Here is a 72,089-nt window from a genome sequence, read left to right on the forward strand (position 1 = left end):
TTAATGCAAGCTTTTAACTGACAACCAAACTGTTTTACTATGGTTGATGTTAAGGCCCTATATTTGAATCCAGCCTTTCTAACTGGGGCCTGTCAATAGGCCATGGCCAGGCAGAAGAGTTATATGTACATTATATAAAATATGAAAATGTGTATCATTAAAAAAGTTTGGCTGAAAGTAAAAAACTTGCAGATTGTCAGTTAAAAAATAATTTCTTGGGCTGGCAAACATTGTTAAGAAGGAAGCTTGATACTTGCTGGAGATAAAAAAAAGTTGAAAATCCCTGGTGTTGAGTAGGGTGGGTAGGGCAAGTTCTAAAAAACCTAGGGTCACATAGGCAAGTTGAAGAGGGCTGGCAGAGGGGCAAGACCAACCCATGGTGGCAGTGGCCGGAGCAGTGATTCCCTAGTAGACATCCTCAGCAGTGAGATGGCAGCAACTCCAGTGTGAGCTTCCCTGCCAAACACTTGTTGCTTTGCCTTGTGTAGGTGGTACAGCCCTGAGAGCAGAGTGGCAACCCTTGGTAATGAGGAGCAATAGGATCCTCTGGGGTGGGCCTCCATACACTGAACTTGCCATGATTGGCTGGCATGGGTGTTAGAGCCCCTGCACTACAGCTCTGGGTGGGTATCCCTTCCCAACTGAGCGGGCTAGTTGATAGCTCCCCTGGGTTGGTTTGCCAGTGACTGAGACTGTTACCTGTTTCAGGTTTCAGTTAATGTTTAATACTTAAGGTTTACTTTAAGGTTGAGTATCTGTTCCCTTTCCCTCTGTAATAAACCCTGCAGCAAGAGGGAAGTTATGGTAGTTTACCTGGAACACCCAATTGTTTTTTTTCCCCAGGTTTCTTGGTTGGGGGCTTTAGCCAGGTTTGGGAAGTTGATGTTAAACCCCTAAAGATGTTAAACCCTAAAATTTGTCCCCGGACCCTTGTTACTTCAGTCCTCTACCTTCAACATTACATAACTTTGTAGAACTTTAATTCTTATCACTCAAATGTTTGATGTGAGGTGTCTTCTTTAGACTGATATTTTTAAAACATGCACCCAAAATAGCTTGTATATTTTGCCGAAGGAGAGCTGAAACAAAGACATTGCTTTATCCTCATTAAGAAAACTTGTCAACCTTTTCTTTGAAAAACTTTGAAAATTCTTTGAAGCAAGCATTTGAAATATGGAGGACTGATGGCCTGTGTATCAGGAACAGAGCTGGTCAAAATTCAGAATTCACAGTTTGCAAGATATTTTACCATTTCAACATCTATTTTCATTTCAAATCAAAACTTTTGTCAAAGTTGAACTGTTTCTTTTCTACTCAAAGGACCGTTTGAACTAGAAAAGAAAATATGTTTTAATCATTACTAAGTAGCAATAGTAATTCTAAACATAAAATAAAATAACATTTATTTCTCAGGTCTCAAAGACAGTATTCAGCTATCTTAGGGATTTCCGTGTTGAATCCCATCCTACTCTCTTCCGCCCACCCCAGTAACCTGTCTAGGTCTGATTGCAGCCTATTCCTCCCTTCTAGCATGCCCACATCACCCTGCATCTTAGTGTCATCAGCAAATTTGAACAGGATGCTTTTGACCCCCTCGTCCAAGTCACTGATGAAGATGTTGAACAGTGCGGGCCTGAGGACCGAGCCCTGGGGGACACCACTGCCCACATCCCTCCAGGTCGAAAATGACCCATCCACCACCACTCTCTGGGTGCGGCCCTCCAGCCAGTTGGTGACCCATTTGACTGTGTGGGTGTCGACACCACCGTCCCCCAGTTTCTTAATGAGAACAGGATGAGAGATAGTGTCGAAGGCCTTCTGAAAGTCCAGGAAGACTACTGCTAAGGATTTGGTGACCTGGTCGTAGAAGGCCACCAGGTTTGTTTGACAGGACCTGCCTCTAATGAACCCGTGTTGGTTGCCCCTAAGCATAATCTCCCCCGCTGGCCCCTTGTGGACATGTGCCAGAATAATTCTCTCAGAAAACTTGCCCAGGATTGAGGTAAAACTAACTGGCCTATAGTTTCCCGGGTCCTCCTTCTTCCCTTTTTTGAAGATGGGAACCACATTGGCGCTCTTCCAGTCCTCTGGAACCACACCACAGCACCACGAGTGCTCGTAAAGCCATGCCAGGGGTCCCACAATGACCACAGCTAGGTAAGGGGCTGGACTTGATGATCTGTTGAGGTCCCTTCAGACCCTAGCATCTATGAAATTAACATCCTTCTTGAAGTACACCATCCAAAATTGGATGCTGTACTCCAACTGCAGTCTGACCAATGCTGCATAGAGGGAAAGTATCACCTCCTTAGTTCTATTTGTCATGCATCTGCTGATGCATGATAAAGTGTGGTTAGCTTTGCTAATGATTTCATCACACTGATGACTCACGTTGAACTTGGAGTCCACTATGACTCCTAGATCCCTTTCCTCTTCTGTGCTGCTGAGAGGGTCACTTCCCAGCCGCTGGATATTTTTGCACCCTAAGTGCAGCACTCTGCACTTGTCCTTGTTGTACTGAATCCTATTGTGTACTGCCCACTTTCCTAACCTGTCCAAGTCTGCCTGCAATCAATCCCTACCCTCCAGAGTGTGCACTTCACCCCACAATTTAGTATCGTATGCAAACTTGGAAAGAGTACACTTCACACCCACATCCAAGACACTGATGAAGGTATTGAAGAGTACAGGTCCAAGGACTGAACCCTGCAGAACCCCACTACCTACATCCTTCCAGTGTTTTGCTTAAATATATTAGTACTAGAGGAAGGACTCATTCTTTGCCGAGGTCATTATTTTTCTAATTGCAGTGTTTGTGTATTTTCACAGAACTTCATAAACATATTTACGTAAAACATTGTTTATTTTTAAAGAACATACTACAACATATTTAACATTTAATATTTAACATGGAGCAACATTTCAAATGACATCCAAATGCATAATTTTTATTGTTTACAAAGAAGTTCTACAATGTTTTCAGTGTTTCCTGTTGGTGCAAGTATATACAATCCTCTTAAACTACCACCTCTGGTGCAAGCCACATATAACTGTCCATGTGAAAAGCACTGTTCCCTTAAATAGTCCCTGGAAGCCCCAAAAAGGGTCAAGTGAAAAATAACCTGCCTATAATTTTCTTTGGGTAGTATTCTGTGCTTTTGGAATATTTAGAGTAGATAAGACCAGCCATTGTCGAGTTATAAGCAAACATACAGGCATATAGTTAATTTTTATATATATATATAGAGAGAGAGATGGGGCCTGAAACATCATTATTTTACATTTGGAGTAGTCATTTACACTAGTGAAGACTTAGAATGCAGTTTGTTACCTAGAAATTTCAGAAAGCTCATGCTTTTCTGAACTAGTTAGTCTCTAAGGTGCTCCCCTGCCCTACCTAGTGCAGATAATGTAAAATAGATACAGATGCCACCAAATGACAACAGTAGCATTTTACACTCACATGACAGTGGTGTGAAGTGTCATGAACCAGGCTATTATATTTGACCTACATTGCTGCAGATTCTTAGGTGAGTTAGTCATTTCAGCTTTTGTTTGTAGTTAAGAAAGCCCCACGAGCGGTGATGTTAAACCCCTGAATCAGTGAAAGTTAAAAGTTTTCAATAATTTCAGAGTCACGTACTGCTAAGCAGAGGTGCTCAATGATGCAAGTGACTGTGAGACAATAGGAAATTTTCAGTGATCTGCACTGATAATTTTGTATGCTATAAACCATACAAAACTGATAATGAACTAAAGCTAAAGCTTGGTGGCACACAGAGAGCTAAAGAGATAACATTCTTGCATTCTTGCCAAGAAAATGTTTGCTCTCTACTTCAGAGCAAAGTCCTTCCTAAGGCACATGAACCTGCTGATTTCAGATGTTTGGATAGATCTAAATCTGCTTCCTCATGTCCAGAAGCAGAATCTGAATGTAGCATTCTGATCATTATGCCCAATCAGTCTTTGATTACTGCCACATCTTGCTTCAAGTGCAGGATTGATAGGGCACAATTCTCTGGGCAGTATTAAATGAGAAATCAGACTAAGATCACTTTTCATATTAAAATCTGTGACCTAGTATTAACTCACAGAGTTGTCCTGCCTCTTGCTAGGGATAGACCACATTCCCTGGTATTCTTCCATCTGTTTGTAGAGAATGAGACAGTTACCACAACAGGTTTTGATCTTTATGAATTCAACTGTGATAAATCCCTTTCTTCCCTTTCACCACCCACTGTGTCTCACCCAGGTTGGAGTTGGGAGCTGTTGTGGTTTTAGACTTTCCTAAGCATAAAGTCAATGCAAAGGTAGTGCAACCAAGGGCATTAGCTGCACCAGAGTTGGTGGGGAATGGCCAAGTTCATCCTTACTGAAGATACAGTTCCAGACATGAGAAGGCATTATGGCTGTGCCTTCTTTGTACAGGGTAACAAGAAAGCCCTTTGCACATGATATCTACAAGATATTACAAACTGAATTCCTTACTCAGCTAGTGCATATTGATACCATTTGACCTCCACTGAGCTCCTTTGAGAGTCAGGTCTATTCACCAGGCCTAATATGCAAATATGGCTTTTGCTAGTTGGTCCGACATTGAGCATATGGATAGTGTTGGGTTTTTTATAATAAAGATACTGGGATCCTCATTGGATGAATGAATTGACCAGTCTGAACATTACTTTTGCATTTTCATCAGCAGTTCCATGGCCTCATTTAGCAATAAAAAAATGTGACTTGTTTCTTAGATGCCTGGATAAAGGAACAAGGAAACTGTCAGGGGTAACTCATTTTTCTAAGATATCTGATGATCAAAGAACCTTTTTGAATTGCAGATGACAATAGGAAGGGGGATAAAAAGGAGAGGAAGGAAGCTGGTGAGAGCAGCCACAGCTGCTGGAGGCTGAGGTAGGTAAGCAAGCCTAACATCTAAGAGCTGCTCATATTGAGCTCAGAAGACAGTTTCTGGCAGAGGGCCAGGAGATACTTATGGAGCCTGATCCAAGGCATACTGAAATCAAATGGTCATGGACCTTTGACTTTAGAAAGATCAGGGTCAGGGCTTATGGGAAAGAAGGCACTCTCTTTACTCTCTGGGCATTTCATTGGAAGCTGCCACCTATCAAGCTAGATTCTTGCTCAGTTCCCTCACTTGGCCCCCCTTCAATATCCATGGTTAAATATTAAGTCTCTTGTTGTTTGCTTCCTTTGGCCCTGACTAAGGCTGGACCAGTGTCATGTAAGTATAAATACCCACTACTCAGGCCACACATCTCAATGTCCATCTGGATATGAACCCTGAAATGGTCCATACTAATGTTGCTCTGGCCTCGGTACTGCAGGGAGCTAAGACCCAGGGTCTGAAACTCAATTAATCATTTATACTTCCACAAACACAAAAAAGCCCTGAGAGAACCTGAGCTTAACTGAGATTCACTTGGAGCTATACAGTAGCTGTGGAACAGACTTCATGGCTCCCAGCTTACATTTTAATTCATAAACTGAAGATCATTCATTTGGGAAAATTAAATAACAAAAGGTAGTCACAAAACTACCAGGAAGGGTGGCTAGGTCTTCCCCACTGGCTAAGGCAGCATCTTTGTGAAGGTAATCTTTTCCATTTTGTGAGATCATTTCCTGGATCCTATCCTTCTGGGCTTTTTTGAAAGCCCACTAAAAACAGTAGAAAGTCTTTCAGTTAATGTTAATGAACTTTAAATGAAGTCCTTGATGGCTTTAAAAGGGCTCTGATTCCTGGTGGAAGCAAGTCCCTTCAAGAAGAAATGGCAATTAAAATGGGCTGTCTGCTCTCTAAGTCTAAAACTTGGTTTGAATCAGTGTTCCTGATTTAATACATAACCTCTCAGACTGTTTCTTTAAAATTATAATCCAGGGAGATCTCATGACATATTTTCTTTGTCTCCCCTACCCCCCATCTTATCTGGGACTGTAATGGCAGGTGTTCTACCCCAGCATATCAGAGAATTGTGCTACCAATACTCTCACTAGTTTACTGAGACAGTCTATTTCTAGAATGGTGATTGTGGACAAATGGGAACATTTTTCACTGTGGTTATGAAATATTATGTGCATATCAAATTATCTTTTTAATCTTGTGGAACTTTTTACTTGACCTCAAAAGGTTAACTTTTCTACAGAGACATTTTTTGTAAGTCAGGAACAAGTGACCCAAGTGTGCATGTGTATGTGTGTGGGTGTGTCATATAGCCATGTTTGAGTTGGATGAGCAGACTGTCAAGAGTCACTGACAGTTGAATAAGTCTACCTTGACAATGGATACGCCTGTATATAATGCAGGGGTGGGCAAAACGCGGCCCACGGGCTGGATACAGCCCACCAAACCATTCTATCTGGCCTGCAGGGCCCCCCAAAAATTTAGAAAATTAATATTAATCTGCCCTGGGCTGCCTGTCATGCTGCCCTCGATGGCTTGCCAAAACTCAGTAAGCAGCCCTCTGCCCAAAATAATTGCCCACCCCTGATATAATGGATATTGTAAAGAAGGTGGCCAAACCAAGAAAAACGGGGTACTCAGCTGGGAGAAGGGACTCCTAGTCCTCGCTGCCATGGCTGTGCATTTTGTGTTGAATGAAATGGGCATCTAGCAATGAGAGCAGAAACCACAGTCCACCATTTTCAGGCCTAAATAGATACACTTCCTCTTACATGCTCACTGGATTTTTTATGCATTTCTGGCTAAAAAGCAGAAATAAACCTGGGAAGCCTGGGAAAGAACCCAGAACTTCCTTCTCCCAGCGGTGTACCTCAGACCTAGTTTCACACTCCTTTAATTGAACCCTCTCACTTTGTGACTCATGTTCTCTTTCTCACCCACTATTCCAGCTCAACAGGAAGGGTGGAGAATAGTCTCAGCCCAACCAAACTTGTAACCTGTTTAAGGCACTGTTGTGGGAAGTTGCAGGTATTATTAAAAAACTCTTCAGTTCAAAACCATGTACTCACCCATTTCTCCCACTTCATAGACTATTGGCCAAGAGATGGATATTATCATAATTACCAACCTTTGCCCACCTCCCTTTTACTTTATGTTGAAGACAGTGCTGCTGCCTGTCAGTTAAGTATATTGATGAATATCGTCTGTCGGTGAACTGGATCCCAACAGGCTGCTTCCTCTCTGAATAAGACAGATCAGGTTAGATCCTGACTTCATGGAAGCAAAAAGCAGGGTAGATTTGGACCTTATAAACTAATCCAAGTGTGTTTATATGTGTGTACAAACACACACACACACACACACACTCACACATCACAGCAGTAAATGAGGTGAGCTTCAGCCCACAGAAGCTTGTGCTACCTACCCATATACCTACCTGCTTTGGTTAGTCTATGAAATATAGCTCTACTCTGCATTCTAGTTGGCTGCAGACTAACAGCCTACTATGTCTCTCTGATCATCAGGGATGCCGGTTTTCTCCGATAAAAAAACTTGAAAAACCAGTTTTCAGATTTAAAAAGTAACCTAAAATGCATATTTTTCCATGATTAAACTGAAACACCAGTAATACATAAATACGTGTGTGTATGTGTACATATACATACATATGTGTGTGTATATATACATACATGAATGTAATGTATGTAGTGCTGTTTTATTTTGATCACAGAAAAATGTGAATTTGGGGTTATTTTTTTAACCCAAAAATCAGGGATTTTTTTTATCAGGGAAAACCAGGATCCCTGCTGATCATGAAAACATGTCAGGCTGCCCAAAAGTTTGCCCCAGTAAGAGAGCAGGAACAGAACCACCATCTAACAGACACACTGGGCTCCTCATTGAGAGAACAGGAGACCTAGGTGCTTCAAGTGGCTTCAGCAGTGAAATAGAATCTGGGTGTGAGATCCCCCCGTGTTGGACCTCTGGGAAATGGTGTGTAAAAACTCTGTGTATACATATTCCCACACATATGTACATGTACATATAATCTGAAAGTATGACAAGTAAAGACAGAAAGGCAAAATATTGTCATGTCAAGATCTATATTACTAAGGCAAGGAAGAGTGCTATAGGGAGGGAGATCTATCTATCTATCTATCTATAGTATAGTGTATATGGTATAGCACATCATATATATATCACTCTCCCTATATCATATCTCTCTAATTATTTATTTATATTTATACAGGGAAATTAAAATATATATATATATATATATACACACACACACACATATATATATGATGTGCTATACCATATACACTATACAATAGACAGATAGATATCTATTTCAGATTTTTTTATTTTTATTTATAGTAGTAATAATGTATGCAGACAATAGTGCTGCTTTCCTTTAGTAGCATGTATGCATGCTAATTTTTATTTCCTCTTGTCATTTCCTTTAGTTACTTCCAGTCTCTGGTATAACGCAATAACATGGTAACATGCTGAGGTTAAGATTACTCATGAAGAAATGTTATGAAGTCTTCCAGTGGCAATCTGAGCATTTGTCAGACTAGTGTATATTTCCAAGTATGGGACTCCTCTTTCAAGCCTGTGCAGTTATCCTTATCTTGAGTGACCTCTTGGACTTGCATCAACTTGTGCAAAGTAAGTTGAACTCTCCAGATATTAATTTTAACAATCAAGGTTTGGATTAGCATATTTATATAGGCAGTTTGTTTATTTGCTGAATTACAAGATTCTTTATAAGATCATGATTGGTTAATTGCTGGTGTAACTTCAAATGGAGGTAGTTAGCCATTGTAGTCTGAAGTCAGTCAGCAGATGGTATATATGCACCCTAAGTAATTAATATAATATATATGGAGAGCACAAGCTTCTGGGAACCCAAGTTCACTTCATCACATGCTGTAACTTCAGATTGATTTTAGGGAAATTACACCAGACACCAAATTGGACTCTGCCTTCTTTAAAAATAAATAAATGAAAACCTATTTTTAAAAATGTTTTCTTATACTTAAAAAAATAGGGAAGGCTTCAGTTAAATGTTAAAGGGACAGCCATCCAAAACTTTGGGCATGGGCATGGGTGCTTATTAACCATAGTGTAAATCTTGCTAGCATGGACCACATCAAAAAGAAAGTGCTATATTTTTCTGCTCAAGTATCAATGACATTAAAAACAAAAAGAATTTCAGGATGAGTTAGTCAATTTGCATCTTGGCAGAATAAACAAGATGCTGAAGATAGTCTATTTATGTGCTGTACTTGTAGATATGGAGAATTTATATACTTTCCCAGTGCCTAACCTAATCCAATAACAATCCACAGTAACCTAGATATTAGAATATATATTTACAGTATCATTACTAGTCATCTTAGGAAATAAACCCATTGCTTCAGAACTCCACCATAAAACCTGAACAATAATTTGTCCTTCATTATCATTAACGTACCACAAAGTCACAGTCCATCATTACTCAATTTCCTGAGGAAAGCTCAGGCATGAAGACTATCACAATATTAGATCATCTTATCTAAATCAGTACACTGTCTGTATGATACCAGTCACTTATGGCAGACTCAGTGTTACCTCATTCTCTGGTGTGTAACCATTTACAGTGCTGCGAAATGCATGGACTATTTTATCATTTTGATATATTAGCATTTAAGCTGGGGTTCATGAAAGCTTATGATATACAGGTCTGATCTACTTAACCTATAAGGTACAAAGCTACCCTGCCCTCTGCCATAGCATTTTACAGGAATGCTATAGAGAATTAACTGGCAACATGCAAACTGATGGACAAGAATCAGATTAATAATAGCTATCTATGTCAATGTCTAATGATTCCTAAGAACAGTTTGCCATTTCTATCTGATATAAGAATAGTAAATTTGATGGATTATGGGCAAGACAACTCTCCAAGCCCTTCTATAAGATATCTCTTTCTTTCTCAGCACAGGGATTTATGTTTGTTACCCTTGGGTGTGTCTACCTGTGCATTAATGCGCTTTTCCTAATGAACATTAAATTGAGTACCTGCAGGCGCATCTACATTTTCAGTAATGTGTTTTGGTAATGCGCATTAAATTTAGTACCCCCATTGTGTGGTACTAGAAAAAGGCACATTAGCCTATTTTAATTCATATTAGTGAAAGAGGACAGTTTTTTGGTGATGTTTTAATGCACATAACGATAAGGTAATGTGCATTAAAGTGCATGTATAGATGCACCCTCTAATAAGAAGTACTAAATCAGGGGTGGCCAAAATACAGCCCATGGGCAGGATCCAACCCACAGCAGGTCTTTTTCTGGCCCATAGTGGGTCCCTTGGACCTGCCTTGCCCATGCACAGTCTGGCTGTGGTATATCCTGCCACCCCCTGGGCATGCAGCAGGTCTGGGGTGGCTTTACAGTTGGACTGGCTTTCTAGGCAGCCCAGGTGGCAGCGGCTCCTTTTAGCTGCCACTGCTGTCAGCCCCAGCCCCACAGTACCACGGAGACCTGTGCTGCACAGCCCTGAGCCCATGCACCCCACACCTGCTCTGGGCTCACCTGGCCAGGCTCATCATCATCAGCTTGGAACACAATATACAAGAGTAAGACTTCAGTTTGAGTTATTATACAATCACCTCTATATACACAAAAAAACCATACACAAATCAGGACATATTTTAAAAATAAAATTAAAATATGCTATTGTCAGTGTTTGATTTTTAGTACATAATTTGTGGTTTTTTTCTGGTTCCAAGATGGCAACACCCATTCTCAATAGGAATTCTTATGGGAGCAAGGGGAGGAACTTCTGGTGGCAAAGATCATAGGTTAGGGGGCAGGACTTCCAGCCCCAAGATGACAACCAGGGAGCAGGGCACATGTCAAGGGGCAGGGCTACCCTTGTGGCCCTTGACAGCTCACCAACACTCATTAAGTGGCTCTCCAGGCAAAATAATTGCTTGCCCCTGTACTAAATAAATGCTCGTTAGGCTGCCCTAATGTGCAATACCAAAAGTGCAGGCTTATTAAGTGACGCTTAATGTGCAGTAGCCTATTTTACTGCTCATTAGTGTAATTGCATGTTTTTTTTACATGAGGCTTTAATGTACAGAAAAATAAGCTACTGCACATTAAAGCGCATGTGTAGATGCACCCCATAAGTCTTTGTTACTTTTAAGAGCTGCTGTCACAAATGAGTAGAATTAAATGCAAGTAGTGTATGCAGGGTCAGATTTGACATCTTATTCTCATTTGGTTCCATGCCACAGGTAGGTGCTGCTATATGTGAGTACAATATGTGGTTATGGATGAGGTTTAATCAGCATTGGAAGACTGAAGTCCTTTTTTTTTATTTTCTGTTTTGGTGGTATTGTGAGGTCACAATAGTTGCAGATCATTTCTGTTTTTTTCTGTTATCTTTGTTTTTATGGACTTTTTTTTTCTCTTGATCCATTAAGTTCCTCATCTGTTCTCATGAAACCATAACCGTTGTTGTTCTCATGGAGTAACTTATTACCTCAGCCACATGAACAAAATGGAACCAGTGACAACAATATAAATGTACCAAAAAAAATTTATTAAACATACAAATTGTTTGAAAGAGTATTTATGATGATTTGAACCCAAAATATTATTTTGCTAGAACTATGAACCAAATTTAAACTTTTATTAGAGTTTCAAAACTTGAATGAACAGTTTGCTAAGTCTGCATTTCACACTGTTTTCAAACTATCAATTACTTCCAAAAATCTTTCCTAACTGTTTTAACTAAATATTGCATTCCTCACAAAGCAGCAGTAATATACTGTGGTGCACACAAACAAATTGCTTACAATCTTTGCATTGTTTCCAGGTTTTGCGGCCATCTGTCATAGATTCATAGATGCTAGGGTTGGAAGAGACCTCAACAGATCATTGAGTCCAACCCCTGCCTAAGACAAAAAGCACAACATCCACTCATGCTTGCAGAAGGTTCTACTGGGGTGCAGTGTGGCAATTTGTAATTTAGGGCAGTCATACTAGAGTTCATGGATTTAGATTACGTGTATCCATCATTCTTCGTTTTATTTGTCTATTGATCAACTGTTCTCCAAGCTACTGCAAAAAAAAGCGCCATCTTCTTAAATATGATCTCTGCTTCCATTTTGCATTGTGGCCTAGCCAAATGACGAGACTGGCACTGGCAGCCATATCCAGCATATTAAAAAATAGTGTCGTTGGCCACCTGTTGATTTTCCATCTGCGGAAAATCATATAGACTAAGTGGTCAAGGTTATCCACCCCACCCTTGTTTTTACTTTAGTCATGGATGATGTCCTGCTTTCATTGCTCTCCACTCACTGACAGGTCATGGTGCATGCTTGACAGCAACAGCACAACTTTGGACTCCTTTGGAACATAGGAAACTAAGATGAGTTCCCCATCAAAAGCAAAAATGGATGAAAAAGTTTCCCTTCAATTTGCTTGCATTTCATTTGGGATATCGACCTTGATTTTACAAATCATACCCATGTAGGTCAAGTCCTGCTGTAGCAGTCTTTCTGCCAGTTTAGTCCTTGTGAAGAAATTGTCACCCACAATATTCCTTCCCATCTTGTACCAGGGATGAACCAGTTTTTCAATGACCTGGGTACCAAGATCACCTTAGCATGGAGCTGCTGGTTGCTTGCCCAGATAGAAGTCTCCAGACATGGGATGACAAGATCGAGTGGTCACAGACTCTGCCGCGACTGATTCAGGCTGGACGTAAGGAGGAACTTCTTTACTGTCCAAGCCCTGAAGGTTTGGAATAGACTGCCGCTGGAGGCGGTTCAAGCACCCACTTTGAACGTCTTCAAGACACATTTGGAAGCTCATCTTGCTGGGATCCTATGATCCCTGCTGACTTCCTGCCCCTGGGGCAGGGGGCTGGACTCGATGATTCTCCAGGGTCTCTTCCAGCCCAGATGTCTATGAAATCTATGAAACAATTTATATATGTAACCAAATATTTTATTACAACTCCTACACTTTTTCTATTATTTTTTTCCTATTTCTTGTCAGGGTATTTGTAAGATGCACTCATAAATAACTTTTCTTGCTAGATGTTACTTTTAGATGTTAAAGGGTGCATCTACATGAGATGTTTACTGCAAAGTAGACTAATTACTTCTGCAGTAAGCATCTTGCATATTGCCCTATTAGGCTGCAGAAAACTAATTATCTTCACATCTGGATAGTACTTGTAAATACAAGTCCTATTATGCTGCAAAAATTTTTATGCTGCAGCAGCACATGTGTAAATTGTAACACGGCTGGCTGAGGTATGAGAATACTTCAGTGTGGCTGCCTGCTGGCTAGCCCTACACTGAAGTGCCTTCATGCCCCAACCAGCCCCTCCACAGCAAGCTGAGCCGAGTCAGTGCAGTCCTGGGCTGGTAGGCTGACTCCCCAGGGTCCCTTCGATCTGGGGGTGGTTTGGCCTGGCTCAACATGCTGCAGTCCTGGGCACACGTTCAAACAGCACTCCCAGGATATGTGCCGGAGTTTATTGCTGCATGCTAATAGCATGTGTAGGTGTTCCCAAGAGTTCTGATTCATAATGTGCAGCTGGCTACAGTTACTTGCAGAATAAAGCTCTGATCTGGCAAAGATTTGCATTAAGTTTAAGCATTATGAATAACCCCACTGAAATGAAAGAGACATCCAAGAGAGATATGTAGGTATGTAAATATGTAGGTATGTAAATTGGCACTATATGCTTAAAGGAAGAATTCAGGTCAAACGTCAAATCTGGCCAGCCACAATTTTTTTCGGACAGTATACATAAATAAACTCACATTAGTATTTCCCATAAGAGAAAAACACTGTACTATCCTTTCACAAACATTTAGTTTTATCTTCAATGTTTCTTGCATCTGTCATATCAATCTTAGAAAAAATTAAGTGAGGTGTAATATATAGAAAGCAGAGAATTAGTCAGAAAGAGCAAGTAATGTAATGCTCCTCTTCAGTCCTGCATTAGGGAGGAATTAAAATGTGTTGTCTTCTGTGACAAACTATAGTTTCATTATAATATTGTTGGTTTAAATGTGGTCATGTTATAGTAAGGCTACATGCCTCAGTTTCCCTGACTAACTTTGTCTATGTACAAAGAAAGGAGAAATTAATTGAGGGATTAAAGAAAAGACAGACATGCGGGGACCTGTTTTGAGCTTAGAAAATTTGTAAGGTTGGGAGTCCCCAGAGCAAGTGCTCCATTGGGGAATCTGTGAATCCTTCTAGTATCCTCTAGATAGTTCTGCTTTTCTATAATAAAAAAATACCCAATTTTTGGGTTACTTTTTAACCCCAAATCTTCCCTGATCAAAATGAAACACTGCTGTATATATATGTGTATGTATGTATATATGTGTGTATATGGATATATATGTATATATGTATGTGTATATATGTGTGTGTATCTATATGTGCATGTGAGTGTGCATGTATGTGTATGTGTATTTGCGTATGTGTATTTATGTATTACTTGTGTTTCATTTTAATGTTTCACTGTGGAAAACTTTTGATTTGGGGTTATTTTTTAACCTGAAAATTGGGGATTTTTAAATCAGACAAAATGAGGATCCCTGCTTATAATAAAGCCCAGGCAGTTTGCTACAAACCCTTCTCTTCCTCTTTAAAGTTGTGCCATTGATTTTGATTGTAGACATTCCTCTTTCAATATTTATATATCTCATCTCCAAAATATCCAAGCTTCTCATGATAATTTATGACTTTTCTGCAAACCAATTCCCCAAAACAAAATTTTAAATACCATTTTCTAGCCATCACTCTTGACATGCTCAAAAGCAGTACTTCAGACTGTTGAAAACAGGCAGATTTAGGCAGCTAAGGAGTTAAGCAGAGGTTCTGAGGATCCCATTTCTGAGTCTAGGTGTCTAGAAACTTCCTAAATTTTACAAGTCCTTTTATAACTATGAATGTTAAATATTTCTTTGCTCCAGTTTTCGATCTGCAAAATGTAGATAAAAATACTTTCCTGTCGCAATCACTCTCATTCAGAAATGAAAAGACCTCAGAAAAGGAGTCTCTGTTTAGGGTTGCTCATCACAAGAGTCCTACTTCAATCACTTAGCCCCTAGGCATCCTTGATTTAGGGCTCCTTTCTTAATCAACTTAGTCTCCTTTTTAAGATTTATCAGTTTTGTCTCTCATCCTCAGCCGTATCAAATTTGCTGCCTCCCTAATGGCATCCTTCTGGCCAGTATCACCATTGCCAGCCCGTCAGTTCAGAACACAGGTCTCTTAGAGAAGCCTTGTAGCCACTCCGCGCATGCAGAGTTTTACCTGTGTCTCAAGCCCAACAGTGATGGGTTGTGGCCAGCTCTTCTCTGTTGGTTCCCCTTCACTGGCTTGTTCCAATCGTGAAGTTTGCCCTGGGCTAAGACCCAGGTTTGTATCCCTCCTGGTCATTCTCTGTGCTTCTGCATAGACAGGCACTGCTCTCTTCCTGGAGATGTGTACTCCCCTCTCTGGGGGTGATAAACTTGAGCTCTCTCATATTTGAACCTGCAGGGCCTCTCAGGGGCCTATTGCATCTGACTCCCTGGCCATATGGGTGACAACAGCAGGAGATTGCTGGGAGCCAGGACTTTCTAACACTTCTGTATTTACTCCTGGGCATGCTGGCTGACAGTGGCAGAAAGCCAGCATGACCCCAGGAGCCTGCTTGTCCCTAGTGAAAGGCCTGGCTCCCAGCTGCACCCAGGTGAGTTCACCAGTGATGGTGGGGGTCCAGCGCAGCTCCCAGGTAAGTGGAGCAGTGAACCCAGCTGCGCCAGAGTCCTGCTCGTAATAGGGGCCGAGAAGTGGTTTCCTGTTACAGGTGGCTTTCCACTTAACATACTCCTTGCAGTAGACTCAACTCTTTTTTCTAACACTCCCCATGCATTGTATAGGGAGCTTAGAGTATACTTATGTTACAAATACTTGTAAAAAGCAGCATAGTTAGACTGCAGTGGTCCATGTACTTTCTCCTGAACTGGAAGCAAGGTAGTCATGATCACATGGCCATGCATATGAGCTCATTGGCCTCAGCACTGTACCTCACAAAGGTGGCTATTCTGATTCCAGTTTGTTCAGCTAGTATATGTAGAGCAGTTAAGCATGTTCAAGCATATCACTGCTTTAGCATAGTAAATCTGACATGATGACAAGATATTTGGAATCCATGGCTGAGGATTCCATTCTGAGAGCTAGGTTAGGAGTTGCAATATTGATTGCTGCAAGGTGACAGCTGTAAGTAATGTTGGATCTAGCCCTGAGTGGCCACATAGGGAGTTTGCAGCAGATATTTTGACAAGCTTTAAGAACAGCATGCATCACAATATTGTGCAACATATTTCAAATATTTCCTCGTAAATGTTATTCACTGGCAACAATTTAGTAGAATACTGTGTGTAGAACTTACAGCTGGGCACTTTTAAAGTTCAGATACTTAGATACAAAATGCAACAAAGGAAGTCATCAAAGTATGACTTCAAATAGAGCTGGGGGAATTCTATCTAAGCATCCCAGACCACTTGTTTTAGTTTTCTTGTGAATTTGTAAAGCTCATAAAAGGTCCCATACTGATATATACATGTACACTAAAGTTGTCTGTTTATGCACAGTAGAGATAGAGCATGCATAGTTTCATTGCAGACTCTATACATCATGCATCACAGTGACTTAACCTGACCCAAAAGGACCAGCTCCACCGGTGGGTCTTCTTGCTCCAGCAACCAATAGCCTTTCTGCTGATATTCCTAAGGAAGCCACCAGTTTGTGCCAGTTAGGCAGGCAGTTTTGTAGTATGGATTGGGAACACCCACAGTATAGGAAGACAGGTAATGAAATTGTGAGAAGTGCCAGTGTGTAAGATTATGGACAAGAATCAGCTAATCACAGCTTATTATTATTAGGGACCTCCCAAAATTGCAATTTTGTGTTTTTTGTTGAAACAGTGATTTTAGATGGTCTTTATGAAAAAGCACAGACTCTGAAAAAGTGTAAAATTACTGAGTAGGGGAAAAAGGCAAAAGCAAGCTGCAAGAACAGAAAAGGGCAGAAAGCCCATGTGTTCTAAAGCACAGGGGTAGGGAAGAGAGGATAGAAGGAGCAAAACAGAGGCTTAGCTGCTGATGTAGACTCAGTCCAGGAGCCAGTCCAGGCCCAGCCAGAGAAGCAGGAGAGTTTTGTTGCCGGTTTTTAAAGCACCCACAGGCATGCTCCTGACGTGTGTATGCTGCAGCCTGAGGAAGAGCCAGGATGAGCTCTAAGAAATCTTCCAAGATGGCCAAATCCCTTTTAAGCACTGGACCAGGCAAGACCGTATCCTGCAGGGACCTTGCCTGCAGATGGATGCAGACTCTTCATTGGAATCTAGGGATGTCAATCTCACTGTGCCCTGGTGTGCCCAGGAAAACCAGTGCAGACTGGCACTTGGAGTCTGAGGCACACATGAAGAGGAAAGCTGTTGCAGAGGCTGAAGGTCAGAGCAAGAAACAAGTGAATATGTCCCCCGTCTTTAAAAGAACCACAGAAAGCAGCTTGGCAAGGTGAGAAGTGACATTTTCCCTCGAGGGGCTTTCACAGCAGTGAACATTTGGGTGAAGAAACTTGGTCACCCAAAGTTAAGGGACCACCTGAATCAAAACATGCCAAATGCTGGCAGTTTTCCATGTGCCAAGAAGCTTCACCAAGACTGTCTCCCTGCAGTGATTGCTTTGCATGTATAATCTACAAAGGCTGCCTTGGCAGAGTGTCATTCTTTCCACATTGTGGCTGGTGAAGCCACATGCTGAACATTTTATTTGTACCAAGGAAATGAACAATGAACAGACCAGAACCTGCCTGTGTTTCACACTGATCCAGTCCACCTTATATTCTTCTACCTTGTCTCAACCTATTGTGATGGTAGTTGTCAGCTATGGCATGGACTAACAAGATCTCAGCATTCTTGTCTGACAATGCCATGTACATGTACAAGGCTTTCCTCAATGTGCTCCAAGGAATGCTGCCCAATGTTGCTCATAGATTTCATAGGCATTTGGGGCTAGAAGGGACCTCAAGAGATCACCGGGTCCAGCCCTCCTGCCATAGGTGGGAAGTCAGTTGGGATCAAGTGGTCCCAGCAAAAAATATATCCACCTGTTTTTTGAAGGAATCCAGAGTAAGTGCTTACACCACCTCTGGGGGGGAGTTTGTTCCAGACCCTGGACACACGCACCATGAAGAAATTTTTTCTTATAGTCAGTTTAAATCGGTCTTCCTGGAGTTTATGGCCATAAGACCTTGTTATCCCTTGTGCAGCTCTGGTATACAGCTGTTCTCCCAGGTCCTGATATGTAATTGTAGGCTACCACCAAGTCCCCCCTGAGCCTTCTCTTCTCCAGACTGAAGAGTCCCAAGTCCTTCAGCCTCTCCTCATATGGCCTTCCCTCTAGGCCTTGGACCATATGAGTGGTTCTCCTCTGGACTTTCTTAAGCTTCTACACATCCTTCCTGAAACAGGGGTCCAATACTAGATGCTGTACTCCAGCTGTGGTCTCACCAGGGCTGAGTAAAGTGGAAGAGTGATTTCCCTGGTTTTGCTTGAGATGCATTGGTGGATGCATGCCAGAGTTTGGTTAGCTTTGCAAGCCACATCATCACAAGCGTACCTGTTTGTGCATCCTGTTTGCATGGTTCCCTGGGGGGCTGGGCCAAGTAGGAGCTGGGGCAGGGCAAGACCCTCCTTGGCTCCTCTCAGCTGTCTCCCCACAGCTGGCTAGTCCTTCCCACCATGGGCCCCGCTTACATCCAGCTCTGCTGGGTGTCGGGTGGGGGTCCTTCGTGGTTGCTGGGTGTCACTGGGGGACTTCAGGGTGCAGGGGTGTGGTGGGCCTTCACCTGTGTATCTCTCGCCATTCCCAGAGCCCAACTGTCACCTGCAAAATGCACATTCTGTCCCTAATAAATGACATCTGGAATATGCAGCAGGGCTACGCAAAGCTTCAGTCACTGATTTGATTTGGTGGAGATTCGGCCCAATTCAGTGGCTGAATCTGAATTGAATCAGGAGACACTTTAATCTCTCCAAATCAAATTGGAACCCTCCAAATCAATTTGGAGAGATTCAGAAAGATTTGGAGATTCGGATATAGACATAGCTTTAAATGTTTTTACTACATACCTCAAGGTACCAGGCGGCTAGTCAATGCTGCGGTACTGGGGCAGATGGAGCATCCCACAGGAACACAGGGCAGTCCCCAGCACACTTGGCAGTGGACCCAGAAATGGACCAGAAGCACTTCCAGTCCACTTCCAGTTCTGCTGAGGAGCATGCAGGAGGGCCCCCCCATGCCTTCCCCAGCTTGGCAACTGGTGCCTCCTGGGCCTGGGGGGGCACCCAGGGTCCCCCTGTTGCTGATTGCCAAGCTGGGAGGTGGAGGGAGGCTGGGTCCTCCTGCGTACCTCTCTGATGAACCCGGAAGTGGACCAGAAGTCCACTGCCAAGCATGTGAGGGGTACCTCAGCATCAGAGCATTCAGTTTCATAAACTTCTTTTTATAATGTCCTGTATTAAAATGTATATAGTTGGTATTAGTTAATAAAGGCTGTGTCTCCCTTATGGTAATGTGCTACATCACCATATGGTGCACTACAATGATGTAGCAATCACACATGATCACCAGCTACATCGCCATAGTGGCACAATCCCCAGTTACAGCATGCTACTACAGCAATGTAGCGGCGAAACCTAACTGTGCTCCATGTACATGATGCATTAACCCCCTTTACTGCACTGTGCTTTAGTATTTCCAAAACGAAGTACTAAAGCATGATGCCATAGCAAAGCCACCATACATTGATATGTAGATGCACCCAAAGTGTATATAGTTGGTGTTAGTTACAATGCATGTTGTGCATAGCTTTATTTTCATAAGCTATTTCAGTTTAGAGTTTAATTAAGGAAAATACCAGGAACTTTTCTTTGTGAAGCTATTCCCATTTGTATAATAAGTCAGCTTTACTAACTGATACATGGGTGGAGAGAAAAGTCACAAACTTATGGCCCTGCATCCTCCTTTCCAACCACATTGACGGTAGCATGAAAATGAATAAAGAGACAGATATTCTGTATGGCCTTCTGAGTTTTATCTAAGTGTTGAGGGGAATTGACAAATATGGACTCCACAAATATGGAATTGACGAGATGTGATCCTCATTTTTTCACTCAGCATTTCTTCCCTTTTTGGAGGTAATCTAGAGAAACCCAGTTGGCTTCATACATCCAAAGTCTCCAGACTCAAAGAGTTCAGAGTTGTTCCTGAGGGCATTCTTTGGGAATGAGGGAGCTTGTGCTTAGATGGTATTAGTTATTAAAGTGTATCTAGCTGGTATTATTTCATAAAGTATTTGTAGTTGGTATTAGATAAAAAAGTGTACATAGTCGGTGCAATTCATGGTGTGTATTGCTTTATTTTAATAAGATATTTCATTTTAGACCTCAATTAAGTGTTTAGACTGCTTAATGATACATTAATTAATGGCTTCCATGGGCCCTGATTAAGCCTGTGGAAGCCAGTAGCTTACGTGTTATTAAGCAAGTGGTGTTTTGGAGCCATCTGGTAATATGCAGGAAGGGGTGGGACTATCAGGGCCCCTTGGCCAATCAGAGGTATGGGGGGCAATTGGCCACCAACTACCTCAAGTTCTGTAGACCCTAACTATTACAAATCATCTTGTACTAGAATTGTGATATGACGACTGTAGCTTCTAAGGCAGAAATGGCCTCCAAATCATCACCTTCACCTCTTCATAGACGATATTATGAGAGGCATGTTTCTTTATTAACCTCTTTCTGTGTTGTGGGTTGAAATCTAATATGTGCCTTTGATTTTTTTAAACAAAGGTTAGAATACTTTAAATGACTTAGAATGCTTGTATAAAATAAGTATATCGTTAAATTTAGTAAATACTAATGAGATTCACTACAATTCACCAAGTGATATAGAACTTGTAGCTCTTTGGTTCAGCTCCTATTTCTATGGGTGCTATGCTTTTCATTTCTATTCCTTTCTTCGTTCATTTAATTATTTTTTTGTTGTCCAAACTCACTGTCCTTTTTTATGGTCTACACACATTCCTAAGTTCTCTAGGTCCTTTTATGCTGTATTCTTGCTTTTACCATTCTTGACTATTTTGTCAGCTCCTAATAGTAATTAAAATGGAACACATGATCTCTTAATAAGGGTCTATGGCAGGGGCAGGAATAGGCTGGATCTGGCCGGCAGTGAACTCCATTTCCCAGCAGCCTCTGCCTGTATGGAGACCCCAGCATCAGCCACACTGTGATAGTGTAGGATCGGGGTTTCCATGGAGACCAGATGTAGCAGCTTTGGCAGGGTTGTTGCCGGCACAAGGTGCCTGAGGGAGGCAACAATTGGGTTCATTGCCCAGTGTGCGTCGCGCCAATAAACACACTGGGGGGAGAAGTAGATAGAGTTTATTTGAGCTCAAGTAAAAGGCACAGGGAGACTGTATGGTCTCAAATCCCGCGCCCCTAGCCCTGCAACAGTGTATATTTATACCCTGGTCATTTTCTGCAGTAGTTTTCCACTAGCTGCCCCCCCCCCTTTCCCTCCTCCCTTCTCTCTCTGAGCGGTGCCCTTGCATTCTACAGATAACAGTTTTTAGGAAGTTTCAGCTTGCTTGCTACTCATCCTGTTTTCCAGTATTACAGGAGGTTACAAAAGTTCAAAGAAAGGGTTACAAAGGTTCGGGGGGGGGGGGCAGCTCTCCTGGGCCTAGAGCAGAGGGGCTTCATCGACACTCGTGGTCTTCCATCCCTCTGAGTTACCTAGGGTTATGCCCAGTAACACCAACAACTCCCCCCTTTGAGAATACTCAACAAAGTTTTGGCTGAGTTTTCTCATATTCTGAAGATAAAAGGCAATTAAGTGTATTTGACCAGTTACTAGGAATGGCTCGTCATGGGAGTCCTGCAGCGTGATAACGGATTTGGGAACATATCCAACAGTTAGATAGGTTAAACTCACAGGCAAAAGTAACCTTCAATGCTTCATTGTGTTTGTAACGAGGTCTGCTGGGTCCCCTTCCCACCCTGCATGTAAGGAGAATGTAGTAAAAGGTAACAGGAAAAGAAAGCCTACAGTAAAAAAGAAAAATGTTACAGTAGTTTTGAAACTTAAACTAGAATTCATACTGTTAATTCTAAACTTCCCCTTTTAAACAGCAACTTTAGTCCAAGGTCGTCGGTGGGCTGGACGGTCCGCTGTTTCGTGGGTGGAGTAGGCACTGGTTTCAGACGAGAGTGATGAATTTAGTTCTTGTGTCTGTTGACCTTTGCCGCTGTGTGGGAAACTAGTAGGACAGTGTGAGTTCCTTTCCGCTTCTCTTGGAGGGGCTCATTTTTTTAGGTACGAACGAGCACGGAATCTCCCGGCTATAACGAGTGGACTGGAGCATCCAGCGGAAGAGGCTGCAAGTCTTTAGTGTACTTATGGAGAGAAGAAAGAACAGCAGACAGAGAGTACATATACCATGACAAAATATTACATCTTATTTTCCACTTCCCTGCTAGAACCGGCTTCCCATTCATAGGCCATGACCTTCCAAACATAATTTCAAAGGGGCTAAGCCCTAATTTTCCCTTGGGGAGGGCACGGATGTGAAGCAGAGCAAGGGGCAAAGCATCAAACCATTGCAGAGAGGCCTTCTGGCAGATCTTTGATAGATGACGCTTGAGGGTTTGATTTGTACGAGTACTGGGGATCCGGGAGCTCCCCCACTGATGGAATGAGGGCATGCATATGGGTGTCAGCAGGTCTCGGCGTCCTCAGGGTGGCAGCATTTTTAGCTTCTTTGTCCGCCTGGGCGTTACCCCTGGCTACCTCTTGATCCTCTTTCTGATGCACCTTACAGTGCATTACTGCCACTGCCGAGGGAAGTTGAACAGCTTCCAGGAGTTGGAGAATTTGGGGTCCATACTTCACTGGGGAGCCTTGTGCTGTCAGCAGTTCCCTTTGTTTCCATAGGCCAGCATGAGCATGCAGTACTCCAAAAGCATACGTAGAGTTGGTATAGATGTTGACCCGTTTCCCTTTTGACAGTTCTAGCACCCAGGTCAGAGCTACCAGTTCAGCAAGTTGAGCAGATGTTCCAGCGGGCAAACCCTTGGCCTCAACAACTTCATAGAGGGTCACAACAGCATAACCTGGCCTCCTTTGCCCTTCTACAACAATGCTACTGCCATCAGTGTACCACTCACAATCAGCATTTAGAAGTGGCTGATCCTGTAGGTCTGGATGGCTGGAGTACTGTGCATCTATGATGTCTAAACAATCATGCTCTTGTTCTTCCGTTTCAGGTATGAGAGTAGCCGGGTTGAGGGAAGGGCAGGTTTGCAGAGTCACTTCAGGGTTCTCCAACAGCTTAGCTTGGTACCGAGCCACCCGAGCCTGGGTGAGCCAGAGACCCCCTTTTGCGTCTAGCAGAGCCTAGACCATATAAGGGGTATGTATACACCTGCACGACTCCTCCCAGCGTTAACTTTTCAGCTTCCTCAAGTACTAGGGCAGTTGCCGCAACTGCTTGTAAACATGCTGGCCATCCCTTGGCAACTGGATTAAGCTGTTTGGAGAAATAAGTAATGGGACGTTTCCATGCCCCCAACAATTGAGTAAGCACTCCCAGAGCCATCCCTTTTCATTCATGCACATACAATTGGAAAGGTTTAGAAAGGTCCGGTAAACCCAGGGTGGGGGCTTCCATTAGTTTCCTTTTTAGTATTTTAAATGCCTTGTCAGCTTCTGGAGTCCAATAAAAGGGGTCATGGTCTACCCCTTTTACACAGTCATATAGTGGTTTTGCCCATAGTCCAAATTTAGGGATCCATATTTTGCAAAAACCTGCCATGCTGAGAAACGCCTTGAGCCGCTTACGATTGCTTGGGGTGGGAACCTGACATATAGGTTTCTCTTGTTTACTTGAAAGCTGGCGCTCCCCCTGTCTTATGTGAAATCCCAGGTATCGTACTTCAGGAAGAGCAATTTGAGCTTTATTTCGAGCCACCCGATATTCTCGAAGTCCAATAAAGTTCAGGAGGCTTACAGTGGCATTAAGGCAAGAGATTAAATCTACAGCAGCAATTAATAAATTATCCACATATTGTAACAAGAGGACTTCACGCTCATTATTTCACTCCTCCAAGTCTTTAGCTAAGGACTGGCCAAAAAGGGTGGGAGAGTTCTTAAATCCCTCGGCTAATACTGTCCAACAAAGTTGTTTCTTAACCCTTTTTTTGTCCTACCATTCAGAAGATAATATCTCCTGAGAGGGTGTGTTAACTGGAATCATAAAGAAAGCGTCTTTCAAATCAAGAACTGAGAAATGAGTATACTGCCCCCCTATGGAGGCCAGCAAGGTATACGGGCTTGGGACGAGGGGATGAATAGTTTTAACCCATTCGTTAACTGCCCTTAGGTCCTGCACCAGTCGATATGTGCCATCAGGCTTTAGTACAGGCAACATAGGAGTGTTCCAGGCTGACTGACACTCTCGCAGTATGCCGTACTTTAGGAAACGGTCTATAGTCTCCTGCAGTCCCTCTCTGGCATCCTTTTTGATTGGGTACTGCTTGATTCGTACCGGACCTTTTCCAGGCAGTAGTTGGATATTAATGGGGGTTTGATGTATAGCCTTTCCGGGGACCCCCCTTGCCCACACCAAAGGGTATACCTGTTCTTCCCACTGGTTCCACTCCGGGGGGGCATTCATAGCCAAGGGTTCAATCACGAGGGTCATTATCCATGCATTTTCAGGGGGCAATGTGAGGGTTATTTTATCCTGGGTAAAATGCAGTGATGCACCTAATTGACAAAGCAGGTCTTGTCCTAGCAGGGGTGTTGGGGAATCTGGAAGGTAGACCAATTTGTGAGAAAGAGCCCAGTCTCCCAGAGCACATTCTGCAGGAGCATACACTGGGCACTGAGTCTTTTTTCCTGTAGCACTTACCACGGTGAGAGAGTCCACTATGGGAAGTTGAAGAGGTTGATTTACAGCAGTCCGTGCTGCCCCGGAGTCTACCAAAAATCAATTTCTGCATTCTCCACCCGCATTTTTACTTGGGGTTCTGAGGGTGGGGTGGTCCATTTCCCCTGACACCCCTACTCCTGTCCTTCCACTGCCATTACAGGAGTACAGTCTCTCCCTTTCTCTGGGCATTCATTCTTCCAGTGTCCCTCTTGCCGGCATAAGGCACACTGGTTTCATCCCAGGTGTCTTTCTTGTGGGCCAGGGCGCCCACACCCACGATCCCTTATACCTCTGCCTCTCCCACCTTCTTGTGGCCTTTCTCTGACTCCAGCCTGTACTGCTGCTACTAGCATTCTAACTTGTCTCGATTCTCACGTTAGCCTCGAGCCCCACATTGGATGCCAAAAACTGTTGCCGGCACAAGGTGCCCGAGGGAGGGAACAATTGGGTTCATTGCCCAGTGTGCGTCGCGCCAATAAACACACTGGGGGGAGAAGTAGACAGAGTTTATTTGAGCTCAAGTAAAAGGCACAGGGAGACTGTATGGTCTCAAATCCCGCGCCCCTAGCCCTGCAACAGTGTATATTTATACCCTGGTCATTTTCTGCAGTAGTTTTCCACTAGCTGTCCCCCCCTCTCCCTCCTCCCTTCTCTCTCTGAGCGGTGCCCTTGCATTCTACAGATAACAGTTTTTAGGAAGTTTCAGCTTGCTTGCTACTCATCCTGTTTTCCAGTATTACAGGAGGTTACAAAAGTTCAAAGAAAGGGTTACAAAGTTCCGGGGGGGAGGGGCGCCCTGGCTTGCCTGGGCCTAGAGCAGAGGGGCTTCATCGACACTCGTGGTCTTCCATCCCTCTGAGTTACCTAGGGTTATGCCCAGTGACACCAACAGGGTGCAGGCAGAGTGGGAAGCTGCTCCAGGGCCAGGCTGGGATCTTTCAATGGTGACAGCATAACCCAGAGCCAGAGAAGAGCCTTGATCTGCAGCCTGCATGCTCTGGGCAGGGGCATGTAGGCAGTGTGTCACAGCTTTGCCCTAGATCTTTACAGTGGTGGCAGCATGGTCTGGAGCCCACCCCAGTCCATGGTGAGGCATTTGATTTCTGATGTTGAAAATGATCCTTTTGTTTCTTTTCAATGAGACAGGTCTGGAAGTCTCTGTCAATGTTACAATAGTCAATTTTGATAATGAATGGATACAGATGACATGGGCCGCTCTTGAAAATTTTCCTGGCAAGAATGTGACTTTCCTTTATCAGTAAGTACTGATAATAGATATTATTTTTCTTCTGTATAAATATTTTCCTGGTAATTTTGAGACATGCTAGACAGTTCAAGATGGATGTAGCCCACAGTTCAGCGGTGTTTTTTAGGCAGACTGCTAAAAACATCTACAACCTCAACTTGTAAGATGTTGGTGTACCAGGGGAGCCACAAAGGGCCCAGTTCTTCTTGTAGAGCCCTCTTCCCTGCCATCCACACTGAGGCATACATGCCAAGCAAAATATCTTTGTGTGCTACACTCTGGTACTCGTGCCTACCCCTGGTGTAGCCTATACTGAAAATTGAAAGTGATATTTAATTTGAGGCAGGCAAGGTTCTTTGGGTAGATGGGATATGTTTTATTAAACCAGGTAAATAGTTTGGAAAAACGTTATTTTACAAACGTTTGGGCACAAACCCTTTTTCATACATTGGGAGACTTGGCTATTGTTTTGAGTTCTCCAAGGTAGAAAATAAGCTAAAAGTGTGACAAGAAGTCTGTGAAAATGTAAAAAGGTGGATGTTTGGAAGACAGTGAATAGAAATAGGAGGGGAGGTCGGGGAAGGTGAGGGGGAAATGTGTGAAGGAATGCAACTGGTAAGTTTCAAGCAGGTACCTGGTGAATCAGATCTCAGGCAGGTTGTAATGTGTTATAAATCCAATGTCTATATTAAGTCCATGATTTTTTGTATCTAGTAGATTTATGAAGTGAAGTTCCTAGGCTCTTCTACTAACGGTGTTTTGTAAGTTTCCTCTGAGGATTAAAACTGAAGCTTACCATTTGATTCCTTCACGCATTCCCCCTGCCATCTCTATCCATTGTCTTCCAAATTTCCATCTATTTACATTTTCCCAGATTTGTTACACTTCTAGCTCTTTTCTACCTCGTTAAACTCAGAACAACAGCGGAGTCTCCCAATGCCTGAAGAAAGATGTTTGTGCCCAAAAGCTTGCAGAGGATGTTTTCCAACTATTTAGTTTGTCTAATCAAAGATATCACATCTACCCAGAGAAGCTTGCCTGCCTCAAATTAAATATCACTTTCAATTTTCAGTATAGGCTACACCAGTTGTCCTTAGAACAACATGGCTACAACCAACAGCCGTGCAAATTTAATTTGATTCACCCAATACATAAAATTGTTCATGTTTCCTCCATAGTCTACATTCATTTCCACAAATCAACTGAATACTTAATAACACGTGAACCCCTTAGATGATGACACCTGTACTTTTTCCCCTCTCATATTAATTTCAAGACAGCATTACAAGATTAAGTTTGCATACATCTGGCTTTAGCCCCCTTTTCTTTATAAGCTACAAAGTAAACAGTTGCTGTTATACTGGTAAGTGTAAATGTAACATATATAACTGCATTGGCTGAATGATAAATTGACCGAGATAAAGTTCCTTCAATTCTTTTTGGTTATATGAGATAACATGTTTAGGTGTAGAGAGTTGGAAAAAGCATCTTGAGGGAAAAAATGAAGATATAACATATCTGTTTGAGTACATACTTCCCTTGATAGGAGAGGCAATATGAAAAAGATGATAATCTCAAATTGTGAGAAGATTTGAGATTTGGATGCCGGCAGAAAAATTGCAGCCATAATTCAAAGTTCTTCCATGCAGATAGCATTTGGGAGAAACATTTTAAAAAGTTAAAATGTCAAAAAGGAATAAATTCATTTTAGCAACAGTTACATTAATTTTCTTTTGTTACTTATAGATATAACAAAGACCCTTGGAAGCAATGCCCCAGCTATTTACTGGACCAAGGTTACAATGATGGATGTCTTTTTAAGACAGAGAAGCAATCCCTTGCCATCTCTATTAAGGATAAGAATGGAAGTGAAGAACTTTTCCACAAAAAACTACAAACTGATTTTTTTAGTGAGTTTATGATCCTCTTTCATGTATTAACTGATGCATTTATATATATATACACATGCCTACATATTTATGTAGAAAAAATAAAAATAAACTTCAGCTGACATAAATAAGGCAGGGCAGGGTGGTACCTTATAGACTAACTTTTTCATAGATTTATAGACGCTAGCACCAGAAGGGACCTCAACAGATCATCGAGTCTGACCCCCTGCCTAGGCAGGAAAGAGTGCTGGAATCAGGTGACCCCAGGCAGATGCCCATCCAGCCTTCTCTTAAAGACCCGCAAAACCTATTCAAATAGGCATGAATTTTCATAGACTACAGCCTACCTCACCAACAGGGATCCTGTTTTTCTCTTATTAAAAAAAAATCCCCAATTTTCAGTTAAAAAAAATAACTCCAAATCCACATTTTTCTGTGATTAAAATGAAACACTATTAATATATATCTGTATATTAGTGGCATTTCATTTAAATGACAGAAAAATGTGGATTTTGGGTTACTTTTGAACTGAAAACGGGATTTTTTTACATAAGCAAAAACTAAGATCCCCTCTCATCAAATGCTACCTCTCTTTTCCTTAAAACTACTTATACTAATGATTCCTTGTCCAGGAATTAATGAATGAACGAAGTTTTCAAGGAAGACTGTGGGAGAAGGGCAAGAATCTGAACTGGGATACAGTGACTCATCTGGAGAGACCATTATGTACTTTATAGCTGTTTTTCTTTTCAGTAAAACCTAGTCCACCTGAAAATGTAACCTTCCTTTGGAAAGACGATAGAGTTACTGTCACCTGTAGCAAACCAAAGACGCTAAAGCGGTGCCTGAAGCTTGAATTTCAATACAGAAGCAAGTTTGATATGGAGTGGCAGGTGGGTAAAACATATAATTCTCATTTGGCATAGGTGAGTGATGGGAGAAGCACTTCCAAAGAAAAAGAAGCATTGTTTTGTTCAACAGATCCATCCCATGCCATAAACACACACTTGACAGAGAGTATAATTTGCTAGAATCCTCAAGCTCCATTGTGTGGTGCAGGTCAGCATTTCAGAGAATGGTCATGGTGCCAGCAGGACAGAATTGACTGCATACACCCAAGACAAGAAAAGAGATAAGGAAAAAAGGCTGAACATTCAGAGGAGGGAAGCTACACGTGGAAAGGAGAAAACTGAAAATAGGAGAGGAAAGGAAGAGACACAAGAAATAAGATATGTGAAGGAAGAAATAAAGCAGTACTCCAGACATTTGATTTATCTAAATATTTACCAAGTCTTCATGTTATTTAATTGAATTGTTTCTTCCTGGATTCATACATAACTTGCATGACCTTTTTATATCAAAAGTAATTGTGTTTATTGCTAACTTCAGTTAAAAATTATTACATATGTATGTCACATGAAACAGTCCTACCTACAAAATTATTCAGTATTTGATTGGTCTGAACTAAGAAGATTCATCCAGTGGGCAGATTTCCCCAAAATTAAAGGGAAGAGCAGGACAGTGGTATTGTGTGTTACTTTTGCTATGGCAATGGCATAGTGCAATACTCAAAGGCAGCAGTTCTCAGTATTTTTAGACTCTGCTGTAATGTTCCTCAGTTTAATAACACCCCATTTAAAAAACTAATTTAAATCATCTTTTGACTATGGAAAAATAACAGAGCAGTTCTTCTGCCAGAAAGAACTCAGAAAGACCAAAACAGGTCAGAACATTTTTTGACACTGTGTGCATCTCCATGTTGCCCAATGGTGACATTGTTACTGCACCATATGCACAGTTTATTTTTAGCAGCTGCTTTGCCGTAGCAGTACACTATAATGGGAGGTGCGCTGCTGTCGTGAAGTAGCTGCTGGTCATGTGTAGACACTGAGGAATGTTATGTCGCTGTAGTGCGTGGCTATGGGTGATATAGTGCCACATCTTATGGCTTCCTATATGGAGCATGAGGTACTGGGATGTTGGTACACCTAACCATGCTAATATTAAGTAGCATCTTAAAAAGATCTTGTGCACCTCATTTGAGAATCACTGCTCAAAGATAAAAATATATTGGCAGCCATAATTAATTATCACATATCTTCCTCTGAAGTCTAGAAAATCTCCGTGTTGTAGTCTTGAAGATCAAGGATTTGATCCAGAGAAGTGCTACTCTTTTCGGGTCAGACTGGAAAGGCTATATCCCACCTGCAATGTAGTTCATTATGCCAGTGAATGGGGAGCTGTAACATTTTGGAGTAATGGTAAAATGTTAGGTAAAGTCTTGCTGCATTTCATATTTTCAGTTGAAATAGTTAACTGAGGAAGTAAGGTTGGGGGATTCATTGTAAAGTGGTATACTAAAATAACTTATACTCTACTCTGTATTTTCCTAAGTGTCTCCTACAAGCACATGCTTGACCCATGAAAAATACATTTTGAAAGATTTTTTAAAAGTCTATTACAGTAACATTCTGTGATCCCAAGTGAACAGAGCATTAACAGGACATTTGAGCACCCTGGGCAGCAGCCGCATGAGGTGCAGCATTGGTGACCGCACTGCTGCCAATGCAGTAGCAATAATGCTGGCAGTTCAGCAGGTCAGTCACTCTCCCACCCCAACCCTCTTCATTACGCTATTGTAAATGACAATGCTCTTCTCACTGTGTTACAAGGTTATGACAGACATAACTGGGGAAGCTGGTCACTATTCTAGAATGCCAGTCATTCTGATTTTAGAATGATAGCCAAACTGGTTTGTGCTAATTTACAAAATTCTGGGTGCATCTGCATGCACATATTAATGCAAAGCAATAAACTCCAGAACAGAGTTTATTGCTCCCAGGCGCTACCTTTCCATGTGGACCCAGGACTGCAGCACATTTTGCCAGGTCAAAGTAGCTGCAGCTGGCAGAAAGCCCAGGGGGTCAGTCTGCCAGCTTGGGGCTGCTACAACCTGGCTCACCATGCTGCAGAGGGGCTGCGTGCTACAGAGGGGCTGCGTGCTGCACTGTGTTGCAGAGGGGGATGGGGCACAAGGGTACTTCAGAGTGGGGCTAGCTGGTAGGCAGCCTCCACACTGAAGCACTCTCATACCCCAGCCAGCCAGGTCAGCATTTGTACATGCATTGCTGCACACACACAAAAAAACTCTGCAGCCAGATAGTAATCATATTTACAAGTACTAACCTGCTGAAGATTTTATTAGTTTCCTGTGGCCTAATAGGGCCATTCACACAGATGCTGATTAGGTGCTAATTAGGCAACTCCACAGTAAATGTCTTATGCAGCTAGGCCCACAGATTTACAAAATGCTCTTAAATACAATTTTTCAGTCATGGAAAAGATGCTATGTCTGTCTCTGAGCTCTCATAGCCCTCCGCACTGTATGTTATAATGTTTCAGTTGAGATACCACTTTGTCTTTTCTCTCACAGCTTTGACTTCTTACTTGCAAACTCTTAGATATGTGATGCTTCTACTCCATAGTGTTTATTAATATTGTCTGAGGCACATTGACGCACTCTGGACATACTGTAAGATCTTATTACTTGGGCAGGCGTTTTATTTGCATATTTTATTTAAATATTTTTTATTCTGTCTTCATGATTTATCTGTTTTTTAGTGTAAGCTCTATTATAAGCTATATATGCCATCTTCAGCCTTGTTGGGGGTGGGGGCAGCATATAAAGCATAATAATATAATGCATATAATACATAACATAAGTTAATTATGTATGTTGAGTTATTAGTGAAAAATACCAATCCATAACTCTGGAAACTTTCATAAGAGTGAATATATTTACCATAATCATTTGGGTAATAGTAAAAGATCATGATAGACTAAAATAGAAGAGAATTGCTCAAGAACCTGTAATCAAAATAAGATTGAGATAACCATCAGCAATTAAGTTTGAAAGCCCTTAATGCTTAGGAACCATTCTCCAAAGTCTAAGAAAGCAGATGGGTTTTACTCACCATATTTAGAAGGTTAAATCCAAGTTATGTTTAGAGAGTTAGAAGCTCAATCCCTTAAACTTCATGGAAAACGTCCCACCAGAATTCTCATTAGAGAGAGTTGTAGTGGTCCGTATAGCTAGAGAGGATTTCTCCCAAGTAATCATATCACATTTGAGAAAATATAAATTAAAAATCAGCATTTCATGTTCCATCTACAAAATAACAAGCAGTCTGTACCACTTACAGCTTACCAGTATTATGTCTGAGTAGGTTAGAGCACAGAGGAAGAGCCTTCTGCACCAGCACTTGCTGTCTAGATTGTGTCAACATACAACTCTTCTGGGGCATAAACTGTAACAAACCAAGTATCTGGCTAGATCTGTCAGGAGCATCCCACTATCCACCCCAACCCCCACTTCTTGCCAAGAAAATGAGAAACAGGAACTTTCAGTGGCAACTGTTATTTGTACACACATCAGGAACTTCACCTCTAGCAAAACCCTATGTCTTCTTCGAAGTAGAGGGCTCAAAGCCAGACAACATTATATTATTGGACATTCCTACTGATTTCCTGGTGTTTGCCCAAATCCTCTGAAGTGCTTCTAATCTAGCTTGATGCTTACCTCAAACTTAGGGATGTCCCTCAAGTGAACGAATACTGTTACCAGGGTACAAATTACAGTTAGACTCTTGGGGGGCCGGGAAGGGGGGGCTACAAAAAAATAGGCTGCCAATTACAATGCCCTAATAAAACTGAAGCTCTCCCCAGGTTATGATTTTCAAATTTTACAGGGGGCTCATCTCTTATGGGGGGGCTCAGCCCTCCTGAGCTCCCCCATAATTCAAACCCTGACTATTACACCTCTAAAGAGATTAAGTCTCTCATTGAGCCCCACAACTCAAATCCTATGGCACCACACAGTGCCCTGGTAGTTAAGGCATTGTACTGGGAAGAGAGATACGTGAGTGTATTTCAAGCCTCTCTGAGTTAGGGGGCCTAAAATCTAGATCTCTTGCTTTCTGGGCAAATTATTAATCACTAGGGTAGTGAACAAGAAGGCAATACCTCTACTCCTTGCCTTTCACATGCAGTATTTGATGTCAACCAGCCATTTCAATTTGCCCTTTTCCTGCTCATGCAATCAAAGACTTATGTAGAATTTGTACTTTTCCCAGAGCAGCTGGATGAGAAAGGCATGAAAGTGATGTTAAATGCTTTGGTGGCCATCTTACAAACCCTTTTGAGCATACTTGGAAGGATAAGTTGGTGCACAAGGGACTGCAGAGAGCTTTTTAGACTAGGCAGAGGTGCTGGGTACTTACACAAAACCAATGGAAACTAAGAGCCTGAATGGAATTTAAAATGTTTCATGGAGGTTAATAGGATACTGATTAGTGACTTTGGCACTTAAAATGACACCTAAGCAGCACTTACCCTAAAAGTGCCATTTCTTCTTTTGGTCTCAGATTAATCAGTATAAATTCACATAATCAGGGATCCTGGTTTTCTTTGATAAAACAAAAAATCCCCAGTTTTGGAGTTAAAAAAGTAACCTAAAATCCACATTTTTCTATGATTAAAATGAAACACCAGTAATACATACATACATACATACATACGTGCGTGTGCGCGCGTGCGCATGTGTGTAGAAAACCAGGATTTCTGCTCATAATTCAAGCCCCACCTTCTCCCCATGTCAATTAAAAGGAAGTCAATTATGATAGATAGCAAAAAAGTATAGCATGTTATTGCATAGTTTAAGGAATAGTGATTTTCACTTTCTGTTTAAACTGTACTTCTCTCTTCCTTAACATCGCTATTGTATAGAATGTTTGCTTCTTAAATTGATAAGAAAGTTTTTTTCAACAAGTATTTCTGCGATTATTCCTAGGTTCATGTGCTGATGATATAAAACGTTTGTCAGATGCCATAATCCTCTTAATATTTTTTCTGGTGATCTTTCTCATAATATTCATCCTCCTGATTTTTCTGTGCAAATGGCAAAGGTAAGCATACATTTGCTTGTCATAAATATTTTCATTAATGTAATGAAATACAATGGAAGACAATGCAACACAATACAACACAATGTAATAAATGCTGCAGCTGATGTCAGGATCAAAGTATTTAGCTTTCAAATACATATGTGACAAGGAAGTCAGATTTTGTGACTACAGAAAATTGGGTGGTCAACAACTTAAGCAGGGCTTTAAGGGCTGCTATGCCATGAAATTACTTCTCCAAGTGGTTTCCTTTCATTTACAAGTATAAACAGAATGATTGTGGTAGTGCTGAGGGACCTTTATAGTCTTACAAGGCCTATCTAGCTTTGGATTTGACCTTTTTAAACCATTAAAAAGCCAATGCCTTTTTGCCTTGCTTCAAAGCCAGTCTTTACTTCTTTGTGTCACTTTTGTAACCTGGGTATCCCCAAAGTGAGTCTTCCCCCTCACCAGTAGAAGGGGAAAGCCAGCAGGGTACATGTGCTGGGGGTGGAAACTGTAATTTACTTGTAGCTCCCTCCTACCTATCATGTCTTAATAGAGGGGGAACAGAAAGCAATGTTTTAAACAGATATACGTTTAATATATGTTTATAAAAAGGTAGTGAACTAAAGCGAATATTTGCAGGTTATAAATGCATATGATTATAATTATATACACACCTAAATATAAACAGTTAAGTATTATAGTTCCTAACAATATGAACAAGTAAGTACAACAATAAATGGCACTTTAAAATATCAAGCATACAGTTAACAGTTAATAAACACTCCAAAATGCACAATGTATATCAAATAATCAATAAACACTCTACAATACAACATGCAGTTCTCTAGTGGTTCCTCTCCTCTAGCGCATCTCTTCCTCCTGCCTCTTCCCTGGTGGGACACCCGTTTCCCCACTAACCCATGTGTCCCAAGGTGCTGGGTGGGGCAGTGGTCATAAGCTCCCTGGCTTGGCAAAAGTTTCTCCAGGGAGGGCTTAGTCCAGGCCTCAGGGGAGTGGCATGACTCGCTCATGCATCCCAGTGGCCCAGTCCTTCTCAGGGGAAGTTGCGGGCCTGGGCTGCCTCATGTATACCCAGGGCTGCGCCACTCTGAATGCTGTTCATTGTGCTTGGGAACCACTCCATTCCTGGGGCCCTTGTGGACCCACTGCAGGGAATGGGTCCCAGACCACCTGGCTCCTCCATCTCCAGGCCAGTAGTGCTGGCTCCCGTGCCCAGCCTCATGATGTGATTGGAGACCCAAGCTGCCTCACTGTGGCTCCTAGGATCTCAGTCCCTCGTGGACCCTCCATGCAGCGACACCTGCATTACAGCCTGGCTTTGTGCCAGGGTTGGAGACCCAAGCTGCCTTGCTGCAGCTCACAGGGTCCCAGTCCCTTGCGGACCCTCTGTACAGCGATGCCTGCACCGCCTACCGCTTTTGTCTGGTGGCAGAATCTTTCCGGCTCTTCTGGGCAGCTGGATATGCCTGCTGGGAAGCTCTTCCAGGTCTTGGTCCCACGACCCTTCCTTCTTCTTTATCCCTTACTGACTGTGCCTTGTACTTGGTGTCGCACCCCTAACGCCGGTGCAACCTTGACCTGCGAGCCTGGGTCGGCACGACCGGCTTGGCGCGAGGAGGGGGATTTATGACCAGGCAGGTGGGTGATAACGGCGAGCAGGAGTCAGTATGATTTAAACACAGAGTAATGGTTTCACAAAAGATTTATTTTACTTACGCTTCTGATGGCTTGCAGCATAGGCAGAGGAGCTGATTGATTTATTCAGTTACAGCATGCAGATATCATGTTACCCAGCATTTACAGGGTGGGTAAAACAGTTGCTTCCGAGCGATTCATATAAGCTGTTGCAGTCTGCAGATTACTAAGAGCTCTTGATAAGAAAGATAACGTCAAAGATAAAGAGATAAATGGACTGGTAAGACGAGATGGGGTACGCCAAAAAAAAAAAAAAACGTAGGCAGAAGAGATAACATTTGTTGTGCACAATCTGTTTTTCTTGAGTGTATACACAGTTCTCCGTTCTCTGCTCTCTCTCAGCTTTGGGCAGAAGTTCCTTCAAAGTTTTATCTGACAGGTGACCAATTACTATACGCCAATCATAAATAATTAACGAGTTGGCACTTGTGCTTTCTTTGTTTGCTCAGGTTTCATAAAAAAAAGGAGGGTTATTTTTATTTGGGTGGTACTGGTTCTGTTTGGTCACAGGATGGTGCACATAGTATATTTAATTTTACAACTTCACTAAAGTCAGCTAATCTCGTTACTATAGGTACTTTATCTTTTGTGCTGGGCTGTCAGTTTTTCTCTCTTGTATGAGAACTCAAGTAATTTGAAATGAGACACAGATAGAGGTGTGTATATGCAGCACTGTTAATACAGAGGCATAAATTACAACCACAGAGTTTGTTGTGTTAGCCTCTGACCTTTTGTCACCTGACCTTTTGCCATCAGCATTTGAAATCAAAGACTTTGATCTTTGACACTTGGCACACAGCTGCTTATATCCCCTTCTGGGGCTCTGCTCCAAATTGAAAATGAACCAATTTGTGGGGCTGCAACTTCCTAATTAAGTCCACTCCTGCCTCCACTTTGGAGTAGAGGGGGAGCGGACTCTCCTCCTGGCTCTTCCCCTGCCTGTCTCTGATTGGTGGGTTTTGCCCCACCAACGCATTCACGGTCTCCTAAGCCCGGAGAGCTGGGCAAAGCCCAGCAAGCCAGTCACACTTTCAAGTGCCATTTTCAGAAACTGTATGTGATCAAAGAACCAATAATCATTGTTGCATTAGGCTAAAGTAGATTGATAAGCACAGTCAGCAAATACAAGATATCAGCAAGATTTTTGGTTTTATAGCTTGGCACATCATTTTATCTACAATAAAAACTGAAAAAAACCAAGAGAATTAGTTGTTTTTCTTTTGAAAAACTCATGCTACAATACCACAGATGAAGATATGTGTTACTATAATCCCAACTCAAGTTGCACACCCAGGTTTTCACCAGTCTGAAGAACAGAAAAGGGCCTAAGTTTTGTAACAAGCACCAAGCCAATGTAAGGCTGCTTCTTGCACACCAGAATAGCCATACTGTGCCCTGATGTGGTAATTTCCGGCTAGTATTTCATCCCTTGGGGGACAATTCTTCAGAGTTTAGAGGAAACTGGTATATAATGCATTTTGCTGTGATGCGTCTTGGATAAATATGCCAGAAATCAGTCGTAAGCCAGCATTTCTCAACCTGAGGGTTGCAACCCAAAAGTGAGTGGCAAGAATATATGAAAGGGTCACAAACAAACGTTAAAAGTGAATTCTCTTTTAAAGGAGAAAAATGTAGGGAACATGGGTTTTCCACTGCAGGCTGGAAAAGTTCTGCAAGAGGCTGCTTGGGGCCCCTCATACCCTACACCACTCCCATACCACATACTGGGAGGCTGGGGCCTGGAGGCAGGGGGCAGAGGTCAGGAGTGAAGGGCACCAGCAAAGTCAAGGGACTGTTTTCTACTTAAACTATTTACTTGGGTCAGGACTAGCCAGCAATGTTTACAAATGGGTCCTGGTACAAAAGAAGGTTGAGAACCACTGTTCTAAGCTGATGGCATCCCTCACTCTGTTGCACACTGCAGAATTCATTCACAGGAGAGAAGCTTATACACAGATTTTAGGGTGAATGCTCTTAAAAACAATGATACTGAATATGATTCATCAAAGATAAAAGACGCTTTTTATACTATAGTGCTGCAGTATGAATTGTCTTTCTAAACAAAGTTCATTTTTGGAGTAAGTCATCCTCCTTTCAATGGATGGAACATTTAGTAAAGTTTTTTCTCTTTACAGATTTCAGAAGTCAATCATGCCAGTGATACCAGATCCAAAATATATATTTACTGACCTCTTCACTGATCACAATGGAAATTTACAGGTAAAACATCCTTGACCTCTCTGGCCAATTTTAATTCAAACACAGCTGTTCAACCATGTAATCATTTGAAAAAATATGCTACCTATTTTTGTGGTGTCTGTGGAGGTTTAAAGTAACCTCTGATCCAGAAGCACCATTTCTCTTTCCACTTCTTGACCATCTGGTCTTACAGAAGAACTATGATTATTTTCACTCTATGTTAACACCCAAGGGCCCTGATCAAAGACCAACAATACTTAGCCCTATTCAAACTGTCAGGAACTGTCTGAAGAAGCTTGCAATTGAAGGCAATACATACCATATGGGAAAAGATAAGGGCAGTTCAAGATAAGGATGAGGCAACATTAGTCATGAAATGCAGCTCAGTAGCAGCCACATCAAATCACTGTGCACCAAATCACTCTTTCCAGATCTCCAGCCTCTCTAGCCACCACATTTGTTAAGGCTTTCTGACATAACACTGTCAATGTCCATTAAAGCCTCCAGTCCTTTAATATACATTTTGCTAAGAAAACAATAAATCCTCATATCAAAAGAGACTAGCCTGTGAGAAAAACAGCATTGTGCTTCTCTGTTGGAATATATGTTGTTTACAGGGAGAAAACTTGGTACTTGTATTCTTATGAATCTGCCCACTACCTTGATATCAAAGTTTCACCATTGGAGATTTACATGAATTATCCTGCATTGTATTTATTTGCTGAAGATGCCTCTTTTTTTAATCCTTAAGTGAGGAATACAGTTACTTACAAACCTATGGAAATACATATAACATTTATAAAATGAATCCATAGTCTTTGAACATTTCTTGGTTCTACAACTTTCATCTCAGTTACTATTTATATGATACTTTACCCGACATTTTGATTAGGTCTAGGCTTGGCTTTTAAAGCCCTTCAAAATCCTAAGGAAAAACAGGAAAAGGTATTTCATGTAGTTAAGTTCCCTTGAAAACAACATTCCCTGAAAATGCTAGATAATAACACAAACAGCATTGAGGGTGCCCTCTGGTAATCTTCTAGACACTTTCTTAATGTGTGTGTTTTTTGTTTTATTTTTTATTTTGTGTCTTCTATTGGCTTCTTACCAACTTCCCTAGTGTGGTTGGTTCTAGGAAAAAGCCATGACTAAAGGAATAGTCAGGGTCAGTGTTCATTTTTAGCAAAATTAGAGAATGTGTTAACATCAACATTGCATTCTTCCAGGAATGGTTTGACAAAACGGAGAATGCAATGGTCCAAGCAAAGATGGAATGTGAAGAGCAAGAGTGCATCATTGAGGAGGAAAGAGTGCAAGAGAAAAAGAAGGATGTTAAAGGGGAAGCTAAACAAAGGCTTTGTGAGTTGCCAAACATGCATGAAAGAGATTATCTAAATTCTGTTCAAAACACCTGCCTACCACCAACATCCAGTGATATGGTTTCTTTGGAGAGTTTTAAGTTTTTAATGAATGAAGACATGTATGTCATGTTATGAAATTGCTTGCTCGGAAAGAACATAAAGTACAGAGGATCCTGATAAGTTTAAAGAGGCAATTGAATACCATTACATGTTAGGCTTGTTTAGTAGGAAAGGTTAAGCTGTAATCTTGATCTGAATCTGAACTTTCCCAGTGCTTCAAAATGAACGATGCAGGCTTATTGATAAAGCTAAGGGCATTATAGTCATATATTTAGGCATGCTTAGTTTCTGGTTTTAGTTGGGTCCCTGTAGCCTAAATTGAGTTCCTGCTTCATGATGTGGACAGGAGAATTGAAGGAGTCTGCTTCACCCATGGTGCATACCTACAGAGGTTGGATGTGCTTCTGGTCCTAGCACTTAGAGAATACATGGATTTCATACAGGTGGTGCAAGGTACCAGACTGCCCCATCCAAATGGACAGGAAGGGCATATCTGCACCATCAAAGAAGCTTACTAGGGAGTTCCACAGTAAAGCATGTTATGCGCATTACACCCCAAAGCAGATATAATGTGGGTCCCTTGGTTTAATGCTGGACATCCTGGAGAGCTTAACGCCATGCATCTATGGCATTTACTAAGGCAGCTGTATCACATCTGTTTCAGCGTGTAGCCTCCAGAGCAGGAATGGAATGCTTTAGTATGGCTCCACAAGAGGTAAAGCTACTAATAACTTGTCCTTACCCCATCATCTGCTAACCCCCTTTTAAAGGGTATACAAGCAGCTCACATTTCACTCCAGGGGTGTATCCCCATGAATGGGAATGTGCGTTGCCTTGGGGACAGACAGCAGCAGCACAAGGTGTGCCACTGATACTTGTCTCTGGGGAACTCCCATGCCACACATGCTCTGGCATGCAGCATGTTACCCTGGGTGGGGTAGGGAAGGCTGGGGCCAGCAACTGTGCTGACCCTAGCAACCTTACCTGGGGTCCAGGGGCCTCTGGGAGCTGCAGTTGTATCAGTCCTGCAACATGGAGCCTGCCTAACAACTGGAGTGTGGCCCTGGTCAGCCAGGCTCCAGTTGCGGGCAACACACGCTGCTGCCACATGCACAGGTATTGTGACCCCAGGATCTCCTGGGGTCAAACTTTCTCCTCCCCCGACACTGCAAAGTAGCAGCACAGGGAGTGCCTGCATGTGCGGCACATGCGGTATATGGCACTGTAGCAGTACATACTACACGTCCACACTTGTCTGAACATGCCCTAGAAATCAGTGGCTAGGAACAGCTGTTGCATTTGTCCCTGGATAAGTAGTTTCTGGACTTGTACAAAATACAAATATTCCTTGATTGACATGTACACACATCACCCTTCTAACTAGGGTTTAGTGAGCAGTGAATGCAATGCTTTTCTGCCATTGATTCCATCTCAAGATAACTGTACAGATGTACTTTGCAATATCCCAGGATAAACTGTTACTACCTCTTATTTGGGACACTTTTTTTTATTTATCCAAGGCCAATGGATATGGGCTTTGTCCTGGGATAAAATGATTTATTCTAGGATAAATGCAACATTTGTTTGAGCCATTGGGTTTGCTACAGGTACAATGCTTTCAGGAGCTCCCACTGGCGATTAAAGTATTTGCATTGCACCCAGAGTCCCAAAAAAAACCCAGAATCTGTTCCAAAGAATATTATGTTTAGGATGCAGAGTATCTTACTGGGTCCTGATCTTGCAATGAGTTCTAGACAGGCAACTCTTAAAGTTAATATAGTTTGATGCTGTGCAGCAGACTTTGCTTGTAGACCTTGCTGCAAGATCAAGAACTTGGAAACTAGTGAGTCTCATGTCCTCAAAGTTTTCTCTTTGTATAAGTAGACAAATTATTGTACAGAAATGGGATAATTCCCTATTAATGGTATTTTGATTTGCTGGAGGGTCTCTTCTTTGTATAATATTGTAAGTCATCTTTTAATATATTCAGCAATTGTAGAATTTACTAATTACTTTCTGCTCTCTTGCATTTATCAGTCTTTTATTATCATAATGTGCCTCTCAGCTTTAGTTAAAATATAGAATTTTTTTTGCTTTCTAATCTCATTTAATTAGACAACGTGAAAATACTTGAATCATCCAGGCTATTTTGTTGGTCTTCCTGTACCACTTAATTTACATGCTTCTTAAAAGCAAATATTATAGTCAAGCACCTAAACTTAAATTCATCCCTAGCATTGTATTAATTTGTTGAACTAGCGCCTCAATTCATGAAAAATGGCATAGATTTACACCAATTGAAAACTGGGCCCAATAATATTTCAGATCAATAGAATAGGAAGCTAAGATCAGAATATACATGTATGATCAGTACTACTGCACAAAATATTTCCCATAAAATTCAAATGTCTGAATAGTTTTGGAAAGAGCCATGTTGATTTTTTTTTCCTTTTTAAAAAAAATGTAATGACTTTTTGTAGAATACATTTATATAAAATATAGTATACAATAAATGATATTGAAATATTCTGAGCAATGCAAAAGTATTTTTATTGAAATGTAACTTTGTGGAAAAGTTAGAATTTGGGGGTAAGTGTGTGTGTGTGTGGGAGGGCTGGAGGAGCGAGAATTTGTTTGAAAACAAAGGTTAAGTTCTAAAAATCTCAAAACACTTTGCCAATTAGAAATTCTGTCCTCAGAAATATCTGGATATATGTTTTGGTACTATTAAAAGTATGGTTCAAAACACAAGAAAGGTGTTTCCCTCAAAATATTGAAGTTGATTCTTTCTGTTATATGTGGGTTGTGTTAGTCATGTTGTGGTCACAGACGGACTAATCTCATACCTGCCCTAAACAGAATGATTGCAGAAGTGAGAAAATGTACAATACCAAAATGATGTCTAAAAAGTGTAGTATTAAGTAGATTACTTTTGAAGGATTTAAAAGGAATTAGAACCCCTTTCTGAACAACATAACTGTGTTATTACAGATATGCATATCCACATATATACACATACACACACATATGTATGTGTATGTGCGTGTGTGTGTGTATATATACACATACACATACATGCACACACACAAACATACATACATATATATGTAAGATAGATAGATAGCTATGTAGGGGTACAGCTAGGTGTCTGGAGCAAAGAGGAGGGGCAAATTCCAGTTAGTGTCATGGCTGCAAACACAAAGAGGTGGCTGCCAGCAGCAGACTCTTCCTACCACCCCCCCAAGTTTGGCATCTTGCCCAGTTGCCCCCATCACGCTTCCTCACCCTTGCAGTTACACTACTGTACACCATTGTACATTCAATACGGTAAGTCTATCAGGCTGCTAGGAACATAAACTAGAACTATATAACTCCCAAGTGATTCCATTTTAAAATTTATTTGTCCTTATATTATAACCAATAATCCCATCATAAGATCAGATTCAATTTTTGCTGTGGAAAAGATGAACATCAACTGGAGGCTGGTGTAACTTTTTTAACCTTCCTATGACCACGTCAGAGCTGGTACAAAGCTAAATATCTTTGTATTGTTTCTATATCAATTTTAATACATATATACACATTTAAGCTTCCTATGACTGTCTTCTATTTAAAGGTAACAATCTGAATATGTTCTTGTTTCTAAATGTATAGGAGGTAATTTAATATACTTAAACATAAATTTAGAAATGTGGCAGATTTTTTAGGCATCATATTGATAAAAAATGTGTCTTTTAAGAGCACTCTTTTTAAACTCCCCACTTCCAATTAGCTTCCCATTTTAAAACTACCAACCAAATTAAATTTTACAAAAGTGAGACACTGTAGAGGGCCCTGGTACTCTGCAAATAGGTGTTTAGCCCTTCTGAATACACAATCCCTGCAAAGTATCTCAAACTGATCCTCCCCATAATAGAGGCATCTAAAATTATTTGAAGATTTTAGCTTAAAAATTTGGAATTAACTTTTGTATCTTGCATGGGAGACTAGAAGGATATTTCAAGTAGTTTCTTAGTTTGGACATTTGCAGGGGGTTGAGGTTTACTTCTCTTTTCTGCAAGAAGTAAACCTCAATGTAGCAGTCTGCCCGTGCATACATGAGCGTGTGTGTGCACACACACACACGTACACAACCAGCAGATGCATAGCAGGGCATCAGCGCTGCACAGGGAAACTCCATCTGATAGGCTCCCAGTGGTGGTGATGCAGCCAATTGCTTGCTGCAGCAGAGACTATTTTTTGCAGCTCCCCCTGCAACGGCAGTGTCTGCAGTTGCTCCACTCAGTTTCCCTTTTGACCACCCCATCTAAGAAACTCAGTAGCACTTATTTTTATGTTCACACTTTTGTCTTGTTCATTCAGCATAGTTTGTAGTCCATATCTAATGTATAGAGGGTAATAGAGCACTGGGACTCAATATTGTGGAGGCAACTGAAGGCCTGATATAACAAGCTCTGTTTTCAAAACAGCTTGGGCAAGGGTGTTAGCTGCCAAGAAAAGATGATGCATATTCTCTGCTTGAGTTATGCAGAGTTATACAAATAAACATTTTTCTGCCATCATCTCCCTTCTTATATCATCCTTCTGCCATTTCACCTTTCCTCTCCGGGTCTGTTCATTTTATTTTGAACTCCCACATGAATAGAAATTACTTGGCCTTTTGCACCCATTCCCATACTGAGTGGCAGATAGGAGCAGAAGGTTCTTTGTGATTCAGGATAGAAGGACCACTGGAGTGTTGGCCATAGGGTTGGAGGACAGAAGAGTGTGAAAGGCAGTTTTACAAGGTGGCAGCACAGCATGGATATAGCTGTGTTCCCAAGCCACACAGGGGTCCCACGAGACTGCCATCTCTTGCAAAGCCTTTGATTGGACAACTAGACAACATGTATTGGTTACGTAACAAACATTAAAGTGCACGTACTTTGGAACACAGTGCTCCATTGGAGACACAGCAGGGCTTGTGGCTTAGAAGGTTTGTCCCTTCTAAGCAGGGATCCTGGTTTTCTCTGATTAAAAAAAAAATCCCCAATTTTCAGGTTAAAAAAAGTAACCCCAAATCCATATTTTTCTGTGATCAAAATGAAACACCACTCACACATATATATATGTATATGTGTGAGTGGTATTTCATTTTAATCATGGGGAAATATGAATTTAAGCCCCAAATGGGGTTTTTTTCTAAATCAGAGAAAACCAGGATCCCCGCTTCTAAGACACCAAAGACAGCAGTGAATTTTGTACCTCTGAGGACTCCAGACAAAGGGCAAATAAAAACCTGCCTCAATGGACACATCTTAGAAGAGGGGAGTCCCAGTAAAAGGCTGGCAAACAATAGCAAACCCACAAAAAAATCTCAGCCTCCTGATTGGCTGGGAGGGATCCTTTAAGCGAGAATGCGTGTGTGGGATGACAAGAGAGGGAGCTGTGCAGTGGCAGATCCACCCCTTGTGGGGGACAGCTGGAGCTCATGAGACGACCTCTGGAAGATGCAGGAGCACTTAGCCCTGAAGAACCAAGCTGGGGCTTTAGGACATGACAGGCTGAGTCCCACAGGCACGCTGTCCACAAGGAACCTGTGAGCCCTGCGTGGGGAAGGCCAGACTGGAGGGAGTTAATCCATGGTGGCTTAGGGCATCTGTTAGATGGGGGAAGAGGGTACCGGGCATCATGCAGGGAAGCTGCTGGATAGAGGAAACCCTCTGAGGGGTGAGAGGAGGACTATAGAAAGGCCAAGAGGAGTTGGGAAGTGCAGTAGTTTTTGTGTTGCTCTCTGTTGTGTTGCCTTTGAGTTACAGTTTGTGCCAGGGGTGGGACAACACTGTCTGAGGGTATCAGAAGCCAGTCAGCTACCAGACAAGTCAGAGGGCACTGTGTCCCCTACCAGCTGCTGCCTGGAAACCCAGCTGAAGACCCTGCTGACCACTGGAGAGATTGCAAAAGGCATTTTACTGTCACAGTGAGCATCATGGTATTGTCATCCATGTATTTGAAGTGCTGTGTTATCAATGTGAAGTATAGTACGCTGTAGTCAAATAAGAAATATGTGAATGTTGGGTTGTTTACTGTTGATTGTTACCCAGTATTATTAGCTTAGTTATTCCTTTTGCCTTTTTGTTTCATTTAGAAATTCAAGTGCCTATAGTGTGTGTGTGTGTGTGTGTGTGTGTGTGTGTGTGTGTATTGATAGACAGATATATAGATAAATAGATTGTATTAAAGTTTGTATATATACCGGTTTGAATCATGCCTTGCACTGGAGGAGGGGATCTCAGGGTACTCTGCTGCTCAGCTGCTACCCTTTCTTCAGTGGACTGGGAGAAAGACCAATGCCACTGGCACCCCAGGGATTTGAAACTAGCAGTAGGCCACCCCTAGTGTGGCTGATCAGGGTTACAGTTAGATCTCTGTTTTGTGCTAGTCTTCAGATTAAAAAACCTAATGTTTTCAGATGGTGTCACCAATTAGCTTTGCTGCATAATGCTGGGCTGCAGCAGATTTCTGTGCAGTGCTTTAGCAGAAATTGGGAGGGGTCACCTCACAGTGAGTCCCACAATACCTCAGGCCTTGACTGTTACTTGAAATATTTTTTCAAGCAGTGACAGAGTGCAGGTAGCAACTCTAATGCAGTTTTATTTCCCGTGTGTTATTTCCCACTTTTTTGTTGTTTTTTTTCCTTCTGTCCATAGCAATACAATCACCTGTTAACTTTTCTAATCACTAATAGGATGGCTAAACAGCTTGTTAGAAAGTATATCAGACTGGGTATTGAATGGTTTACACAACCATAGTTACAAGTGAGCAAATTAAACAGCCAGTCAGAAAAAGCATGCTCAGCTCCCCACAGTGAGAGGAAGAGTACGAAGCAACCTTCCTATCTCCTTTTTATTAATTCAGAAGTTGTCACATTCTTCAAAGGCATGAGCCCTTCAGATGCTATGTCTTATTCCTAATTATGTCCATAGAAATAGAGATAGCTTGTCCCATATGGCAGTATAGACAAATTGAACGGTATTTTCACAACAGAGAAACAGACAGGCAGTAAATTTATTTCTGATGCAACAAATGCATCAGATATGCCTATGCAGCACCAATTTACTTTGATAGCTATAACATCTATGGTGTTGCCTTGCTTTTGATGTATGATTTTCAGAGAGAGGAAGGGTGGGAGGAAACCACACAGATCTTTTTAGCAAATAACAGGATTTATTTGAACCTGGTTTGCAGCTTTTATTTTCACTCATTTTGGGGTTCATTTTGGCTATGCTGGTGCCTTATAATTACCTCAAAAATGTTTTTATAGAGTTATTTGACCACTAAACACATAATTTTGAGCAGAAATGGATTGTTTTGAGTGCAATGAAATAAACTGAATGTCTTTAACTATGTACTAATAAAAGCTTTTAGAGTCAATTTCATTTTTTGTTGCATCTTATAGTTCTCCACACTAAATAAAACTGTTTAGTTTATTGATACTCTACTTGACCAAGAGCTGTGGCGAGCTTGAGGATGGGGTAGAGGGTTTTACATGTCTGAGAGACAGGCTCATGAAAAATTTTAATTTGAAGGCTGGACTCTGCTCTAATTCACATTGGACAGCAACAAGCAAGATGTGTTTTAAAAAGTGATTTTAAAAATGTCCAAGACCCAAAAGGTCTACTTCAGAGTGTAAAGGGAATTGGCACTGAACACAGAGGCTCCATTCTGTAGATTCTGCAGGCCTGAGACAGTCCCCACCCTAGCCAGCTCCCACGCCTTCTTCCTTATACCCCCTGATGTAGGTGTAGGGCCTTGAGAGCAGCTGGACTGCACTGAGGTCTGGTTGATGGTTCCCATGGGGCTATGACAGTTCAGAGCCACCCCACATCTGTGGCAAAGAACCAGGAAGTTATAACTGGGTGTGTCTACGAGATGCTATGAGATGCAGCAGACTAGTTCTAGTGTGCATTAGCGCATCATGCCAAAAGCCATGCTGCTGCGCTAATGCACAGCAGAATTAGTCTACAGCACATTAGCATCACGAAAAAGGCATGCAGTGGAGCACCAGTTACTGCATTGAGTTAGTACCTATTATTACAGGTACGAAACTTAATGCACAGTAATTACAGTGTATTAATGCATGTGTAGATGTGCCCACTGTTATTCATTCTCATTTTCCCCCCCTTTCCTATTCTTCTTGGTTGACTTCAGTGGCTGTGTGGGGAAGCTGATTTACTATTAAGTAAGTGCTAGGGCCAGGCAAAGCTAGTCCAACAGCAAGTTTCACTCCTCCTATCTATCCTTGGGCCAGCTGGTAAACCAACAACAAATCAGCCTGCACTACCCTTCCCGCCTTTCCTGTGATATAGTAGGTGGCTAATAGGGAACTCCTGAGCAAAGAATAACCTCAGCTGGGGCAAGAGTTCCTCACAGAGCTGCTCTTGGCAATGGAAGGTAAATGATGGAAGGCAACTAAGGAGACAGCCATAGGCAACACATAGAAGGAGTAATGGCGGGGGCATGTGCCCCCCCGTGATTTGCCCTTGCCAGTCGGGACCCCCCCCTGAGAAGTGCCAGTGGCACTTCCAGTTTTGTTCACAGCAGTTCCAGTTTTGCCACCAGCTCTTCTGGGGTTGGTGATCAGCTCCTGGGGGACATCCCCCCCATTGGTGGTCAGCCACTGGGGGACACCCCCCCCCAGTCGCTGATTAGCCATTGGAGACAGCACATCTTTGTGTTCCTTTTGTGGAGACAGAGCTTATTAAAACACTGGAGCTTAATTACACAGTATGGCTCCAGGAACTGATTTGCAGTTCTAATACCATCATGTTTCTTTTCAAAATAGAAATCTCTGGGTTTGATTGAAAAATGTGGGCATATCTGCATAGCTGGACTGAGAAAGGAAGAGAGAGAGACAGACAGACAATAAACCCTATATTTCAAGAGCGTATAGCTGTAGATAGATAGAAATTAGATTGTTATTGACCAACTCATTCAGAGAGGTCTAGATAGACAAAGAGATAGTTAGGAGATAAAGTGCCAGAAGCTGGAGTTATGGAATATCAACTAAATTCCGTTTTACTCACTAATGTCTAATGTGTAACAGCTGGTAAGGTCCTGGTATAGTTGATCAGGAAGGCATTCTACAGTACAGAGTAAATATGCAGCCCAAGTGCATCTGGAGATTAATTTTATTTAGCCCTGCAAAAGGACACGGCTCTCCAATTTATTTTAATGGACAGTACTTAGACGCCTCCAGGGATGGACCTTCAGTTAAGAAGAAGGCCTGTGATTCTCCATTCACCCCAACAGGGTATTTTAATTTGTTTTAAGATACTGCCATCTTCCTGGAATCCTACTTCCCTCTGACTACATAAGCAGCTTGGTAGGACTTGTATAGGACCAGGTACTGCCTAAGGTTCCCTGCCACCATTCTGTCTTTCCCAATCTCCAAACAAGAACATACTCATTATTACCAGCATCATTAAATCATAGAGAAGTAGAGCTAAAAGGGACCTTCATATGTCATCAGATCCAACCATTTGCCTGTGGCAGGATCAGTCCTATCCAAACAATGAATAAACACTGGATCCTTCTGTACCCAGGACACTTTCCTTCTTAACTGTCTACTAGCCTGGTCTCAACTGGAACATGCTTCCTCTCTTGTCTGCTGTCCTATGATAAGGCAAGGTAGGATTCAAATGCAATGAGGGCCTTGGTGCCTAGGACTTGTGGTCCATATATATTCCCTGTCCTGGATAGCTACTGTAACACTATGCTTGTGAGAGAAGTGTGTTTTTTCCACCATGGACATGGGTGTCTCTGGGACAACACTGAATTGCTCTGAGCTATTTCTGCACAACAGAAATAGCCTTAATTCTGAAGGGCAGAACCTTAGCCACATAAGGCATCTTGTCATATATATGAAATACTGGCCATTATGTGATGCAAGGTCATGGGGTAAGTAAGATGCCTAAAAATTCTGTACCAATTATGACTCTTAGCAATGAAACAGAATTCCACAATATGTGACCCCTGACTCCCTCTTCTAGGCATTTCCTACCAGCTAGTTCAAACACCTCCCTGGCTTGTTTTTTTACTGCTATAATTTACATGCTCCAATTTGTAAATATAAATAGATAAATACATATTTGTCCATGTATCTATACATATGTACATACCTAGATACATACACAATTTCCGTACGTCTGTGTAAAAACATTGCAGAATAAACTAGCAATAGATCTTCTAACAAGTCACTCATTTAATGTTAATGTTAGGCAGTTCAATAGGAAAGAGGTCTTGAGAAATGACAAGAGAACTGCCATGGCTTTGTTCCATGGAAGATAATCAAAAAAGGTTTGAAAACACCTGAGGCATACAAATGTGCCTTGGAGGCTATCATTGCTGACTGAGGCCATGGAATAATTTATGATACAGAACTTCTGAAAAGTAGTTGTAAATAACTGTTAGATCAGAATGGGTAGTGTGTTATATGGGATCTGAACTCACTGTGGAGACATATGGTGGACAGTCTAGCCTTGCATCGCTATTACCATGAGCTGTGATTCAGATTATATGGATACTACGGCATAGAGATGACCTACAAAGAATGATAATCAGCTACAGTAATCTGAATATGTAACTTTTTCTCAGTAACCAGTGATTTTTTTCTCCAGTCATTTTGCAATGTGGTAAGTTATCAAGAGGAACAGCTAAATTACCATAAAATACACCATGTTTGACAAAGATTTTCTGAAACAGTTGAATTTATTTCTATATGATTAGTAGTTACATTATTTCGTATTACTCAGCATCAGATATTCTGTAATGTCTAGGTTACCAAACACCTAACTGGTATTACCATAAATTAGTAATTAATGGTAAGGTTTTCCTGTAGGAATCATGGCAGCACGCTATCTAATTAGTCTCCAGGCTATGGCTATCCAAGTGGGCCTGACTGCCAGTGACCTAACAACTTCTAGTAGGCCTCAGTTACCTGCATGGATGTAAACAGTAGCACCTTCAGGGTACCTATACATGTGCTAGATGTCTACTCTGACTTCATTAATGCAAATTAGCAGACTCCAGCAGCCCCTGCATCAAGTGTATTCAGCATCCCATGCTTCAAAATGGTGCTGGGGATGCTTTAATGAAAGCTCATCAAGTAAGCACCCCCACCACGATTTCAAAGCATGGGATACTGAATACATGTGAGGCTGTAGGCGCTTGAGAATGCTAATTAGCACGCTTCAGCACAAACCGCCCCCTCCACCCATGAGCATGTGTAAAGATGCCCTCAGTGACCAGCAGTCCACTCAGCATGGGGAAGATGCCCCTCTATCTAGCTCTAGCCTCTGGGCTCCCTGGGACTTGCCTAAATTATTGTTCCTGGCTCCTGCCCATTGGTTCCTCATTTCTAGGCCCTGCCTCCTGACTCCATGTCCCCTAATTGCTAACTCTTGAGCCTCTTGCTGCAGTCTGGACACCTGCTTCTGGCTCCTAAACTTGTCTGCCCCTGATCCCCTGGCTTGTGACTTTGGTGGGAGCTTCATTTCCTGACATTGCCTGCTCCTGGTTCCCTGGCGTATGAATCTTTCAGGTCATACTCAGGATGATTGTCCAAGTCCTGGTCATCCCCTGATGTTGCACAATATACAGGTAGAATATATATCTTTCCTCACACAGCTACACCTTCCTTTCTTTATTTGCTTTATATAAACAGGTCTGCAATTCACAATTATGCGCCTATCAGTTCAATGTGCCTTCCTGCCTAAGACCTTTGCTGAGAAGCACACACGGAACTTGATTCTTATGGATACACCTTAGTAGTACTGCTCTTACATATACTTTCCAACTTTCTAGTAGCTGCCATGTAGAGACAGAGACTGTGGAACCTCTAGCATCCCAGGCAAGTGCTTTGAGACTGAACTATGTTAGCAATAGACACACAACACATTCTCTTCTCAAGAGTCTAAGTCTGGGTAGTCATGCATTTTGGATGACTCCATTCCTAGGCCTCTAAGGCCGCTAGAGATCCACAAGGGGCACATATACAGGACCTGCACACTCGCAGTCAGCAAAACTGTGTAATCATACATAACCATTTAGGTCTGTGGGGCCAGTGTGAGTACAGTAGAATGGCAACCTGGTGTAAATACGTTTTCTTGGTCTTACACGTACAAAAATGACATGTAGATGACAAGGTCTGGACGCCTAGCCATCTACCATAGAACAGAATGCCCTTAAACCAGGGGTCAGCAACCTATGGCCCATGAACTGGATCTGGCCCACAGAGCCACTGGACTTGGCCTGCACAGCTGCAGGGTTTTGGTGAAATTTGGCAGCTTGGAGCTTCATCTGTGCAGCACTGAAGCTATGTTGCGGGGAGGGAAGGGGGGCAGCAATAACCAGGTCCTAGTGCTGGCCCTCCTTGGAGTCATTCTTGCTTGCTGCCAGAAGACATTGCTAACTACTGCCTTAGATGACCAAAAATGTTGTGTATGACCAAATCTGCATGCTTATATGACCAGGAAAGGAGTAGACTGTCATCCCTACTGTATATTCCTCCTCCAGTTTTACCTCCAATTTCTGTTCTCATATGCTTTGTAGTGGTTCCGCGCTCTGGAAAATAGCTGTTGCATTGCATTGCAAGCATAAGTATATTCAAGAATTGTATGTAGTTATGAGTTAAGGCTTGTAAAATAGAATGTTAATATACTTGGCCATAAAGCACTGTAAAATTGCCAGTTATTATTGGCCACTTGGTTTTCTGCTTAATGTTCACCATTTAGGTAAAGATTTCTCAGCAGTTTCAGTGGGTATGTCACTTGAGATAGAATTGCATTCAGGCTTTGGTGTTAATAATGCTGATGTTCACAGTGGTAGTGTTGAGCATGAAGATGAGAATGAGAATACATCAAGGGAGTGGTTGAATCAAAGCTCCCTTTGCTCTCCAGCACAGCACTGTAACTATCACAGGCCAGGGCACTCAGAATACTGGAGATCCTAGGGCACACTCACCTAGAGTGGGAGCTGAGCCATGATCTGTTTCACTTCTTAACCCATGATGGCAATTACCACCCCACAGTACCCCATTGTTCACTGCCTTCTCCATTCACTAGAAAAAAAGGATGGAGGGAAGTGCAAGGGAGAACTTTCAGCCTCACTGGAAGGCCAGCAGCCTCTCTTCAAAGCCAGAAGCCACCTCACTGAGCCACTCACAGTCAATCTCACTCCATCCAAGCCCTACCTTATTCCCAAAACTTCTCTCTCATGGTTGCCAAAGGGGCCAGCTGCTAGAGAAGTGCTGGAGTAAGCACTAGATAATGGCTGTCCTGTCCTGTGGTTGGTTAGATAACTGTTCTGGGAAGCCAGAGACACCAAGGTTTAAAAACTCTGTTGGCCAACGGGGTCTATAACCCAGAAGCTTCAATTCCCGGTGACTACCCTAGCCACCCAGCTATTTGGGGAAAGATGGGATAATGTGCCAAAACATGTGACCATATTTGCCTAGAACACATAACCAGACTTTGCATGTATGTAGCTGTCCAGGTGCATAGACTGATGTGCACAGTATAGAATAACAACCTGTATGTAAGGGGGTGTTTTATTACTTTCATAGATTTCATAGTCATCAGGGCTGGAAGGGACCTCAGGAGATCATCGAGTCCAGCCCCCTGCACAAAGGGCAGGAAGTCAGCTGGGGTCATAGGATCCCAACAAGATAAGCATCCAATTTACTCTTGAAGGTGGTCAATGTAGGTGCTTGAACCACCTCCACCGGCAGACTGTTCCAGACCTTGGGGGCTCGGACAGTAAAGAAATTCTTCCTTATGTCCAGCCTGAAACGGTCTTGCAGGAGTTTGTGACCGTTCGACCTCGTCATCCCTTGGGGCACTCTGGTGAACAAACATTCCCCCAGATCCTGGTGGTCACCCCTGATAAACTTATAGGTGGCCATCAGATCACCCCTGAGCCTGCGCTTTTCCAGGCTAAAGAGTCCCATGTCTCTCAGCCTATCATCGTAAGATCTGTTTTCCTGACCTCTGATCATGCGCGTGGCTCTTCTCTGGACTCTCTCAAGCTTCTCCACATCCTTTTTGAATTGTGGAGACCAAAACTGGACACAGTTCTCCAGCTGCAGCCTCACCAAGGCCGAGTATAAGGGGAGAATGACATCCCGGGATTTGCTCGAGAAGCATCTATGGATGCAAGCCAGCGTTTTGGCCACTTTATTAGCTGCAGCATCACACTGCAGGCTCATGTTCATCTTGTGGTCAATGATGACCACTAATTCCTCTAGCTCACTGCTCTCTGTTCTCTCTCCTGGGGTCACCTATACATGTGCCACACATTTGCTCTGACATGCGCTAATTAGCTTGCATTGGAGCATAATCAATTGAGTCTGCTGGACCCTGTTAATTAACACACTCCAGTAGCCTCTCTGCCACACCTATTCAGCATCCCTGCACTTCAAAGTGGCAGTGGTGAAACTCAAACTACATCCAAAATGCCATGTAGATGACAAATTTGTCAGAATGCCACGCTATGTGTACTGTGTTCATCTCCTATAGGACTAATAAACTTGCTCAACTTAGCTTACCTTAAGAAAAGATTAAGATAGCTCAAGACAGCATGGCTGAAGATCAGAATGAAGTCTATTTTAAAAGAACAATAAAGCTTGTGAAAATATGTGCCTTTGTTTCCTATCACATTCTGCAGATGGTGTTAATAAAAAAAGCTTCAGCTTTTTTTCCTCCCCCCCACCTCCACCCTTTCATTGCAAGATAATTGAACTGCAGCATTAAGTAAAGTGGTAAACTTTAGCAGAAAGGGTCTAGCAGATGTTCAAGAATGAGATTATCTTTTATGGAATCTATATGCATGCAAACAGGTTGTAAAAACTTCTTTGCATAGGTTTTCAGATCACAATCAACAAATGCAAATGGTTAGAAAGCCCAACTATTGGTGGAGATCTCCACATCAGAAATCTTAGTTAAATTTGACTGTACTTGCAGGCTAAAAGAAGTAGAATGCAAAACACTTTGTATATTAAAGATGAAGTGAACCAAATAATGGAAGAGATCTCTGTATTTTCTGTTAATTCTAGCTAAATCCTTGCCTGAGAGCGCCATTTGGATTGAAATGAGAAAAAAAATTGAGATTTGTGGGGCTTTACAGCCTATATTAGGGTCTGCTTCTGACTCCACTGAATGTAAAAGAATTCCTTAAACATGGCAGTTTCACTGGGCTCCTTGGCTTCATTCAAGGAGCAGTGGATTCTGGCCAGTGCACTCTGCTTAGTAGCCCCATACAGAACACTTATTATTACCCTGTGACCATCATTCCCATCTCTCTTTACTCTTTTGCTGTCCCACAAATCTGTTGTTGTGCTTCTATTTGCCTCCTTGATTGAAGGATCTTTACAATTCTCTTGGTGGGCTTGGGCCCATTGCACAACGAATAGGCCACAAACTACTAATTCCCCTAGCTCACTGCTCTCTATTTTCTCTCCTGGGGTCACCTATACACGTGCCACACATTTGCTCTGACGTGCGCTAATTAGCTTGCATTGGAGCATAATCAATCAAGTCTGCTGGACCCTGTTAATTAACACACTCCAGTAGCCTCTCTGTCACACCTATTCAGCTTCCCTGCACTTCAAAGTGGCAGCGGTGAAACCCAAACTAAAGCTCATCAAACGAGCTTTAGTTCAAGTACCCCATCACCATTTTGAAGAGCAGGACAACAAATACACATGACGCTGTGGGCTCTTTAATTAGAGCAACTTTTGGATCTGATCTAAATACAGCACCCACCTGTCCACCCCAGAGCACATGATTGATGACCTGGGTTTTTAACTGTTAGTGTTATACTCCCTTATTACCTAATGGTCTCCAGCTTGACTTCTACAGTAGGGCTGTCTGCTCTCTAAAAGGACCAGATTGCCTTGAGGGAAATGTAGAGAAAATGACTACTTCTGTTCCTCACACCTATTTTAACTTTAGTGTAAAATAGCCAAACAACATTTTTCAAACAGCAGGTTTATAATTTAAAGGAACAAAAGTCAGCTTTTTACCATAACAACCTAACATGATGTGAAAGTGTTGTTTTAACACAAATGCAAAATGTTACAAATATACATAAGCTTTGACAGGTTCCCTTGTACATTGACAAAGAATAAGTTTGCTTTCCCAGCATTCAACTGGTTACTTGGCCAAGTTTGACAGCATTTGAATGGTGAAAGAAACTCCAGTTGGTGATCATTCAGTTGCTAGAATTTTTGCTATGATTTTTTGACGCTAAAATGCAAAGCAGCGGAAAGGCACAGAACTTACATAACCTTTGATTCATATGCTATTTATGCACCAGCAGGGAAATTCATAGAAAAATGAAGCGACTGTTTCAAAAAAAGGAAGAATATTCTTACTTGCAGGACAGATTTCTTCACTGATGATTAAAAACACTGCTTAAAGCACCTGCTATTTGACCTTTTTGCAAACCTTATCACAGGTAAATAAACTGAACCAGCCACTCTGAAAGTTCAGAATCAATCCTACATAGGCATCCTCAAGAAGTATTATTTTAGTTATTCAAATTGTATTCAGTACATCAGATGCTGCCAAAAGAAGACACTTACAGTGTCATTCCTAGAGAAAAACAGAACTGAGACAAAAAAAATGAAGTTAAATGGCACATAATAAATATGCTCCTTTTTCTATTCTTTTCTTCTCTTTTTCATTTAAAAAATACAGCTTCTTTGGATTTCAGAAGTATGGCCTCATTAGCCGGAAGGGAAGCACTCTGCTTAAAACCAGACAAATTATTTTAGAAAAATTTAACTCAAAAGCAAATGCAATGCTCATGGAAGGTGAACTGTTGAGCATTTTGATCTGGTAGTACTTTGTATCCCATTTGCAGAGGCATAGATGGTAGCTTATAATGCAGGCCAGCAGGGAGCTGCACTCACTATTGTCATCATGATTATGGTTATTAACCATCTACAATATATTCATGCCTAATGATCAACTAAGAATGGTATCATGTTGCATCAGGCACTCAAAGACAAAATAGCAGATGGCCCCTATCCCAAAGAGCTTACAACTTAAAAGACAGACAATGTACAAGAGAGAGTGGGAGAAATGGCTGTAACACACAGTACAATAGTTACAGTCAGCTCTTTTATAGAACATTGTAGCAGCAAATTACTTTCTTGATGTTTGGCCTTGACTTTTGTCCCCAAGACCTAAATGAAGCAAGGTTAAAGATGGACTAACAATTTTACTGATACTATTTGAATATCTCATGTCAATATCAGTGTGCTGTCAGCATTTCTGTAAGTTTAAATTTGGTCCTTTAAGAACAAAAATCTGCCTAGAAAGATGCTTTGCAAACAAAGTCAGAAGTACAAAATCATTTTGCGGTTTAGGAAAAACATCCCTTCAGGTATATTTAGACTCCCAGACCACACGCAAACACAGAATGAAACTTAGTAGTATCAGATGTGTTTCTGCGCTGAATATTACTCCAGTAATATATTTAGATGCTTCTAGATATTTTGGAAAATATCCTAGCAATGTCCCAGTTTGTTTTGTTTAGAAGTTCAGTTACTGCACATTCATTTGTTTAAACAAAAGGAATTTTACAAGGGCTTGTAGAATCACAGGTGTACAGCCACGCATTTTGTAGTATAAAAATCTATGGAAATTTAAGAGGTGCTGCTACGCAGGGACAAGAGCCAAGTTAAGTCCAAAAAAGACCAAATCATAAGTCAAAGGTTTGGGTTGTTTTTTAATTAAGTCCCTATATCGGCCAAAGAGATATTTTAACTTTCTGAACTATTAAAATACCAGCTTATTAGCAGATTTATAAAACGCCCCTTGACATACAGGTTGTTATTCTATACTGTGCACATAAGTCTATGCACCTGGACAGCTATATACATGCAAAGTCTGGTTATGTGTTCTAGAGCCATAGAAAATTATTTCCTTTCCTGGTCTGTTCATCTAACAGAAGATACTAAACACAGCTTTTAAAATTTTGTATTTCTTCTACTACAGTTGAGAACAATAAGACACTCAGGTTCTGACCCTTCAAAAGTCTGCATACCCAAGTAATTCCTATTCACATCAATAATCCTATAAAATTTAATGAATATTTGAGAGAAAGAACTATAGCTACTCAAGTCTGGACAGCACTGGATGTACTAACGAAACTATCTTCCTGTACTTTGTGCCCTGGAGTTCTCTCTGATCTAGTAGTTATTATGTAAAATCATTTCTTAAACATATCAGTTTGAGTTTTATCTGAGAAAAGGCTGAGAATGCAAATAAATTGAGGAAACATTGCAAATGCTTCCTTGGACAAATGTTTGATGGCATCTGACATAGGGTAAGACCAACCCTCTGTATTTTGTCTAGCAACATCTTACTAATTGTTCTGTCAGGAAGTAAGGCAGTGTTTGCTCTTTAGTTTTCTCAATGCACCATGAATTAGGAAAATGATTTGGTTCCTGGCACCTATGGACTTCCTACATTATCTTTTGAAAGACTGTGGTGGCCAAGCTCCACTGGTATTCATATAAGCCTCTGGCAGACATTATATTGATTGCACACATTAATTGCGTGATTATTGTAACATCCTGCACATTCAAGTAATTTATCATGCAATAAAAATGGCAAATCAGCTGCAAAAATGGTAAATCAGCCTCAAAGATCTTACTCCTCAAATGTGGAACATCTTTGTGATTTGTTTGTATTTCATTTTAACTGGCATGTTACATGAGGCAATGTTACACAGAGTTCCTATAATAGGAAATGCTTTCAAGATGCTAGCCAATAAAACCTATATGCTCCAGGCTTTATGCCAAGCTCTGTTTACTAGGGTTTATACTCTATATCTGTGTTCTGTAGAATACCTTGCTTGCTTATTAAACCATATGCTGCTGGTAACTGTCAGAGAAAGGATACTGCATTAGATTGATTATGGCTAGGGACAGACATTCAGAAAGCCTGAACTGATTCAATCTTTGCAGTTTAATCTAACCTGCCTAGCTTGAACGGTTTGCAACTTCACAGACATGCTCTCTGGACTGAGGAAATGCAGGAACATGCCTGCAGTGGCTCAGGCTATAAGCCGGGGCAGCACAAGAACAGCCTTCCCTTTCCTTCTACAGGGCTGAGCTGAGGGGGGGCATGGCCAGGCCCAGGCAGGATTAGGGAAGAGTCTCCCCCCTCCTTGATAACAGAGCATTTATCAGCTTTGTCTGTCTGCCTGTGTGTCTGTCTCTCCCTAATGCTTTTGGCCAACTACATATGTGCTGCCGAGAGGGTGGGCTGCGATTGGTTGTGCAGGCCTGGGCTGCACAGGCCCAAGTTTGTGCCACTGCTGGGGAAGTTTGTGGTGGCAGTGAACACACCCTGACTTCCTGAGTAGTGGGGACTCCCCACACCTCCCTGCCTGAGGGCAAAGGGAGTGAACACAGTAGAAGTGCCCCACCACTGCCTGGCCCTGACGCGCCCCCAGAACAGTTGGCAGGAAGGGGGAGGTGGCAGGCAAGGAGGGAGGGATGGAAGGAAAGGCAGGCAGATACGGGCCAGGTGGAGTAGGCCAGGCAAACAGAGTAGGAGGGTGGAGTGGTGTGGGGCCAGATGTGGAGCAGCAAGGGAAAGACCTGGATATAAGCAGATTAATGCATGGGTCTCCTGGGCATGAGCCCAGGGGCCCCTACCAATTTGTAGCTTATCGGTCCCCCCCCACACACGTGCACCCCCTTGCTGCCGTGTATCCTTGGTCAGGCCGAGGGCCCCATGGCTTCTTCCCTTGTGCTAGGCAGCACCCATCTGGAAGTGGCTTTGGCTTGGCCCTGGCAGTAGCCCCTGCCCAGCCAGAGCCATGGTGGGCAAGGGCAGCAGCACCTAGCCCTGTGGCTGCAGTGGAACTGTGCTGCGAGACTCTGCCCCACCCCACCTTGGGCAGTGTAGGGCCAGGGCTGGGCTGGGCCAGAGGTACATGCAGGTGCTGCTCAGCCCCCAGCACCCAGCAGCTCCTCCTTTCCTGCTACCCCCACTGCCCCAATCCAGGAAGCCAGTAGTGTAGGAGCCATAGAGACAACACTGGGCAGCAGGTGCCAGCCAGGAACAGCTGCTGCCCACCAAGCTCCAGCTCCGGCCCCTTTCCTGGGGGCTTAGCCAGGCTGGGCTGGCCACCCACAGGGTGCTGTTCATTGCCCTGGGCTGGGCACGCAGAGCCTCCAGGGGGTTATGTACCAGCATCTACTGCTCAACCCAACGCATACCCACCCCTGACACACGTGTGTACCACCACCCCTGTGTACCTGTATCCACCGCTCAACCTACTCCCCACACCCACCCCTAACACACGTGTGCCACCCCATGTACCCACAGGCTGATGAACACACAAGACAGGCCCAAGGTTCAGTGCTGATCAGAGCCCCACTTGCCACTCACTCGTCATCAGCAGGGGAGCGAAAGCCAGAGTTTTAATTTTGGCTCCATTTTTGTTTCTCCACTGGTGGGCAGCAAGCAGGGGCTATGGGGGCCCCTCGGGCAATCAGTGGGGAAAGTTGGGGTGCCCACAGCCCCCCAACCCTCTCCCCCAGCACCACTCCTGCTGCAGCACTGTGCTCTGCTGCCTTCCCCAGGAGCCTTGTGCTGAGGCAGCAGGGCAGAGTGCCTCAGCAGGGGCAGCACTGGGGGGAGCGGGGGGCTGTGGCCATCACAACATTCATTCTAGCCCCCATGTGGCCACCACTCCAAGCACAGCCATCACCCACCCCACTCCCAGCCCCCCTGCTGAGAAGAGGCCTGTGTAGGCCCCAGCCCACAGCAACAGCCTGACCTGGCCCCATGCACAGATCTAGAGGGCATATGCCTCCTATGCCCCCCAGGGAGCACACAGCATCAGGAGTGTCTTCCATCTGCCCTCATATCCCTCAACACCCCACCCAGGAGTCCCTTTCACCATCCCTGCCCCACTCCCTCACTCACTGTCAGGACTTAATTCCCGTACCCCTTCCAGACTTATTGCATGGAGGCTGCTCCCCAAGCTGCCTGGCTGCATTCCTGGCCACCTGCATGTCAGCATGTGCAACACTCATTGGCAACATTATCAGCTACGCTGGGCAAAAAAAGCTGATAACATACATGCTTTATGTGAAAGAGCAGTACACCTCCTTGGAGGTCAACATCAACTTCAAAAATGAACTGTTTGAAACCCTCTGGGTCAAGTTGTAAGAGAGGGCATGATGAGAGAGACCTTATTGTAGGTGTATACTATAGACCACCAAACCAGGGGGAGGAACTTGATCTGGAGTTCACCCAAAAATTGACTGAGGCTGCACGTGCACATCACATGGTTATCACGGATGATTTTAATTATTCGGACATATCCTGGGAGGAACACTTGGCCAAGGTGAAATGGGTGTGATCCTTCCTAACCTGTGTTGTGGAGCTGTTCCTGACTCAGGAGATGCATGGGCCAACCAGAGGTGATGCTCTGCTAGACTGGTCCTGGCCAAAGGAGATGACCTGGTGGCTAACTTAAATATAGAGGGAAGTCTGGGCAACAGTGACCAGGAAACTATCATGTTCACTGTCTGATGTAAGGCAGACAAATCGGATAGCAGGATTGAAGTCTTGGACTACAAAAATGCAAATTTCGACAAGCTTAGGTCACTAGTAAGGCAAGTGCTGCAGGACCAGGGACTGAAGGGGAAAGGTGTGCATGGAGAGTGCTTGTTCCTTAAGGACATGATCCTTGAAGCAGAAAGGAAGTCTATTCCCATGCTGAGAAACAGTAAACAGGGAAATCATAGTCCTCTTAAGAAAGAAGAAAGATACTTATAAACAATGGAAGCTTGGGGCAAGCCCCAAGGAGCACTATTCCATGATAGCCTGCATTTGCAGGAAACAGATAAGAAAGGCTGAAGCAGTGACCAAACTTAGATTAGCAATGGGAATCAAGGACAACAAGAAGTCCTTCTTTTGGGACTTTAGGAAACAGAAGGAAAACAAATAGGAATGTGGGGCCATTGCTCAACAACTCAGGACAGCTGGTTACCAACAGGAGAAAGCTGAACTCCTGAATGACTACTTTGCCTTGGTCCTTCACCAGATCAAGGGGAAAACCACACCAGGTAGAGTAGAGGATGAGCACGGTAGGAATAATCACTTTCCTACTATTGCCATAGAATTGGTGTGTGACCAATTAATAAAATTAGATGTATACAAGTCAGCAGGATTGGATGGTCTTCATCTCAGAGTGTTGAAGGAGCTGGCCAAAGTCATTGTGGAATCCCTGGCAAAACTCTTCTACAACTCATGGTGCTCTGGAGAAGTCCCTGAGGACTGTAAGAGGTCCAATGTTGTGCCCATCCACAAGAAGGGCAGGAGGGAGGACCTAGATATCTATAGGCCCATCAGTCTAACTTCCATCCTAGAGAAAATCCTAGAAAAGTTCATCAAGGAGTCTATCTGCGATAAGCATGCAGAAGGTAAGATTCTGAATGACAGCCAGCATGGCTTCATCATGGGCAGGTCTTGCCTTACCAACCTCATCTCCTTCTATGACCAGGTAACTTGCCACCTGGACAAGAGAGAGCAGGTTGACATTATATACCTAAACTTACAAAAGGTCTTTGATCTAGTATGCCACGATGTCCTCAGAAAAAGATTGGAGGATTGTAGGCTTATCTCTGAGACAGTCACGTGGGTGAGAAACTGGCTCCAGGGCAGAACCCAGGGAGTCGTAGGGGATGGATCTGTGTCAACCTGCTGAGAAGTGGATAGTGGTGTCCTGCAGGCATCGGTGCTCAGTCCAGTACTTTTCAACATTGTTATTAACGATTTGGATGTGGGTTGAAGAGCTCACTGGTCAAGTCCACAGACAACACCAAGTTATGGGGAAGTGTGGTCACACTTGAAGATAGGCTACAGTTACAGGTGGACCGAGACAGGCTAGCAAGTTGGGTGAATCAGAACTTGATAAAGTTCAACATTGAGAAATGTAAAGTGCTCCACCTCGGTGCAAGCAACCCCCAGCACACCTACAGGCTTGGTGGCACCAAACTGACTAGCACCACAAATGAAAGGGACCTGGGGCTAATAATAGACCACAGTATGAATATGAGCCGGTACTGTGATGCTATAACCAGTAGGGCAAATAATACTTTGACATGCATCAATCAATGCATCTCCAGCAAAGCCAAGGAGGTGATTCTTCCACTCTACTCAGCCTGGGTGAGACTGCAGCTGGAGTACTGCATCCAGTTCTGGGCACCACACTTTAACAAGAACATGGATAAGCTTGAGTGAATCCAAAGAAGAGCCACCCATGTAATCAGAGTCTTAAAAGGCAAGCCATATGAAGCTAGGCTGAGGGATCTGGGACTCTTCAGCCTGACAAAAAGAAGGCTGAGAGGGGACCTGGTAGCAGCTTACAGCTACAGTAGGGGAGTACATCAAGGGCTTGGTGAGCAACTGTTCACCAGGGCCAGACAAGGAATGGTGTCAGGGGGAGTGCTGGATGTAGAGAGCCAGATGGGGAGTAGGGGGCCAGACTCCACGTGGCTCCATCCCCACCTGTACCCTGTCCCCTCCCCCATCATTCTTGATGGGCAGTTTGCTAGTAGTGTAAATATCCCTGATAGCATCTATCACCATCACATAATCTTTTATAATTAATAATAATATTCTCATAGTGCTGTGAGGTAAGATTTAAATCAGGGAAAAAAGATATGAAAAAAATACAGAAAGTGTGACTGTGTGACACTTGTTTACACTGGCACCCCCTTAGTCAAGTTATTCCAAAAGAGAATGTGCTGTATTAGTGCGACTACATACATGAGTAAATAGTGACCAAGGTACTGCACAAACTGAGCCTTACAATTCCTTTATTGAGGAGTTTAAGGACTGAGACACATTGTTTTTACTATGAAAAAGAGTGGGAAAGCAGTTCAGTGAAGCAACTGCCAACACACACCTTGCTCTCCCCTTTTTATTATAAATGAATCAAATAAAATGAAAGCTCTGGTTTTAAAGATCACTAAGGGTGTTCAGCCTGTCCTGCGACAATGCCAGACAAGATGAGACCAGCAATCTGCCTAGGGAAGCATCCTATTTCAGTGGCCTGTGCTGTTTATTTTAAAAGGTACAAAACCTCCATAATGGACAACAAAACAACGACAAAAGGATGATGGAACTGTCTTCTGAACCCCAGGTAGTTAATGATGGGCTCATGTCCTGCAATCTAAAGCTTTAACCACTTGAACGGTTTTAGGCTATATGATGTCCCTCTAGCCAGTAGTAAGTGCCCATCTGTCATTGATAAAGCAGTGTCAATAAGCTCTGAGCCTGATCCAAAATCATTTGTAGTTAAGGAAAATGTTCTCTTTGACTTTGAGACCTTGAATCAAGGTCTATATAGCCTCTACTTTAATCCCATTAGGTAAAACTTTGGAAATCATTCAGAGGAGCTGCTATAAATGAGCACTGATAGGGTGTCCTTGCTGCCATTTAAATAAAATAGTCCTCAGGACAAATAGCTACCATAAACAGTGCAATGGCTGCTGCAGCAGTGAGCCTCACTGTGATGCCCTAGGCAGACTTGGCAGTCAATAATTACTGGTCTTTACCTGAAGTTGTTAGCTGTTCTTCTGAAAAGTGGGAACTATGCAGGAATATAGCTGTCAGTAGCTCCAGCTGTCTTTAAAGATTACACAATAGAAGGAGGCAAGGTCTCCCAAAAAACACTTTAACTATAGCATTCACAAACATTAGTCTGGCTACATACAAACTGACAGGTTTCTGACAATTTTGAAAATACAAATTACAGTGAGTCCTACCAAGAGTAGTTCTACATTGCAGTCACAGAAATAACTTCAATACAATGCAAACATAGTCAAACTAGCTTTAAATTATCTCAAATACTGGTGCCAGTCTAACCAGTGCAGCATGAAGCTCAGCACTAGCTCATGTAGATTGTTTTGGAGCTCATGATGGACAACATGCAGCCACTTCTAGATTGCTATCATTCCCTGAGCTAGCTGGTATGCAGGTAATTTATGTCCACACTGACCAATGGAGAGGCAGACAGAAATAATGAGGCAGCGTAACCATATTTTAGAATGGTTCTCTACTTGGGCTAATAGATTCTACCAGCTCAGGTATCTTATCAGAGAATTGTATTATAAGATGTAGAGATATTAAAGGCTTACAAACTATTTAAAAGCACAATTATTCCAGTTACAGAGGCTACTCATAAAAAAAAAAAAAAGAAACACTTTAAATTCCTGCCTAAAATTAGATAGGAAACAAGTGAGCCTAACAATAGGAAAATGTAAATCTCCCCAAGCTTCCGGACCGGGGGCAAAAAACCCAGCTCACAAGTCAGACGTCTTTGTCAGGAGTGTATCACAGCAATCACATACGAGTGACTAAGTACGTATTCATAATTTGTTTGCACATTTTCCTTTTGCATCACAGCCTTCTTCAAAGAAACTCGGGTGGTCTCTCTATAGGTATGAGATATTCTTTTCCCCTCCACATAAAAGCCAACCCCAAATCTCAACCAATAGCTTCCATGTGAACATAGGATCTGCCCAAGGGGGAGACTAGAGGAAACAAGCTTTGATGTTCCAATAAGATAATCTCAGCCCACACGGACAATTGCCCCTATTACATATGAAATACAGATTCCTTTGATCTTGCAAAACAAGATACTATAATCAGTGAATACAATTTTCTGAAAGATAAAATAAATAAAATTAAATGAAAGCATACCAAATATGAACATTTTTAATGTGGGCTTAAACATTTTGTGTTATTTTTGACTCATACCATTTGAGGCAGGACTTTTTCTGGCCTGACTTTATGTCATGCTGGGCCTTATTTATTCATGTTAAAATATCTGAAACTGAGTAAGTTTGCCCTCTAAAGTGTTTATGTCTATGAACAGACATTTCAAATGTAGACACCTAGCACTGATAAATAAGTCTATGTTTAGACCTGCCCATCGGACATGAAACATTTCACACTTGATTCAAGAAATGTTTCCTCCAAAAGATACAAGTATTTCACACAATAGTCATGATTTTGTCCAGAAGCAGAGGCTGGTAAGCAGAGGTAAGCAATGTATAGCTTAATTATTATTTTTATCTTAGTTTTAATACTATAGTGTAGTAACCTGAAGCAGATTTTGGGCATGAGACTTCTAATTGGCAAAAAATGGAATGTCCCAATGGATGGACACACAGCACTGTGGGAAAGCTTGCTGAGAAAGACTGGAGATTTGTGCTGGCATAACTTGCCTAATCTGTGAAGCTTTTGACTTTCCAGGACAAAACAAAAACACCTACAAAAACAAAAACCAGCTCCCTACTTTGGACTAAGCGCTTGGGATTTGGAATTGGGTAAGGAAAATATCTTTTACTGAACATGGGTAAATTTTTCCTCTCAAAAAAATCTCAGTCCACATAAGCTCAACAGGGACTTGTTAGTTTGGCAGCTAATTATTTTTAAGGATTGTGACCAAACAGAGCACTCACAGAACTGTCACAGCTCCTACCTGTTGACTGCTCTGCAAATCTGTCACCTGCACAAGGCAATATCTTCCATCCCAGGAGCAGGTTTTACCCTGCAAATGTTCCTTCTGGCTGCTGTAGACCAGGATGAAGGCCAGACTCTGGAACTAAAACTGGACCAGTTCCCCTGTACTCTCATTTGCCCCCTCTTGGTGAGAAGGCAATGTAGCAAAGAAGGAGCAGCCTGATTTTGAATATACAGGGGTATGGAACAAGTGAGGAGAAAAAGGGATTTAGTATGATGTGGATAAGCTCGAGAGGGTGCATAGAAAGGCCACCTGCATGATCAGGGACCTGGAGGATAGGCCATATGAGGAGAGACTCCAAGAACCAGGCTTGTTCAGTCCAAGTAAGAGGAGGCTGGGAAGTGACTCCATAGCTGCCTACAAGTATGTCGGGAGGGGCACCAAGATCTGGGGACCAACTCTACAGAAAGGCACTCCTTGGGAGGACAAGGACCAACAGATACAAACTAACAGAGGGATGATTTAGACTGGACGTAAGGAAGAACTTTTTTTCCATAAGGGTAACTAGAACCTGGAACACACTCCTTGCAGGGGTGGTGTGGTTGCCATCTTTGGAGGTGTTCAAGAGGAGGCTGGATACGCACCTTGCTGAGCTAGTTTGAGTTCATTGGCAGGGGACCAGACTTGATGACCTTCCAGGTCTCTTCCGGTCTATTGCTTCTATGAGTCAATGATGAAAGTGAAATAGGCGTCTGGAGATAGTTAGAGACAGGAACCAGGAGTGATGTGCAGGAGAAAATCCAGAAGATGGGCAGGAAGTTTAGGGATAATGGCAAAGAAAGGCAGGAGAAGAGAAAAGCTATCATGGTGGGAATATTCAGAATCCAAAGTTGGGGGATGAGGTGTTGGCATAGGCAATAGAGGAAAATATGAAGAAGAGATGGGAGGTACAGAAGGGGACGGAGAGTAAAAAGACTGAAAAAGTGGGTAAAGACAGTAGCAGAATAGCCTTCTACCATTATGTACTAGCGCCTCAAGACTTGGAATGGAACCATAATTCTTGAACTTTGACTTTCTTTTCTCACTAATAAATGGTGTGAGATTCTCAGAAGCAGACACTCCAATCTCCCGCTAGTGGCTTGTCCACACAGAAGATGGTTTTCCACTGTTACTAGTTCCCCCATATCTCCTGTGGGAAAAGACTGTTGACCACAACTATGGGAACTGTACTGATAAATTGAATCTGGTCCCCAGTAGCATTGCTCTCTGAAGTCACTTCAGAGAAGGCTGAACACTGCCCATTACCAGAATAGGAGAGCTTAAGTGACTTCAGAGAGCAATGCTACTGGGGACCAGATTCAATTTATCAATACACTAAAGATGCATTGGCCCTCTGGGTGTTCCACTCTGTCCCAGGGCTCCTGCCATGCCTCAGGCACCACTGGAGACCCAGTCATAGGAAAATGGAGTTGCTGATATGTGATCTTCACTGTGGAAGGGAATGTGACCATGCTATTGTACCCCACTGCTCCAAGATTCAAACTTGGGCTTGCCTCAGGTGTGTTGCTTTCTTTCAACCGGGGAGATGAAAGCAGCACACCTGTGCCTGGGTCTCCTGTGGTGCCTGAGGCATAGCAGGAGCCCTGGGACAGAGTGGAACACTTGAGGGAGCAGGTGAGGAAGGCGGGACCCACCCGCTGCTATCCCTAGCTGACCTGGGTTTTTTTAAATCGAGACTATGGGCTTTTTAGAGATTTTAATAGCAAGTTTATAATCAGGCTCCACTAAACAAACGGAAATTGAAATTGCAAAGACTTATAACATAGTGTAACAAATGCTTATCCCAGAGGTGGTCATAATGCCCCCTAGTGGTCAGCCCTTGCCAACTTGGGTCCTTTTGGGCACTCTCCTCTTCACTTGCCCACCATGCCTGTATTGTTATTAACTTTTAAGGAAAGGAAGATTGCCCAAGGGCTTCCCAAGCCTAATCTTGACCACAGCTATCCACGGTCATTGACTAAAGGGCTAATTATGTGGCTCTGACATCCTCTTTAAGCCATGCCTATACTTCACACGTTATTCATCACCAACCCTCTTGGGTTGTGGCCCTAGCCCTATGACTAGGCCCCTCTGCCCAAACACTTTGCTCACCGAAGCCACACCCTGATATGTTTTCTAGGGTTGTCTGCTTCTCCTGGGCACTTTGCTTCTCAGAGCTACTCCTGGGTGCAACCTTTCCATTTGTACTCCCTACTGGGCACTTTGCCTATGCAAGCTACTGTGGGCACTAGGTCACCTTTGCCCTGTGGGCACTAGGTCACCTTTACTACTGTGGGCACTAGGTCACCTTTGCCCTGATCCCTGGGCTGCTGTACTCTGCCTCTGCCCCTCTCCAGGATACGGGCTCAACTGCCCCTGTTCCCAGGCCTATCTTTTCCAAAGCCTGACCTGTTCCTGGATTCTGGCTTTGCTCCCAAGCCTCTAGCCCACTCTACCCCACTCCTTGGCTCTGTGCTGCTTACCCTTGCTCAACTGTTCTGCTAGGAGGTCTGCTGCCAGGTGCTCCTCTTCCTGTGGCTCTCAGGAGTTGACTGTTTGAGCATCAGCTGAGGCCCTGGGCTTATATGGCTCAAGCTCAGCCCTTCTGGTCAGGTGTCTTTTTAATTGGCCCCTGCAACACCTGCAGGCTACTTGCCTCAATGTTTTTCCTCTTAGAGTGACAGGTGCTCCAAGCACCTTGTGACACATGGGAAGACTTGAATGAATTTGCTTAGGGACAACAAGCACTAGTTGGTCTATTAATATGCTCCTGCTACATTCCAAGTCCTTTCTTCTTATTGTGGAGGGGCTATATTTCTTCAAAGAAACAGTTACACTTTTTAGTGGCATCCAAAAATAAGCTATTTTTATAAACTTGTTTTTAGCAATGCCTGAACTCTTTTACTGAAACCTCTGAAAATTCAAGCTGAGGAGGTGAGAAAATATAAGTAAATTTTAGGAGCCACACTTAAATTTGGCAGTTATACGTAACCAAAAGCACAGGTGTATAAATATAGGTGTCTCTACTAGGTTCATCTATGAGGTGGACTATGCTCAAGCCACATAGAAGCTTTGTGAGGTATTGTATAATGATTATCCATCAAATCCTCACTAGCAAATTGTGCTTCTTCATCAGTGAGTCAGTGGCTGATTTGCTACTGAACTCCCTTACAGAGTCCTTCCCAATTGGATGAATGCTCAGTGGAATCTACCTGAAATTGTCAAAAGACTGGGTTCAAAGATCAACATAATCAGTACAAAAACTTGGGTTGATTTCAGCGGGCTTTGGATCAGAACCATAGCCGGCAGGCTTCCAAATAGAGATGCATAGATTTAACACTCAAAGAGAACATGATGGTCAGCTAGTCTGACATTTTCTAGAGCACAAGCCAAGGAGATAATTTCATCAAATAATTTTTACATGAAATTAGTGATTTTTTTGCCAGGTACAACATACCCTTTACTTTTGCTAGTGTGGGAGGAGAGGAAGAAAAAGTCAAAGTATCAGCAAAATCTTATTTTAAATAATGTATTCTTTCTGACTACATTTTTTGGTTTTCAGCCAGCTTCCCCTACTGTAACTATGGCTGACTTTCAGTGAAAAAGTCTAAAAGGACTTAGGCTCTCAGGTCCAGATTTTCAATTATTTAAGCACCTAACGGTGCAGCTAGGCCCCCTAGTAAAATTTATAAAATGAATGAGCCTGCTTAGACACGTTTGTCATCTTCTCCAAGTACCTTTCTGGTTCTGTAGGTGCCTACATCCCTTTTTAAATCTGGCTCTAAATGCTTAAATCACTTCTGAAAATGTGATACGGGTTTTTTAATGTTTTGGAAAATCTCAACTCCTGTCTAATCTATACCAGACAAGGATTTCATACCACCAAGAAATGCAATTACTTTGCTGGCAGTTTAATTTAGCCTTTTCTAGGAAAATAATCCTTGCGTATAATTTACATAACTCCCTTTGAGGAAATGGATACACTCTTGGACTAAGGAAAATATGTACAACTGCATTTCACCCTGTAACTTATTTGCTTAATCATCAAGCTTAATAAAGATTGCCCAGCTCATGCTAGAAAACAATACCTTTATTTTGTGTACTAGTGTTTGCCTGTTGAGAGCTCACAGGGTTTTGGCCAACACTGGCCTTTGTCAGAATAGATTCAAGAGCATATAAGCTTGACACAGGCCAGTGTTGGCTGAAATGCTGATAGCTAGCAATATGGACTGCCAGTACAGAAAAGAATATGTTGTTTTTCCTATGTGAAATGAATAATTTCTTTTGACCTTCTTGATTAAATAACTTGTCTTCTGATTAAATCACCATTGGTATCCAGCCATTTGTTTGTGTGTGTGTGTTTATTTAGGTTTTGGGGGTTGTTTTTTGTTTTTATGCAACATGGGGACTTCTGTTTTACATGAAGCTTCACCTTGTAAGATATAAATAAATCTATTTAACAGTTTTCTACTGAGTTGCATGTTTGCCTTGAATGATACCATTTTCTAATTAAAAGTGGTGTGGGTGACTATTTTTCCTCTTTTTTTTCAAGAGGCTACATAATGACTGTCATTGATGTTAGGTTGTAAAATGTTCATTCAACAAATAGCCAGCAAGACAAAACTTTTGTTGTGTGCACTTGGGCAGGCAATTAGCTGAACCTCTGCATTAAATGCGACTGAATCACAGCAAAAAGCTAAAACTAATGTTTGTGATGGATGATGTGACAAAGGAATCAAACTGAATAAGAGGTCTGTTCAGAAGGAATTAGGTTCCAGCCTACTAATGTTTACTAGTTTCAGATCAGCATCTCTGAAACCAGCAGAAGACCACTATTACTTCATGGGAGAACTGGTTTTTAGTTTATTTGGTGGGGTGAAGGAATTGATTTAGAAGCATTAGGTCTAATAGATTTCACCATAGAAACCTGGATCTGATATGGGAAAGAAGTTAGAAAGATGGGTCATGGATCTTGGTCCATTTTCCAAAGCTGTATAAATATAGATAGTAAAAAAATCATTGGCACCCTTAGTTTGCTGTTCCTAGAACAGAAGTTCTCTATCCTTTTATATTTAAAGCATCCTTTGTTAGATTCAAGGGAACCCTTTGAACCTTTAATTTTCACTCATTTTTTAACTATAGAAAAATAATAGAGCAAAGAACTCCGAAACAACAGGCCAGGATGATTTAATGGAATCTTAGTTGAAATCTTTGGGTTTATTTTGTCAATCATATTTGCGTGCTTTAGAATACTAACATTGTGTGGCACCCCATGCCACCCTTGAAATGATATGAAGGCACTCCAGGGTCCTATTTCACCTTGGTTGAAAATCACTGCTCTAGAAAAACTGATCAGAGCATTCCTAAAATCCTGTCAGTCTTCCACATGATCTTACATGCAAGCAGGCAAGGGAAAAAGCTTAACAGAATATGGAGTGAATGACCAGCTGGAGTCAGCGGTATCTTTTAAAAAGATGTAACATTTTAGTTTCTTACTGTTCAGGATCTTTTCAAAACTTAGGTCATAATTTTCTATTAGATTGATTATCACCTAGTTTTTGGGGAAGTTATTCTAGATCTGCAATAGGCTTCTTAGTGCTCTGGCTATTTTTGTATGGTTGCCTGTGTTAAAATGCTTCCATACCAAGGGAACTGCTTTCTGATTCTGGTTCCTGTCAAAGTAGTATTTGTGAATAAGGTTGGAAGTACTATATCTGTGTTCCAAGACATGTAGTCATATTTTAAAGGATCATTGAGTTGTTTTAAGCATACTACTTACAAAATGAAGGGCTTGGAAAAGAACAAGCGATTGTTTAATATAAATAATGTGGAGTTGGGTTTGCAAGTAATTGCATTTTGACACTACTATGTCAATAAAGGGTATGTATACTTGCTTCCCAAAATTATAAAATTGATATCAAGAAAACAAAGTGCAAAGCTGGTATCAGCTATTAAATGGATTTAGATGATATTTATATTTGAGGTCCTCATGTTAAAAAAAATGCATTGTCCCTATGGAAACGGTATCCAATATCCTTTTTATCATTTTGTTCTCCAACTTTATCTAATATTTTAGGTTCA

The 72,089-nt window shown here is 42.3% G+C and overlaps 1 protein-coding gene across 1 annotated transcript; it reads left to right on the top strand.

Annotated features, from left to right (window-relative positions):
• The first annotated feature begins 5,472 nt into the window (after window positions 1–5,472).
• Window positions 5,473–42,031, top strand: CRLF2 (cytokine receptor like factor 2). The gene is made up of 9 exons (XM_090031664.1): window positions 5,473–5,607; window positions 8,383–8,587; window positions 26,150–26,261; window positions 27,996–28,159; window positions 28,892–29,031; window positions 30,249–30,411; window positions 33,987–34,101; window positions 37,938–38,022; window positions 39,228–42,031. Exons 2-9 carry the CDS (start codon window positions 8,512–8,514, stop codon window positions 39,495–39,497), a joined length of 1,125 nt encoding a protein of 374 aa, XP_089887790.1. The 5' UTR covers window positions 5,473–5,607; window positions 8,383–8,511; the 3' UTR covers window positions 39,498–42,031.
• The last annotated feature ends 30,058 nt before the right edge of the window (window positions 42,032–72,089 follow it).

This window comes from Crocodylus siamensis, chromosome 1 (genome assembly GCF_052110815.1).
Source record: "Crocodylus siamensis isolate JL-2025a chromosome 1, ASM5211081v1, whole genome shotgun sequence".
Taxonomy (NCBI): domain Eukaryota; kingdom Metazoa; phylum Chordata; order Crocodylia; family Crocodylidae; genus Crocodylus; species Crocodylus siamensis.

Coding starts and splice junctions, on each gene's coding strand:
- CRLF2 (XM_090031664.1), top strand. CDS start 8,512: ATGGGACTCCTCTTTCAAGCCTGTGCAGTTATCCTTATCTTGAGTGAC. Junction 26,262..27,995: donor AATGTGACTTTCCTTTATCA/GTAAGTACTGAT, acceptor TGTTACTTATAG/ATATAACAAAGACCCTTGGA. Junction 29,032..30,248: donor AGTTTGATATGGAGTGGCAG/GTGGGTAAAACA, acceptor CTTCCTCTGAAG/TCTAGAAAATCTCCGTGTTG.